The 62,826-nt window shown below is 40.7% G+C and overlaps 3 protein-coding genes and 1 long non-coding RNA gene across 4 annotated transcripts; all 4 read right to left on the bottom strand.

The window, feature by feature from the left end:
- Positions 1-2,094: 2,094 nt before the first annotated feature.
- Positions 2,095-3,797, bottom strand: LOC148112928 (uncharacterized). The gene is made up of 4 exons (XR_015728812.1): positions 3,717-3,797; positions 3,388-3,469; positions 2,593-2,903; positions 2,095-2,477 (listed from the first exon to the last, which is right to left on the bottom strand). It is a non-coding gene; the product is annotated as an uncharacterized LOC148112928 (long non-coding RNA).
- Positions 3,798-3,829: 32 nt separating this feature from the next.
- On the bottom strand, positions 3,830-6,059 carry LOC148112927 (uncharacterized). Its single transcript, XM_087874329.1, has 5 exons — positions 5,721-6,059; positions 5,107-5,270; positions 4,373-4,437; positions 4,091-4,196; positions 3,830-3,988 (listed from the first exon to the last, which is right to left on the bottom strand). The coding sequence occupies exons 1-5, from the start codon at positions 5,842-5,844 to the stop codon at positions 3,830-3,832; spliced, it is 618 nt and encodes a 205-aa protein (XP_087730455.1). The 5' UTR covers positions 5,845-6,059.
- A 2,891-nt stretch (positions 6,060-8,950) lies between these two features.
- LOC148112926 (uncharacterized) lies at positions 8,951-12,751 on the bottom strand. Its single transcript, XM_087873467.1, has 9 exons — positions 12,579-12,751; positions 11,965-12,128; positions 11,227-11,291; positions 10,945-11,050; positions 10,747-10,842; positions 10,571-10,651; positions 10,242-10,323; positions 9,448-9,758; positions 8,951-9,332 (listed from the first exon to the last, which is right to left on the bottom strand). The coding sequence occupies exons 1-8, from the start codon at positions 12,700-12,702 to the stop codon at positions 9,733-9,735; spliced, it is 744 nt and encodes a 247-aa protein (XP_087729593.1). The 5' UTR covers positions 12,703-12,751; the 3' UTR covers positions 8,951-9,332; positions 9,448-9,732.
- Positions 12,752-15,939: 3,188 nt separating this feature from the next.
- Positions 15,940-20,041, bottom strand: LOC148112925 (uncharacterized). Its single transcript, XM_087874234.1, has 10 exons — positions 20,018-20,041; positions 19,557-19,735; positions 18,943-19,106; positions 18,205-18,269; positions 17,923-18,028; positions 17,725-17,820; positions 17,549-17,629; positions 17,220-17,301; positions 16,439-16,749; positions 15,940-16,323 (listed from the first exon to the last, which is right to left on the bottom strand). Exons 1-9 carry the CDS (start codon positions 20,029-20,031, stop codon positions 16,724-16,726), a joined length of 813 nt encoding a protein of 270 aa, XP_087730360.1. The 5' UTR covers positions 20,032-20,041; the 3' UTR covers positions 15,940-16,323; positions 16,439-16,723.
- Positions 20,042-62,826: the final 42,785 nt, after the last annotated feature.

Here is a 62,826-nt window from a genome sequence, read left to right as displayed (position 1 = left end):
TTTCAAGCCACTTATATATTTTTGCCTAACTTTTTTTTTTTTTTTGCTTTAACACAGGTCCACCATATGTAGTAATATGTGTCTGTTATTTGGTTACATTTCCAATATTTGTTAGACTTATTTTTAAACTTTGTAACTAACTTAGCAGGTGGTAAGTGCCATCTCTAAAACATTTTATATATGTTTTCCTTAGAAGAAGTTGCCATTGTTACTTTATTGTTTCTTTGCCATAAGTTTTGCCATTTCTCTTATTCTATATTATGTCTAAAGTTTTTTGCCCACTGTATCGTTGTGTCTTTTACTTGTTCATCCTCCACTTTCCGATTTAGTAAAAAAATTAGATATTTTCTTAATTAGTTTTTCATCAGAATTCAACAATATCTGATCAAAGACTGTCTGTCCTTTATAAAGGCTGTACATTTTCATGTCTTTATTATATCTAGATTGTTTTTGCAATTGAAGCCACCATGATAATTTAATACCCTCGACGTCAAGTTCTTGCTTAGATTTTAATTTCCCTTCAGTGTCAAAAATGTCTTTATATGTCACAATTTTTTCAAACTTCACCAGATTTGGATATGTAAATTCTTCCATTTTGCCCTATTTTACAACTATTTCTCACCCCCCCTCCCAATCATATTGGGAATCGCACAGAATCATAGTCGCTAATTCTATCTAGGCATTTGGTAATATTATTACATCTACCACGTTGAAAAAGAAGTTATCCATCTTCAAACTTTTGTTTTTACCTTTCCTAGAAAATCAAGTTACCAACATAGAAACACCAACTATCTTATTCTCTGTCGTCTGTGTTATTCTGTGTATTCTTTTTTGGCTCTTATTCCCAATCATTTCTTTCCTCTCTTCCTCCTACTCTTGTCACTTACTCTCTCACCCTGTTTAGACCATTTGTGAACCAAATTCACAGAGGATGGATGAGGACCTGTATCTGGTCTAATTTTGGGGACTCTACCTTCAGCCTTAGCACCTTCCTTCAGCGCTTGCCTTGTCTTTAACTTCCTGCTATACATGGCCTTTCTCTGTGTTTTGTCTTAGAATAGAATAGAATAGAATAGAATAGAATAGAATAGAATAGAATAGAATAGAATAGAATAGAATAGAATAGAATTCTTTATTGGTTAAGTGTGATTGGATACACAAGGGATTTGTCTTCGGTGCATAAGTTCTCAGTGAACATAACAGCTGTAAGTAATTAAACATCATCATAGTCATCGTAAAAATGCATTTCTCATAAATTGTAAGATACAACACTTAGTGATAGTCATAGGATACTAAATAAGCAATCAACATAAATCAACTAGGAAACTAAATAAACCAATATAAATCGGAAATACACAAGCAACAAAGTTATAGTCATAAGTAGAAAAGGAGATAGGTAACAGGAAGGTTGAGAAGAATAATAGTAATGCAGCCTTAATGAATAGTTTGACAGTGTTGTGGGAATAAATAATTAAAATAAATAATTTTCTACAAAAGACAGACTTATATTGTACCTTTATTTATATTTGGAAATCAGATAAGCAAACAAATACATATTTAAGAAAATAATGAAATAAAGAAGTGCACAGGTTTGTTAAAAAAACAAGTGAAAGAAAAATATTCAAAGTATACTTATTTATTTATCCAATTTGTAGAGGGGCCCATGTCAAACAAGGGACAATGGGTAGCAAACAATGATAAAATCAATTATACAATTAAAAACTGAATATGACAAGCAAAATACGATATATATATATATATATATATATATATATATATATATATATATATATATATATATACACACATAAACATAAACATACATTCTATCTATGAGACATTTATATGTCACTCATTTCAGGAAACGTAAGATAAAGAAGATAATTCAGTCAAAAGGGCTACTTTCAGCCTTTCAAGGTTCTGTTAATGTAGCCTTAAAATAAGGTAGAATTAGCACCTTTAGTCACATCTCTCTCTCTCTCTCTCTCCCTCTCCCTCTCTCTCTCTCTCTCTCACACACACACACACACAGAGAGAGAGAGAGAGAGAGAGAGAGAGAGAGAGAGAGAGAGAGAGAGAGAAAGAGAGAGAGAAACACACACACACATGGTCTGAATAACCTGCAGACATTGTGTCAGTCCTCCAAGGGAAACGAGACAGGAAATATGACTAAATGGGCTAATTCGACCTTATTGTAAGGCTACATTAACGGAATCTTGAGAGTCTGAAGGTAACACCTTTGACTAAACTTCTGTCTTCTTTGCCTTGTGGTTGCCTTCAATGGTGGCATATAGCTGGAGACATATAAGTGTCCCATAGATACAAGAAAAAAACATTTGCATTAAAAACTCAAGTCCATCCTTCTGTGTTTCGTTCTTCTTCTATCCTGGGGAGATGTTGATCCAGCCGGGTGATGGTCCAAGCAAGCAGGTCAGTTACAGGCACTGCATGGAATTCTGTCCAAGCTGCTACCCAGCCTAAGAAGAGACAAATCACAGGGCAGAAAGCAGAATCAACCATAGGCTTGAGAGAGCAAAACCCACCTTTGCAGAAACGGAACCATCTCTTAGTCCAACCCTGCATACTACCCACCTGCTGCAGCATATTAAAAACGATGATGGTCGGCGTCTGCTCCACAGCATCTTCAGCCCCAGTGCCATCTTCCAAACCCCAAGGGAACCTTCAGCAGGAGGGAGTTCTGATCTTCCAGTGATCTACAAACACAGATACCAACAATTATTATACAGTCAGAAGTTTTAACAGATCAAATTCAACTATTATACATAATTTATGCAATTTATAGAAGGAAGAACCAAAGGGCCATTTCCTGAGATGGTAGCTTTTCTTCATAGGTGGCTCAACGACGGAAGGTGGAGGTTACAGCTCCTCTATTTCCAGATCTCCTGCATGGAAATAAAAGGTGAGAAAAATAGAAAGAAAGAGATTGAAATTTGATATGTTTGCTACACAGCTGGAAAACATATACAGGTTTTCGATCTATGGGAGTTGTCCTCAACTTATGACAACAAGGGAGCTCAAACTCTACATGATCAGTCATTACAGTTTTAAATCAAGTCGCCACATGACCGAATTCGATTTTACAACTGTTTTTACAACAATTGTTAAGTGAATCACATGTTGGTAAATCCAAAAGCAAATTATCCAGGGGCTGGTTCCCCCCCCCCTTTTTTTTGTACCTTAAACTATGAGAATATCTCAAACTGCAATCATGTAACCATTAAATGCTGCAAACAATCGTAAATTTGAACTTCTTGCCAACTACTCGAAATGTGATGAAATTAGTGTACGGTTGATGTGACTGTCGTAACTAAGAGGACAGGTGATAAGTAACCCTCCCCCTCCCCTTAGTGTTCTCAAGAAAGTTACCTTCATTGATGTTTTTGTAGGTGGTTCCAGCCTGCCAGATTTCCCTGGGAACATCAGGGAAAGCCTGCTGGACTTCTTGGAGCTGTAAAAGAAAAAAATCGCTCACCGTGTTGCCAAGGTTCTTGGAGAGTAGTTCTCCTTCCCTTGGCCCATCACTCACATATTACTAGCAAGATATCCTTTCCAGAATTTCCTCAAGTAGAATGATAGGAAAAAGAGCCCCCTGCACTCTCTCTGGCACCAAGAGGGAGGTTATTTGAGGGTGCGGTCCCAAGAGCTGTGGGGGACTCAAAGGCTACAATTAATGTTAATTTAGTTTTGCTACGTACATCTATCCTGGGATGATGGTTTCCACAGGAGAGGAGCTGGTTTATCGCTGGCAAAAACAGTTTCCCACGTCGGTCCAGTTGCTGTGGAATTGACAAAGAAAAGACATGTTTTCTCATTTCTGAGAATCAAGAATCTCGCTGCCCTTTGAACTGCCATGGGACTTCTGGACCCTTACCTTCAGAATGAAAACAAACTGTTCTGTGGTGGGAGACTGTCGGAGTAGGTTCCTCATTGTTAGGCCAAAGGCCTCGTCCAACAACTTCTTCTCCACCTGAAAGGAAACATAAGAGATGGTGCTATTTCTTTTGGAGAACATTTTCCCATCCATGCAACACTAGAAAGGAAATCCCAGAAATGTCGGTTAAAGTGGTACCTCAGAAAGATCTTCCTCCTCTGCATCCAGGGTAGCCGTCCAATAAAAGCTGGAAAGGTCCATCAGCATGGCTTCTATTGGTTCATCCCTTTCTGGTGTTATCTTGCTGTGGGATTAAAAGAAGGAAGAGACATTAGTGCCCATATTAATGAGCAAGCCTCCGTTCCATTTTTCCCATAAGAATAGGATAAGCTGGCTCAACTGAATGCCCTCCCCCTTCTTAATGACTGAGTACCCCAAACAGACTTTTCTCACCCACTATAAAAGAAACAATAGACTGACCTGAGATCATACATTTCCAGCAATGCAGCTAATCCATTGACAAAGCTGTGCTCCTGCAACAGAGCCTGCCAGGAAACAAAAGAAGAGAGAATCAGAAAAGTCAAGCTCAACTAAGTTGCTCCAGAACATCTTCTTTGTCCCAGCCTGTTTTAACCTGCTAAGTTGCTGCAACAGCTCACCTTTCAGTCCAAAGGAAAATTGTTAAGGGTCCTTTTGAGCTTTTGGTAAACTTTTTGAGAATTTGTAGTAGCTTTCCTCCTCTCCCTTTCCCTCTGATATCTCCCCATCATCTTTAACTCTTCCCCCTTTCCAGAGTCCCCAGTGCAATTCCTTTGACAAGAAAAGCTTGAACCCTTCTGAGCAGTGTGAAATCTAAAATTTGTCACTACCGGTTCTGTGGGCGTGGATTGGGGGGGGGGTTAATGTGACTGGGTAGGCGTGGCCATTTTAAAAAAACTTTTAAAACCATTTTTTCTACAACCTCTTCGGCGAATCTTGACCATCCAAACTGAGTTGCCTGATCATCAGAGGCTTTTTTTTCCTTTTAAATGCCTCTGACGATCCAAGCTGAGTTGCCTGATCGGCAGAGGCATTTTTAAAAGGCCTCTGCCAATAGATTCTGTCCATCCTAAGGAATCTTTTGCCTCACACTGAGATTGAGCAAAAATAGACTGGGTTTGAAATCCGGAGGCAAAGCCCAGCGTAAGAAACCTCTACTTCCAAGAGGTACCTACTGATTGCTGTGTCTCTCTCCTCCTCTCAGAGACCACTTGACGCAGATATTGGCTCATCTCCTGGTCCCTTCTTATACAGGCCAGCTCTGATTGTGCTGGTTGGAAAAGGTCCCGCCTCTCGAAGAGGACCTTCTCTTTCCCTTGGCTGTCCTTTGGAGGGAAACCTGGGAAAGGAGACACAGAGGGTGGTATCATAGCAATCTCCTCCAGATGAAGGAAAGACCCTAAAATCAGCCCTTTGCAGCATCCTTCCCTCGGAGACCCAATTCAAAGGCTTTTGTGGTTGCTGGCTATGTCTCTTTTAGGGGAAAGACCTATTGCATTCTTTATATCCTCCCTCCCCAGTTCCCAGGATAGAGATAGGCTCCACTCAGCAAATGTGAAGTTTCCCAGAAGAGTCTCATGGAAGCAGAACAATTTATGGAAAGTTAATGTGGATTCAGAAGCTTCATGAGGAGCAGGAGCAATTTGGTTCTGCCCAGCCCCTAAGTGCAACCTCAAGTATAGGAAGAGGCAGAATTGGCTTCTCTAGATGCCTACAGAGAGGAGTCCACTCCTAAAGGAGCTCCTTCCCTTTCCCTCTCCATCCCCTTCAACCCAAAGTGTGTACTCACCGTGCTGCTCCACTTTATGGAGCTCAATATCTATCGAGATTTTCGTTTTTCTTCGGCCAGACAGATTTGTTGCATCTTCCAAGGTGGAGGTTGAAGGACTGGCTGGCCTTGCATTCCTTCTCATTCTCCCCCAACAGCATTGGAAGATTTCTCTGCACCATTTTCGAAATCTCAGGAACCTAAGAAAAGGAATGGAAGGGAGTAAAACCCCTTTTCCAGACTCCACCTGCTCTACCTGCTCTGTGTCTGGGACAGAGGGAGCATCTGGACAAAGAGAGAAGCTCCTTCTGTGTAAATCTCTGGGAAGGAGCCCAGTCCTGAGGGCCTCCCTTCCCTTCTCTACCTTCCCCCTCTCCATTTCCCCATCCCAGGGCAAAGGCTCATGGACAAACCTTCCACCTCCCAAACAAGAAAAGGCATTGAAAAGCTTTTTAGAGGAGCCTTTCCGAAGACCTACTTACGTCTTCGAAAACATCTTGGCTGTGCTCAGTGACAACTGGCAGTTGGTGACCTTTAACCCTGGATGGATGACATCCTACAGCCAATAGAATTCCCAGAGATCTGAAGGCCTCCTTTGGGATCTACCAAAGGATCTGCTCCACCTTTTCTGCATACACTGTTGGCAGCCAAAGATCTCTAGGCACCTACTCACAAATCTCTCAAGCTGCCTCTTTCTCACCTTTTGGTACAGTGGCCAAAGCTCTTTGTATGTAGCCTGCCTTTTTCTACAGGAGCTCCATTAAGCTCTCTGACTAAGCAAGGCTCACCCATGCAGCTTTTGGTCAACTTCCAGTCAAAATCAGTTGTCTTGCAAGATGTGTGTGTTTTTGTATATGTGTGTGCGTGCGTGTATCAACTCTGCTGGGTCTAGAGTCAGCTCCCTCTGTTCTATCTGCTTTGGTGACGATACCTTTTTCTGCATGCCAATCTATTTTTTAAAAAAGTTTTGTTGATTTTCTATTGTTTACATTTTGTTAATGGTTAATAAACATTGTGTTGTCTGGATGATTTTATTTCCTTAGCCGTACAAATTACATTCTTATTCTCCACCCCTTTTGGCCCACTTCTGGTAGAATTAGTTCCCTGTTTGATATCTTCTTTCTTTTTAATCTTCAATGTAAGTCTCTCCATTTCTGCACAATCCAGTATCTTCCTAATTATCTCTTTGTCTCGTGGTATTTCTTCATTTTTCCAATATTGTGCAAATATAATCCTTGTTGCTGTTAATATATGCAATATTAAATACTTTTTTATTCATCAATTTTTTTTTTATGGTGTTATACCTAATAGAAAAAGTTCAGGTTTAAAATCTACATGTTTTCCTAACATCCTTTCGAGCCACTTATATATTTTTGCCTAACTTTTTTTTTTTTTTTTTTGCTTTAACACAGGTCCACCATATATAGTAATATGTGTCTGTTATTTGGTTACATTTCCAATATTTGTTAGACTTATTTTTAAACTTTGTAACTAACTTAGCAGGTGGTAAGTGCCATCTCTAAAACATTTTATATATGTTTTCCTTAGAAGAAGTTGCCATTGTTACTTGATTGTTTCTTTGCCATAAGTTTTGCCATTTCTCTTATTCTATATTATGTCTAAAGTTTTTTGCCCACTGTATCGTTGTGTCTTTTACTTGTTCATCCTCCACTTTCCGATTTAGTAAAAAAATTAGATATTTTCTTAATTAGTTTTTCATCAGAATTCAACAATATCTGATCAAAGACTGTCTGTCCTTTATAAAGGCTGTATATTTTCATGTCTTTATTATATCTAGATTGTTTTTGCAATTGAAGCCACCATGATAATTTAATACCCTCGACGTCAAGTTCTTGCTTAGATTTTAATTTCCCTTCAGTGTCAAAAATGTCTTTATATGTCACAATTTTTTCAAACTTCACCAGATTTGGATATGTAAATTCTTCCATTTTGCCCTATTTTACAACTGTTTCTCACCCCCCCTCCCAATCATATTGGGAATCGCACAGAATCATAGTCGCTAATTCTATCTAGGCATTTGGTAATATTATTACATCTACCACGTTCAAAAAGAAGTTATCCGTCTTCAAACTTTTGTTTTTACCTTTCCTACAAAATCAAGTTACCAACATAGAAACACCAACTATCTTATTCTGTGTCGTCTGTGTTATTCTGTGTATTCTTTTTTGGCTCTTATTCCCAATCATTTCTTTCCTCTCTTCCCCCCACCCTCGCAACTTACTCTCTCTCCCTGTTTAGACCATTTGTGAACCAAATTCACAGAGGATGGATGAGGACCTGTATCTGGTCTAATTTTGGGGACTCTACCTTCAGCCTTAGCACCTTCCTTCAGCGCTTGCCTTGTCTTTAACTTCCTGCTATACATGGCCTTTCTCTGTGTTTTGTCTTAGAATAGAATAGAATAGAATAGAATAGAATAGAATAGAATAGAATAGAATAGAATAGAATAGAATAGAATTCTTTATTGGTTAAGTGTGATTGGATACACAAGGGATTTGTCTTCGGTGCATAAGTTCTCAGTGAACATAACAGCTGTAAGTAATTAAACATCATCATAGTCATCGTAAAAATGCATTTCTCATAAATCGTAAGATACAACACTTAGTGATAGTCATAGGATACTAAATAAGCAATCAACATAAATCAACTAGGAAACTAAATAAACCAATATAAATCGGAAATACACAAGCAACAAAGTTATAGTCATAAGTAGAAAAGGAGATAGGTAACAGGAAGGTTGAGAAGAATAATAGTAATGCAGCCTTAATGAATAGTTTGACAGTGTTGTGGGAATAAATAATTAAAATAAATAATTTTCTACAAAAGACAGACTTATATTGTACCTTTATTTATATTGGGAAATCAGATAAGCAAACAAATACATATTTAAGAAAATAATGAAATAAAGAAGTGCACAGGTTTGTTAAAAAAACAAGTGAAAGAAAAATATTCAAAGTATACTTATTTATTTATCCAATTTGTAGAGGGGCCCATGTCAAACAAGGGACCATGGGTAGCAAACAATGATAAAATCAATTATACAATTAAAAACTGAATATAGCCTTAAAATAAGGTAGAATTAGCTCCTTTAGTCACATCTCTCTCTCTCTCTCTTTCTCTCTCTCTCTCTCTCTCTCTCTCTCTCTCCCTCCCTCTCTCTCTCTCTCTCTCTCTCTCTCACACACACACACACACACAGAGAGAGAGAGAGAGAGAAAGAGAGAGAGAAACACACACACACATGGTCTGAATAACCTGCAGACATTGTGTCAGTCCTCCAAGGGAAACGGGACAGGAAATATGACTAAATGGGCTAATTCGACCTTATTGTAAGGCTACATTAACGGAATCTTGAGAGTCTGAAGGTAACACCTTTGACTAAACTTCTGTCTTCTTTGCCTTGTGGTTGCCTTCAATGGTGGCATAGAGCTGGAGACATATAAGTGTCCCATAGATACAAGAAAAAAACATTTGCATTAAAAACTCAAGTCCATCCTTCTGTGTTTCGTTCTTCTTCTATCCTGGGGAGATGTTGATCCAGCCGGGTGATGGTCCAAGCAAGCAGGTCAGTTACAGGCACTGCGTGGAATTCTGTCCAAGCTGCTACCCAGCCTAAGAAGAGACAAATCACAGGGCAGAAAGCAGAATCAACCATAGGCTTGAGAGAACAAAACCCACCTTTGCAGAAACGGAACCATCTCTTAGTCCAACCCTGCATACTACCCACCTGCTGCAGCATATTAGAAACGATGATGGTCGGCGTCTGCTCCACAGCATCTTCAGCCCCAGTGCCATCTTCCAAACCCCAAGGGAACCTTCAGCAGGAGGGAGTTCTGATCTTCCAGTGATCTACAAACACAGATACCAACAATTATTATACAGTCAGAAGTTTTAACAGATCAAATTCAACTATTATACATAATTTATGCAATTTATAGAAGGAAGAACCAAAGGGCCATTTCCTGAGATGGTAGCTTTTCTTCATAGGTGGCTCAACGACGGAAGGTGGAGGTTACAGCTCCTCTATTTCCAGATCTCCTGCATGGAAATAAAAGGTGAGAAAAATAGAAAGAAAGAGATTGAAATTTGATATGTTTGCTACACAGCTGGAAAACATATACAGGTTTTCGATCTATGGGAGTTGTCCTCAACTTATGACAACAAGGGAGCTCAAACTCTGCATGATCAGTCATTACAGTTTTAAATCAAGTCGCCACATGACCGAATTCGATTTTACAACTGTTTTTACAACAATTGTTAAGTGAATCACATGTTGGTAAATCCAAAAGCAAATTATCCAGTGGCTGGTTCCCCCCCCCTTTTTTTGTACCTTAAACTATGAGAATATCTCAAACTGCAATCATGTAACCATTAAATGCTGCAAACGATCGTAAATTTGAACTTCTTGCCAACTACTCGAAATGTGATGAAATTAGTGTACGGTTGATGTGACTGTCGTAACTAAGAGGACAGGTGATAAGTAACCCTCCCCCCTCCCCTTAGTGTTCTCAAGAAAGTTACCTTCATTGATGTTTTTGTAGGTGGTTCCAGCCTGCCAGATTTCCCTGGGAACATCAGGGAAAGCCTGCTGGACTTCTTGGAGCTGTAAAAGAAAAAAATCGCTCACCGTGTTGCCAAGGTTCTTGGAGAGTAGTTCTCCTTCCCTTGGCCCATCACTCACATATTACTAGCAAGATATCCTTCCCAGAATTTCCTCAAGTAGAATGAGAGGAAAAAGAGCCCCCTGCACTCTCTCTGGCACCAAGAGGGAGGTTATTTGAGGGTGGGGTCCCAAGAGCTGTGGGGGACTCAAAGGCTACAATTTATGTTAATTTAGTTTTGCTACGTACATCTATCCTGGGATGATGGTTTCTACAGGAGAGGAGCTGGTTTATCGCTGGCAAAAACAGTTTCCCACGTGGGTCCAGTTGCTGTGGAATTGACAAAGAAAAGACATGTTTTCTCATTTCTGAGAATCAAGAATCTCGCTGCCCTTTGAACTGCCATGGGACTTCTGGACCCTTACCTTCAGAATGAAAACAAACTGTTCTGTGGTGGGAGACTGTCGGAGTAGGTTCCTCATTGTTAGGCCAAAGGCCTCGTCCAACAACTTCTTCTCCACCTGAAAGGAAACATAAGAGATGGTGCTATTTCTTTTGGAGAACATTTTCCCATCCATGCAACACTAGAAAGGAAATCCCAGAAATGTCGGTTAAAGTGGTACCTCAGAAAGATCTTCCTCCTCTGCATCCAGGGTAGCCGTCCAATAAAAGCTGGAAAGGTCCATCAGCATGGCTTCTATTGGTTCATCCCTTTCTGGTGTTATCTTGCTGTGGGATTAAAAGAAGGAAGAGACATTAGTGCCCATATTAATGAGCAAGCCTCCGTTCCATTTTTCCCATAAGAATAGGATAAGCTGGCTCAACTGAATGCCCTCCCCCTTCTTAATGACTGAGTACCCCAAACAGACTTTTCTCACCCACTATAAAAGAAACAATAGACTGACCTGAGATCATACATTTCCAGCAATGCAGCTAATCCATTGACAAAGCTGTGCTCCTGCAACAGAGCCTGCCAGGAAACAAAAGAGGAGACAATCAGAAAAGTCAAGCTCAACTAAGTTGCTCCAGAACATCTTCTTTGTCCCAGCCTGTTTTAACCTGCTATGTTGCTGCAACAGCTCACCTTTCAGTCCAAAGGAAAATTGTTAAGGGTCCTTTTGAGCTTTTGGTAAACTTTTTGAGGATTTGTAGTAGCTTTCCTCCTCTCCCTTTCCCTCTGATATCTCCCCATCATCCTTAACTCTTCCCCCTTTCCAGAGTCCCCAGTGCAATTCCTTTGACAAGAAAAGCTTGAACCCTTCTGAGCAGTGTGAAATCTAAAATTTGTCACTACCGGTTCTGTGGGCATGGATTGTGGGGGGGGGGGGTTAATGTGACTGGGTAGGCGTGGCCATTTAAAAAAAACTTTTAAAACCATTTTTTCTACAACCTCTTCGGCGAATCTTGACCATCCAAACTGAGTTGCCTGATCATCAGAGGCTTTTTTTTCCTTTTAAATGCCTCTGACGATCCAAGCTGAGTTGCCTGATCGGCAGAGGCATTTTTAAAAGGCCTCTGCCAATAGACTCTGTCCATCCTAAGGAATCTTTTGCCTCACACTGAGATTGAGCAAAAATAGACTGGGTTTGAAATCCGGAGGCAAAGCCCAGCGTAAGAAACCTCTACTTCCAAGAGGTACCTACTGATTGCTGTGTCTCTCTCCTCCTCTCAGAGACCATTTGACGCAGATATTGGCTCATCTCCTGGTCCCTTCTTATACAGGCCAGCTCTGATTGTGCTGGTTGGAAAAGGTCCCGCCTCTCGAAGAGGACCTTCTCTTTCCCTTGGCTGTCCTTTGGAGGGAAACCTGGGAAAGGAGACACAGAGGGTGGTATCATAGCAATCTCCTCCAGATGAAGGAAAGACCCTAAAATCAGCCCTTTGCAGCATCCTTCCCTCGGAGACCCAATTCAAAGGCTTTTGTGGTTGCTGGCTATGTCTCTTTTAGGGGAAAGACCTATTGCATTCTTTATATCCTCCCTCCCCAGTTCCCAGGATAGAGATAGGCTCCACTCAGCAAATGTGAAGTTTCCCAGAAGAGTCTCATGGAAGCAGAACAATTTATGGAAAGTTAATGTGGATTCAGAAGCTTCATGAGGAGCAGGAGCAATTTGGTTCTGCCCAGCCCCTAAGTGCAACCTCAAGTATAGGAAGAGGCAGAATTGGCTTCTCTAGATGCCTACAGAGAGGAGTCCACTCCTAAAGGAGCTCCTTCCCTTTCCCTCTCCATCCCCTTCAACCCAAAGTGTGTACTCACCGTGCTGCTCCACTTTATGGAGCTCAATATCTATCGAGATTTTCGTTTTTCTTCGGCCAGACAGATTTGTTGCGTCTTCCAAGGTGGAGGTTGAAGGACTGGCTGGCCTTGCATTCCTTCTCATTCTCCCCCAACAGCATTGGAAGATTTCTCTGCACCATTTTCGAAATCTCAGGAACCTAAGAAAAGGAATGGAAGGGAGTAAAACCCCTTTTCCAGACTCCACTTGCTCTACCTGCTCTGTGTCTGGGACAGAGGGAGCATCTGGACAAAGAGAGAAGCTCCTTCTGTGTAAATCTCTGGGAAGGAGCCCAGTCCTGAGGGCCTCCCTTCCCTCCTCTACCTTCCCCCTCTCCATTTCCCCATCCCAGGGCAAAGGCTCATGGACAAACCTTCCACCTCCCAAACAAGAAAAGGCATTGAAAAGCTTTTTAGAGGAGCCTTTCCGAAGACCTACTTACGTCTTCGAAAAATCTTGGCTCTGCTCAGTGACAACTGGCAGTTGGTGACCTTTGACCCTGGATGGATGACATCCTACAGCCAATAGAATTCCCAGAGATCTGAAGGCCTCCTTTGGTATCTACGAGAGGATCTGCTCCACCTTTTCTGCATACACTGTTGGCAGCCAAAGATCTCTAGGCACCTACTCACAAATCTCTCAAGCTGCCTCTTTCTCACCTTTTGGTACAGTGGCCAAAGCTCTTTGTATGTAGCCTGCCTTTTTCAAGAGGAGCTCCATTAAGCTCTCTGACTAAGCAAGGCTCACCCATGCAGCTTTTGGTCAACTTCCAGTCAAAATCAGTTGTCTTGCAAGATGTGTGTGTTTTTGTATATGTGTGTGCGTGGGTGTATCAACTCTGCTGGGTCTAGAGTCAGCTCCCTCTGTTCTATCTGCTTTGGTGAAGATACCTTTTTCTGCATACCAAACTATTTTTTTAAAGTTTTGTTGATTTTCCATTGCTTACATTTTGTTAGTGGTTAATAAACATCGAGTTGTCTGGATTATTTTATTTCCTTAGCCGTACAAATTACATTCTTATTCTCCACCCCTTTTGGCCCACCTCTGGTAGAATTAGTTCCCTGTTTGATATCTTCTTTCTTTTTAATCTTCAATGTAAGTCTCTCCATTTCTGCACAATCCAGTATCTTCCTAATTATCTCTTTGTCTCGTGGTATTTCTTCATTTTTCCAATATTGTGCAAATATAATCCTTGTTGCTGTTAATATATGCAATATTAAATACTTTTTTATTCATCAATTTTTTTTTTATGGTGTTATACCTAATAGAAAAAGTTCAGGTTTAAAATCTACATGTTTTCCTAACATCCTTTCGAGCCACTTATATATTTTTGCCTAACTTTTTTTTTTTTTTTTTTGCTTTAACACAGGTCCACCATATGTAGTAATATGTGTCTGTTATTTGGTTACATTTCCAATATTTGTTAGACTTATTTTTAAACTTTGTAACTAACTTAGCAGGTGGTAAGTGCCATCTCTAAAACATTTTATATATGTTTTCCTTAGAAGAAATTGCCATTGTTACTTGATTGTTTCTTTGCCATAAGTTTTTTGCCCACTGTATCGTTGTGTCTTTTACTTGTTCATCCTCCACTTTCTGATTTAGTAAAAAAATTAGATATTTTCTTAATTAGTTTTTCATCAGAATTCAACAATATCTGATCAAAGACTGTCTGTCCTTTATAAAGGCTGTACATTTTCATGTCTTTATTATATCTAGATTGTTTTTCCAATTGAAGCCACCATGATAATTTAATACCCTCGACGTCAAGTTCTTGCTTAGATTTTAATTTCCCTTCAGTGTCAAAAATGTCTTTATATGTCACAATTTTTTCAAACTTCACCAGATTTGGATATGTAAATTCTTCCATTTTGCCCTATTTTACAACTGTTTCTCACCCCCCCTCCCAATCATATTGGGATTCGCACAGAATCATAGTCGCTAATTCTATCTAGGCATTTGGTAATATTATTACATCTACCACGTTCAAAAAGAAGTTATCCGTCTTCAAACTTTTGTTTTTACCTTTCCTACAAAATCAAGTTACCAACATAGAAACACCAACTATCTTATTCTGTGTCGTCTGTGTTATTCTGTGTATTCTTTTTTGGCTCTTATTCCCAATCATTTCTTTCCTCTCTTCCCCCCACCCTCGCAACTTACTCTCTCTCCCTGTTTAGACCATTTGTGAACCAAATTCACAGAGGATGGATGAGGACCTGTATCTGGTCTAATTTTGGGGACTCTACCTTCTGTTTTAGCACCTTCCTTCAGCGCTTGCCTTGTCTTTAACTTCCTGCTATACATGGCCTTTCTCTGTGTTTTGTCTTTAGAATAGAATAGAATAGAATAGAATAGAATAGAATAGAATAGAATAGAATAGAATAGAATAGAATAGAATAGAATAGAATAGAATTCTTTATTGGTTAAGTGTGATTGGATACACAAGGGATTTGTCTTCGGTGCATAAGTTCTCAGTGAACATAACAGCTGTAAGTAATTAAGCATCATCATAGTCATCGTAAAAATGCATTTCTCATAAATCGTAAGATACAACACTTAGTGATAGTCATAGGATACTAAATAAGCAATCAACATAAATCAACTAGGAAACTAAATAAACCAATATAAATCGGAAATACACAAGCAACAAAGTTATAGTCATAAGTAGAAAAGGAGATAGGTAACAGGAAGGTTGAGAAGAATAATAGTAATGCAGCCTTAATGAATAGTTTGACAGTGTTGTGGGAATAAATAATTAAAATAAATAATTTTCTACAAAAGACAGACTTATATTGTACCTTTATTTATATTTGGAAATCAGATAAGCAAACAAATACATATTTAAGAAAATAATGAAATAAAGAAGTGCACAGGTTTGTTAAAAAAACAAGTGAAAGAAAAATATTCAAAGTATACTTATTTATTTATCCAATTTGTAGAGGGGCCCATGTCAAACAAGAGACAATGGGTAGCAAACAATCATAAAATCAATTATACAATTAAAAACTGAATATGACAAGCAAAATACAATATATATATATATATATATATACACATAAACATAAACATACATTCTATCTATGAGACATTTATATGTCACTCATTTCAGGAAACGTAAGATAAAGAAGATAATTCAGTCAAAAGGGCTACTTTCAGCCTTTCAAGGTTCTGTTAATGTAGCCTTAAAATAAGGTAGAATTAGCACCTTTAGTCACATCTCTCTCTCTCTCCCCCCCCCTCTCTCTCTCTCTCACACACACACACACACACACACACACAGAGAGAGAGAGAGAGAGAGAGAGAGAGAGAGAGAGAGAGAGAGAGAGAGAGAGAGAGAGAAACACACACACACATGGTCTGAACAACCTGCAGACATTGTGTCAGTCCTCCAAGGGAAACGAGACAGGAAATATGACTAAATGGGCTAATTTGACCTTATTGTAAGGCTACATTAACGGAATCTTGAGAGTCTGAAGGTAACACCTTTGACTAAACTTCTGTCTTCTTTGCCTTGTGTTTGCCTTCAATAGTGGCATAGAGCTGGAGACATATAAGTGTCCCATAGATACAAGAAAAAAACATTTGCATTAAAAACTCAAGTCCATCCTTCTGTGTTTCGTTCTTCTTCTATCCTGGGGAGATGTTGATCCAGCCGGGTGATGGTCCAAGCAAGCAGGTCAGTTACAGTCACTGCATGGAATTCTGTCCAAGCTGCTACCCAGCCTAAGAAGAGACAAATCACAGGGCAGAAAGCAGAATCAACCATAGGCTTGAGAGAACAAAACCCACCTTTGCAGAAACGGAACCATCTCTTAGTCCAACCCTGCATACTACCCACCTGCTGCAGCATATTAGAAACGATGATGGTCGGCGTCTGCTCCACAGCATCTTCAGCCCCAGTGCCATCTTCCAAACCCCAAGGGAACCTTCAGCAGGAGGGAGTTCTGATCTTCCAGTGATCTACAAACACAGATACCAACAATTATTATACAGTCAGAAGTTTTAACAGATCAAATTCAACTATTATACATAATTTATGCAATTTATAGAAGGAAGAACCAAAGGGCCATTTCCTGAGATGGTAGCTTTTCTTCATAGGTGGCTCAACGACGGAAGGTGGAGGTTACAGCTCCTCTATTTCCAGATCTCCTGCATGGAAATAAAAGAAAGAAAGAGATTGAAATTTGATATGTTTGCTACACAGGTGGAAAACATATACAGGTTTTCGATCTATGGGAGTTGTCCTCAACTTATGACAACAAGGGAGCTCAAACTCTACATGATCAGTCATTACAGTTTTAAATCAAGTCGCCACATGACCGAATTCGATTTTACAACTGTTTTTACAACAATTGTTAAGTGAATCACATGTTGGTAAATCCAAAAGCAAATTATCCAGTGGCTGGTTCCCCCCCCCCTTTTTTTGTACCTTAAACTATGAGAATATCTCAAACTGCAATCATGTAACCATTAAATGCTGCAAACGATGTAAATTTGAACTTCTTGCCAACTACTCGAAATGTGATGAAATTAGTGTACGGTTGATGTGACTGTCGTAACTAAGAGGACAGGTGATAAATAACCCTCCCCCCTCCCCTTAGTGTTCTCAAGAAAGTTACCTTCATTGATGTTTTTGTAGGTGGTTCCAGCCTGCCAAATTTCCCTGGGAACATCAGGGAAAGCCTGCTGGACTTCTTGGAGCTGTAAAAGAAAAAAATCGCTCACTGTGTTGCCAAGGTTCTTGGAGAGTAGTTCTCCTTCCCTTGGCCCATCACTCACATATTACTAGCAAGATATCCTTTCCAGAATTTCCTCAAGTAGAATGATAGGAAAAAGAGCCCCCTGCACTCTCTCTGGCACCAAGAGGGAGGTTATTTGAGGGTGGGGTCCCAAGAGCTGTGGGGGACTCAAAGGCTACAATTAATGTTAATTTAGTTTTGCTACGTACATCTATCCTGGGATGATGGTTTCCACAGGAGAGGAGCTGGTTTATCGCTGGCAAAAACAGTTTCCCACGTGGGTCCAGTTGCTGTGGAATTGACAAAGAAAAGACATGTTTTCTCATTTCTGAGAATCAAGAATCTCGCTGCCCTTTGAACTACCATGGAACTTCTGGACCCTTACCTTCAGAATGAAAACAAACTGTTCTGTGGTGGGAGACTGTCGGAGTAGGTTCCTCATTGTTAGGCCAAAGGCCTCGTCCAACAACTTCTTCTCCACCTGAAAGGAAACATAAGAGATGGTGCTATTTCTTTTGGAGAACATTTTCCCATCCATGCAACACTAGAAAGGAAATCCCAGAAATGTCGGTTAAAGTGGTACCTCAGAAAGATCTTCCTCCTCTGCATCCAGGGTAGCCGTCCAATAAAAGCTGGAAAGGTCCATCAGCATGGCTTCTATTGGTTCATCCCTTTCTGGTGTTATCTTGCTGTGGGATTAAAAGAAGGAAGAGACATTAGTGCCCATATTAATGAGCAAGCCTCCGTTCCATTTTTCCCATAAGAATAGGATAAGCTGGCTCAACTGAATGCCCTCCCCCTTCTTAATGACTGAGTACCCCAAACAGACTTTTCTCACCCACTATAAAAGAAACAATAGACTGACCTGAGATCATACATTTCCAGCAATGCAGCTAATCCATTGACAAAGCTGTGCTCCTGCAACAGAGCCTGCCAGGAAACAAAAGAGGAGACAATCAGAAAAGTCAAGCTCAACTAAGTTGCTCCAGAACATCTTCCTTGTCCCAGCCTGTTTTAACCTGCTATGTTGCTGCAACAGCTCACCTTTCAGTCCAAAGGAAAATTGTTAAGGGTCCTTTTGAGCTTTTGGTAAACTTTCTGAGAATTCGTAGTAGCTTTCCTCCTCTCCCTTTCCCTCTCATATCTCCCCATCATCCTTAACTCTTCCCCCTTTCCAGAGTCCCCAGTGCAATTCCTTTGACAAGAAAAGCTTGAACCCTTCTGAGCAGTGTGAAATCTAAAATTTGTCACTATCGCTTCTGTGGGCGTGGATTGTGGGGGGGGGGGGGTTAATGTGACTGGGTGGGCGTGGCCATTTTTAAAAAACTTTTAAAACCATTTTTTCTACAACCTCTTCGGCGAATCTTGACCATCCAAGCTGAGTTGCCTGATCATCAGAGGCTTTTTTTTCTTTTAAAGGCCTCTGACGATCCAAGCTGAGTTGCCTGATCGGCAGAGGCATTTTTAAAAGGCCTCTGCCAATAGATTCTGTCCATCCTAAGGAATCTTTTGCCTCACACTGAGATTGAGCAAAAATAGACTGGGTTTGAAATCCGGAGGCAAAGCCCAGCGTAAGAAACCTCTACTTCCAAGAGGTACCTACTGATTGCTGTGTCTCTCTCCTCCTCTCAGAGACCACTTGACGCAGATATTGGCTCATCTCCTGGTCCCTTCTTATACAGGCCAGCTCTGATTGTGCTGGTTGGAAAAGGTCCCGCCTCTCGAAGAGGACCTTCTCTTTCCCTTGGCTGTCCTTTGGAGGGAAATCTGGGAAAGGAGACACAGAGGGTGGAATCATAGCAATCTCCTCCAGATGAAGGAAAGACCCTAAAATCAGCCCTTTGCAGCATCCTTCTCTTGGAGACCCAATTCAAAGGCTTTTGTGGTTTCCGGCTATGTCTATTTTAGGGGAAAGACCTATTGCATTCTTTATATCCTCCCTCCCCAGTTCCCAGGATAGAGATAGGCTCCACTCAGCAAATGTGAAGTTTCCCAGAAGAGTCTCATGGAAGCAGAACAATTTATGGAAAGTTAATGTGGATTCAGAAGCTTCATGAGGAGCAGGAGCAATTTGGTTCTGCCCAGCCCCTAAGTGCAACCTCAAGTATAGGAAGAGGCAGAATTGGCTTCTCTAGATGCCTACAGAGAGGAGTCCACTCCTAAAGGAGCTCCTTCCCTTTCCCTCTCCATCCCCTTCAACCCAAAGTGTGTACTCACCGTGCTGCTCCACTTTATGGAGCTCAATATCTATTGTGATTTTCGTTTTTCTTCGGCCAGACAGATTTGTTGCGTCTTCCAAGGTGGAGGTTGAAGGACTGGCTGGCCTGGCATTCCTTCTCATTCTCCCCCAACAGCATTGGAAGATTTCTCTGCAACATTTTCGAAATCTCAGGAACCTAAGAAAAGGAATGGAAGGGAGTAAAACCCCTTTTCCAGACTCCACCTGCTCTACCTGCTCTGTGTCTGGGACAGAGGGAGCATCTGGACAAAGAGAGAAGCTCCTTCTGTGTAAATCTCTGGGAAGGAGCCCAGTCCTGAGGGCCTCCCTTCCCTCCTCTACCTTCCCCCTCTCCATTTCCCCATCCCAGGGCAAAGGCTCATGGACAAACCTTCCACCTCCCAAACAAGAAAAGGCATTGAAAAGCTTTTTAGAGGAGCCTTTCCGAAGACCTACTTACGTCTTCGAAAACATCTTGGCTGTCCTCAGTGACAACTGGCAGTTGGTGACCTTTAACCCTGGATGGATGACATCCTTCAGCCAATAGAATTCCCAGAGATCTGAAGGCCTCCTTTGGTATCTACGAGAGGATCTGCTCCACCTTTTCTGCATACACTGTTGGCAGCCAAAGATCTCTAGGCACCTACTCACAAATCTCTCAAGCTGCCTCTTTCTCACCTTTTGGTACAGTGGCCAAAGCTCTTTGTATGTAGCCTGCCTTTTTCTACAGGAGCTCCATTAAGCTCTATGACTAAGCAAGGCTCACCCATGCAGCTTTTGGTCAACTTCCAGTCAAAATCAGTTGTCTTGCAAGATGTGTGTGTTTTTGTATATGTGTGTGCGTGGGTGTATCAACTCTGCTGGGTCTAGAGTCAGCTCCCTCTGTTCTATCTGCTTTGGTGAAGATACCTTTTTCTGCATGCGAAACTATTTTTTTAAAGTTTTGTTCATTTTCCATTGCTTACATTTTGTTAGTGGTTAATAAACATCGAGTTGTCTGGATTATTTTATTTCCTTAGCCGTACAAATTACATTCTTATTCTCCACCCCTTTTGGCCCACCTCTGGTAGAATTAATTCCCTGTTTGATATCTTCTTTCTTTTTAATCTTCAATGTAAGTCTCTCCATTTCTGCACAATCCAGTATCTTCCTAATTATCTCTTTGTCTCGTGGTATTTCTTCATTTTTCCAATATTGTGCAAATATAATCCTTGTTGCTGTTAATATATGAAATATTAAATACTTTTTTATTCATCAATTTTTTTTATGGTGTTATACCTAATAGAAAAAGTTCAGGTTTAAAATCTACATGTTTTCCTAACATCCTTTCGAGCCACTTATATATTTTTGCCTAACTTTTTTTTTTTTTTTTTTGCTTTAACACAGGTCCACCATATGTAGTAATATGTGTCTGTTGTTTGGTTACATTTCCAATATTTGTTAGACTTATTTTTAAACTTTGTAACTAACTTAGCAGGTGGTAAGTGCCATCTCTAAAACATTTTATATATGTTTTCCTTAGAAGGAGTTGCCATTGTTACTTGATTGTTTCTTTGCCATAAGTTTTGCCATTTCTCTTATTCTATATTATGTCTAAAGTTTTTTGTCCACTGTATCGTTGTGTCTTTTACTTGTTCATCCTCCACTTTCCGATTTAGTAAAAAAATTAGATATTTTCTTAATTAGTTTTTCATCAGAATTCAACAATATCTGATCAAAGACTGTCTGTCCTTTATAAAGGCTGTACATTTTCATGTCTTTATTATATCTAGATTGTTTTTGCAATTGAAGCCACCATGATAATTTAATACCCTCAACTTCCAATTCTTGCTTAGATTTTAATTTCCCTTCAGTGTCAAAAATGTCTTTATATGTCACAATTTTTTCAAACTTCACCAGATTTGGATATGTAAATTCTTCCATTTTGCCCTATTTTACAACTGTTTCTCACCCCACCTCCCAATCATATTGGGAATCGCACAGAATCATAGTCGCTAATTCTATCTAGGCATTTGGTAATATTATTACATCTACCACGTTCAAAAAGAAGTTATCCGTCTTCAAACTTTTGTTTTTACCTTTCCTACAAAATCAAGTTACCAACATAGAAACACCAACTATCTTATTCTGTGTCGTCTGTGTTATTCTGTGTATTCTTTTTTGGCTCTTATTCCCAATCATTTCTTTCCTCTCTTCCTCCTACTCTTGTCACTTACTCTCTCACCCTGTTTAGACCATTTGTGAACCAAATTCACAGAGGATGGATGAGGACCTGTATCTGGTCTAATTTTGGGGACTCTACCTTCAGTCTTAGCACCTTCCTTCAGCGCTTGCCTTCTCTTTAACTTCCTGCTATACATGGCCTTTCTCTGTGTTTTGTCTTAATAGAATAGAATAGAATAGAATAGAATAGAATAGAATAGAATAGAATAGAATAGAATAGAATAGAATAGAATAGAATAGAATAGAATAGAATAGAATTCTTTATTGGCTATGTGTGATTGGATATACAAGGAATTTGTCTTCGGTGCATAAGTTCTCAGTGTACACAAAGGTGAAAGTGATAAATCATCATCATAGTCATCCTAACAACGCATTTCTCATAAATCATAAGATACAACACTTAGTGATATAGGATACTAAATAAGCAACCAACATAAATCATACTAGGAAACTAAATAAACCAATATAAACTGTAAAGATACAAGCAACAAAGTTATAGTCATAAGTAGAAAGGAGATAGGTAACGGGAAGGTTGAGAAGAATAAAATAAAATAGGATTTGCATTTCCTTTTTTGCCTATAGAGCCAGCTACGACCCCTACATAACCCCTACATGACCCCATAGGAATCTGACAACAGCCAATGGAAAATTAAAAGACATGTTCTTGCACAGGAACAGGAAGCTCAAATACAAAGCTCAAAGAAGATATAAAACCTCACCCACTCTCAACTCCATTTTGTCAGCTGCCCAGAATCACAAGTGGTTCTGCTTCATCTGTAAACCATCTTTCCAATCAGCCTCCATGTTTCCAGTGTCTTTCTCCCAGCTTAGAACTGAACCAGGTGGATATTTCTTCCAACACTACTTTTAGCCTCTAGAGGAAAAATAGGATATAACTCTAACAACTAAATAAAGGAAAGGGAAATAAATTCCTAACACCTCCCTTACCAGACAGATTACTATACAATTTGGAAGAAATGGTATGAATAGCTTGAGAGCAGAAATAAAGAACAACACAAATAGAGGAGAACATAGAATGAAAAATATGTATGTAACAAATATATATTTATATACATACATACACAACACACACACACACACACACACACACACACACACACACACACAATTTTAGCTAATGGTTTTAAGGGGAAAAAAGTTAAGCATTAATGGGTTTTTCAGGCATCTGAAACAAATATATAGAAATGTATAAAATTAAGGCTATTAGGATTAGAAAATACATTGTAATCCTTCAAAAAGGGGACAATGAAGAAAATGAAACAATATGAGAAACATGGGGCGGGGAGTCACAGTGGAAAGCAGACCACGAAGAAACACTTGTTAAAAAGAGGATATATTTATATGTTGTATGTTATGTGTTTGTCATAATGTGTAGTAACAAAACAATAAAACCACCTCCCTTCCTTGTGATTTATGCATGTATGAACTTGTGCTTGTACTTTAAATAAATAAATCTAAAAGGCAATTAGAAAGTGTGAACAAACAATCCCCTCAGAAGCCACTCTCCTTGACATTAATTTACTATTGCCTTAAGAAATAACAGAGAAAGTGACATATAATAATAGGCTAATAATTCTGCAACTAAGTGTTTCCATCATGGTTGCCTGGGGCCATGTCAGATGGACTAGGGGCATGGGGTAACCACAGCAGACACAAACTGATAAACTGCAAGAACACCACGCTAAGCATCTGTAGTAGAGAGAAAAATGTTGTTGATGCTTGTGATTTGAACCCAGGACGTCCTTTTTTTTTTTTTTAATGGAATGAAAGATAAGGTGTTGGAAAAATGTATCCAGTGGAAAAGTATAGACAATACAAGGGCAACAGAAACTTTCATGGTTTAAGAGTGGTGAAATCCAAATATTTTTACTACCGGTTCTGTGGGCGTGGCTTGGTGGGTGTGGCAGGGGAAGGATACTGCAAAATCTCCATTCCCACCCCACTCCAGTGGAAGGATATTGCAAAATCTCCATTCCCACCCCACTCCAGTGGAAGGATATTGCAAAATCTCTATTCCCACCCCACTCCAGGGAAAGAATACTGCAAAATCCCCATTCCCTCTCAACTCCTGGGGGAAGGATACTGCAAAATTTCCATTCCCACCCCACTCTGGGGCCAGCCAGAGGTGGTATTTGCCGGTTCTCTGAACTGCTCAAAATTTCCACTACTGGTTCTCCAGAACCTGTCAGAACCTGCTGGATTTCATCCCTGATTTAAGACAAATGTGAGCGGAAGGAAGGAAGGAAGGAAGGAAGGAAGGAAGGAAGGAAGGAAGGAAGGAAGGAAGAATGCTGGCTGGCAGGCAGGCAGGCAGGCAGGAAGACAGGAAGGAAGGAAGGAAGGTTCTCTGTCAGACTTCGATGCTATCTCAAAATAAATGAATTTCCAAACTGCCAATCTTTAAGGAAATCTTCTCTTTATTCGAGTACAGCAACCGGATCATGACTCGTGCGGACAAGACTGACCTTTTGCCCCCCAATCCCTCCCTTTCCAATCCCCAATTCTCTGCTTTTCATTGGCTATCTTCCAAGTCACTCTCCTGACTTCTTGTCTCGTCATTTCAGAGGAATGTCCCCCCCTTCATTTCCACGGAGACCGAGCTTCAAAGGGATTTAGCAGGCAAAAGACCAGGGCTTATTTCCCTTTCTATGTCAGTGCTGAAATGCTGACATCTGGCCCCTCTCCCTTCACTCTCTCCATGAGGCCTGCGTGAGATAAACAACAAGTTTAGTGCCTTACCCCGTCCGAGGGTGTACCCCACCTCCTCCTGGCTTGTCCGGGTGATCTGCATGGAATTTAGCTATGAGGCGGTCAGCTTGGATGTTTGTACTCTTCACCCAGGAAGCTTCCGACAAGGGGTAACCCTTCCACTTAATTAAGTACTGGAGGCGCCCTCTGTGCCACCTCGAATCGAGAACTCGCTGTACTTCATAGTGGGTCTGGCCTCCAACAATCAAGGGCCCTGGGGGATGGGTAAAGGTGCCCATAGCACTCGATATAGATCTCAGCTGCATCGAGGAACTGCGCTACTTGATCTGGATCCCCATCAAACTTCCCTCTGAACCGGGGTAGCTCTGCCCTCGGTGGCCCCTCCTCCCATAGTAGGGCTCTGTGTGCCTGTCTAGGGTGTCGTTGGGTTTCTTCCTCATCTCTCATTCGGGGGTGGGGGGGTGATGCCCTTCGTAGGCTGGTATGCTTGCTGGGCAGAGGAGGAACCCATGGATGCACACTGGGACTTTCTTTCCTTCTGGTGTGGGAGGGGGAAGGGCTGGACCCCCATCTATGGTGACTTAGTTCAACAGGGTCAGCTGGCCTCCTTCTATCTTTGGGCCTGCAGGATGGACCCTCTTCCAGGCTGATGGCACATTCAAACTCTTTTTTTTTTTTTTAATTTTTTTTTATTGAGTTTTAAACAGAGATATAAAGACAATACAAAAAATACAAAGACATTACAAAGACAAACAAGTTCCCACCACCAACCTACCCACACCAAACTTTACATATATGTTTTGATCATCATCAGAATATATATTGCTTTATAAGTTAATATATAAGTAATACATTGTCAATTTGGATGTTTTAGATTAGAAATAATCTTGCATCTCCTCTTTATTTATTTATTTCCGGTTTTATTTTTTCTACCCTATTTTCTTTCATCTATATTTGTACTGATTTTCTTTTCTAGCCATTGATACCACTGGTGCCATACAAGATAGAATTCACTTTCTTCTTTATCTTGGAGTTCTAGTGTCAGTCTATCCATTTCGGCACATTCTGTTATCTTCGAGATTAGTTTGTCTTTGGTTGGGAGTTGATCTGATTTCCAATTTTGCGCAAACAGTAACCGTGCTGCTGTCAAGATGTGTATGATGAGGTATTTTGTCTCTTTGTTGTGTTGTGTTGTTATCATTCCAAATAAAAAAAATTCTGGAGTGTTTTCTACTTGTTGGTTTATTATTTCTTCAATAATTTCCTTTGTGTCCTTCCAGTATTGTTGGGCCTTTGTACATTTCCACCAGGCATGGTAGTATGTCCCCTTTTTTGTTTTGCACTTCCAACAGCGTGGGGAGGTGTTTGGATATATTTTGGCTAGTCTGGCTGGTGTTAGGTGCCATCTGTAAAACATTTTTATGAGGTTTTCTTTGTAGGGTATGGCTCTTGTCATTTTGATGTTCTGTTTCCACAATTTCTCCCAGTTTGCCAGTTGAATGTTGTGCCCTATGTCCCTGGCCCATCTTATCATATTTTCTTTTACTGTTTCTTCCAGTAATTTATATCTAAGTAAGTAGTTATATAATTTGGTTATCATTTTTTGTTCTGGGCCTTGTAAAATCTTATCCAATTCGTTCAAATTATTCGAGATTCCATATTGCTTTTTGTCTGCTATGTGTCTTGAGTGTATTTGAGTATAGGGCCACCAATCGATATTTATGCCGGAGTTTTGGAGTTGCTGTCTTGAAATGAGTTCGCCTTCATGATTCAGTAAGTCTTGGTACCTCATCATTTTTCCTATTTCGAGAGTGTTCGGGTATATCAATGCTTCCATCGGGGACCACCATTTTGGTATTTTAGTATAGTGAGTTCTCTTAATATCCTGCCAGATCTTGAATAATGAAGCTCGAATTATATGACACTGGAAGTACATGTGTCTTTTATCCGATCCGTCCCATAAGAAAGCGTGCCATCCTCTTATTAAGTCAAAGCCTTCTAAATATAAAGTTCTTTTGTTGTCGAGTTCCATCCATTCTTTAATCCAGGTCAATCCTGATGCCTTATAGTAGAGTTCCCAATCTGGTGTTGCTAGACCTCCTTTGTCCCGTGAATCCTGTAGGGCTTTGATTTTAATTCTGGCCTTCTTTCCCTGCCATATGTAGTTCATTGTTGTTTTGTTGAGGTTCTTAAAGAAATCTCTTCCGGGGTGTATTGGTATCACTTGATATAAATATAGTACTCTTGGTAATATATTCATTTTTATTGAGGCAATTCTGCCCATCAATGAGAGTTGTAATCTACTCCAAATTTCTAAGTCTTTTTTGATTTGTTTTAACAATTTGGTATAATTATCCTCTTTAATTGTAGTTGCTTTTGCTGTCAGCCAAATACCTAGGTATTTTATTTTCTTTACTATTTGAAGTCCTAATTCTTGTTCTAATTTCAACTGTTGTGTTTGGGTCATATTCTTCGTCAATACTTTCGTCTTCTGCTTATTTATTTTGAGGCCCGCAACTTCCCCGTATTCCTCTATCATTGTCATCAACCTGGTTCCAGATCGTATTGGGTTTTCCAATATGAAGATCACATCGTCTGCAAAGGCAAGTAATTTATACTCCTCTCCCCGAATCTTAAGGCCTTCTACGTCTTCTTCCTTCCTGATTTCCGTTAGTAAAACTTCCAGTGCGATTATAAATAATAGAGGTGACATGGGGCAACCTTGTCGTACGCCTTTCTGAATGTCAAAAGTTTGTGTCATGTCACCATTTATTGCAATTTTGGCTGTTTGACAGGAATAAATCTTTCTTATCAATTTAAGGAATTTCTCTCCGCAATTCATTAATTCAAGTTGTGATGTAAGAAAGGACCAATTTAAATTATCAAAGGCCTTCTGGGCGTCGAGAGATATTAAAGCTATTTCCTTATCTATTTTCTTATCGTAGTATTCCAGTATATCTATGATCGTTCTCAAATTATTTTTAATCTGCCTCCTGGGTATGAAGCCGTTTTGGTCTGTATGTATGTATTTATGAATTATTGTTTTAAGTCTCTGCGCTAATATTGACATGAATAGTTTGTAATCTACATTGACTAATGAAATGGGTCTGTAATTCCTAACTTGGGTCCGGTCTAAATCTTCTTTGTGTATTAACATAATAATGGTTTCTGTCCATGATTTTGGGATTTCAGCTGTCAATAATGCTGCGTTGAAGACTTGTAGCAATATTTCGTCTATTTCTTGTTGGGAGTGTTTATAAAATTCAGTAGGAATTCCATCTGGTCCTGGAGTTTTATTGTTCTTTTGTTTTTTACGAGCTTCAGTCAATTCAGTCATTGTTATGGGACGGTTCAGGGTCTCTCTATGTTCTTCTTCGAATTGTGTAATATTCACTTTACTAAGATATTTTCGAATTTGGTCTTCCGGGACATCTTCCTGCCGATAGAGATTCTGAAAGAATGTTTTGGCTATGTTTTTCTTATCTACGTGTGTATGGAATAAAGTTCCTGATTCGTCCTGGAGTTGGTGTATAATTCTTTTGTCTGTTTGCTTTTTTAATTTATGGGCTAACCAGCGTCCAGTTTTATTTGCGTGTTCAAAGTTGGTCTGTTTTGCCATTTTTATTTTTTGTGCCAAATCAGCTTTTGTAGTCAAATTCAATTTGTGTTTAGCCAAATTAAGTTTTTGCTGTGCTATCTTATTATTAGGGTGCTGTTGTAATTTAGTTTCTTCTATCTTGATTTCTTCCAATAAGTCATTCCTGATTCTTTGTTTCTCTTTTTTTCTCTTTGCCACGTATGCAATGGTTAGGCCCCTAATATATGCTTTCGTCGTGTCCCATAGATTTTGTAACGACGTTTGGTCCTTTGTGTTAATTTGGAAAAATATCTTAATCTCTTTTTCCATCATTTGTAGATATTCTTTTTCCTTTATAATGCTTGTGTCCATTTTCCATCTTTTTTGTTTTCGGGAGCCTTTCCAAATTATTTTGATGGGGTTGTGGTCAGCCCATATGTTAGGCATAATTTCTACGTCGTGTGTTTCTTTACTTAGTTGGGGTGTCATCCAGGCCATATCCAATCTTGACCATGATTGATGTGGGCCAGAAAAGTATGTGTACTGTTTGGTTGTAGTATTTAATTCTCGCCAAGTGTCATGTAGACTCATTTCTTGTACCAAGTTCTTGAATGTTTGTGGCAGTGTCTTCCTTTTTATTTTATTCTTCCTGTTACTATAGTAGTCTTCTCGTGTGTTGACAATTGCATTAAAATCTCCGACAATGCAGATATTTTCATAATCCAGCTCTTTTAATTTATCGTGTAATTTTTTATAAAAGTCTATTTGGTTTCCATTTGGGGCGTAGATGGCTACTAACAGTATTATTTTTGTTTCCAGTTTTACTTCTATTATTAAGACTCGACCCTCTTTGTCCACATATATCGGCTTTGTTCTTATATGGTCTCTAACATTACTCCTACATTACTCCTAGTTTTTTATTTTCGAGTAATTTTTTCTGTTGTTTTTTTATGTGTACCTCTTGTAGGGTAATTATATCTGCTCCTAATTTTTGCAGTTTAGTGAATATCTGATGTCTTTTGCTTGGTGAATTTAGACCATTTATATTTATAGAGATGAGTTTTAGTTCTTCTTCCATTCCTGGTGTTGTTTATTTGTCTGTTATTTTGAGTTTTGATGTGTTTCTTGTGACTCTTTGTGTGATCCCCGTCATTTCCTCCTTCCCCAGCTTTCCCTTCTTCCGTTCCTTGTCCTCCTTATTTATTGGTTGCTCTTCTTGGTCACTGGGGTTTGAATCTTCTCTGCCTCCTCTGCTCTCCTGTTCTCCTTCATATCCTAAATGTTGGTCTGCGAAGTCCTGGGCTTTTTCTATGGTGTCGATTCGAAATTTTCTTCCTTCCCAAGAAATGAGTACTCCTTCTGGTATAAGCCATCTAAATTTAATCTTGAGTTTATTTAACTGTCGGGTTAAGAAGTTATATTCTCTTCTCCTATTCTCACATTCAAACTCTTGCTTTAACTCTTCCATGGGGTTTTCGAGTGGCAGCTTTGAAGTTTTCTGCTGTCTGGCCTGCTGCCAATCCCATAACCAGTCCGCCCTTCCCAATTCACTCAGGGGCTTCCCCTTACCTTTAGCGTCTGGAAAGGGGAATTCAGCTTCTGCAGATTTTGGCAAAGTCCACCAAGGTTCATCATTTTTTCTCCTCTTGGGCTGGAGCACGATTGTCTGTCCTTGGTAATTCTGTGGCAGTGGGGGAGTAAGGGGGGGGTTTGCAGCTTTGCTGGGGGAGGGGGTGGCCCTGTTGCATCCAAGCTGGCTGGAGTAGGGAGGGGGGGCTGGTTCACAGCCACTTGGAGTAGGCTTTCAGTAGAGAGCTGGCTTTCTGCCATGGCTTCGGAACCTTGCCGCCACTCAGTCCAAACATCTGGCAGGGAGCTGGAGGGCTGGAGTTTAGCCAGTTTGGCTTCAAAAGTTGTGAGTCTTGTCCGTCTGTCAGACTTCGATGCTATCTCAAAATAAATGAATTTCCAAACTGCCAATCTTTAAGGAAATCTTCTCTTTATTCGAGTACAGCAACCGGATCATGACTAGTGCGGACAAGACTGACCTTTTGCCCCCCAATCCCTCCCTTTTCGATCCCCAATTCTCTGCTTTTCATTGGCTATCTTCCAAGTCACTCTCCTGACTTCTTGTCTCATCATTTCACAGGAATGTCCCCCCCCCTCTTCATTTCCACGGAGACCGAGCTTCAAAGGGATTTAGCAGGCAAAAGTCCAGGGCTTATCTCCCTTTCTATGTCAGCGCTGAAATGCTGACATCCTCACTCCCAAAGATATATATATATATATATATATATATATATATGTATGTATGTATGTATGTATGTATGTATGTATCTATCTATCTATCTATCTATCTATCTATCTATCTATCTATCTATCTATCTATATTCCATTTGGAAATGCTCTTTGCTATCAGAGATTCCTTTCATTTAAAATCCTAACAGCTGTGGAGAATACCAGATTGGAGAGATCTGATTAAAATATCTAAGCAGTTTTTCCCCCCACAGTAGCACAATTAGCTCTCATTAAAAAAACATCTTTAAAATGCTTATTTTGTTAGACATAATCCTCCTGCATCCCTTTGGCATTTCTAGAAATAAAAGTGATCAAGCCTTGGTTTTATTTCATCCTTCATTTATTTTATCCTTCAATAAACCCCTGCAAAGAAATGTAATCAATAAAATGTCATAGCTTGGGTTGACAGCTGCTTTTCATTGCAGGGAATGGATGTTTTTAAAGATTGTTATGCCCTTCCAATTTTGCAAATGAGTGTTTATTGAGAAATGATTTTCTCTGAGAGAAGGATAGGATTGGAAAAGATCTACAAGAAAAGGTCTTGTATTTCTTCAGTATGAGCTTGAGTCTACATCAGTGGTAGGATTCAAATAATTTAACAACCGGTTCTCAGTCCTAATGACCGGCTGGGTGGGCGTGGCCATGGTGGGCGTGGTCTTGGGGCAGGGGTGAATTCTAAAAATTTTCCCTACCGGTTCTATGGGCATAGCTTAATTGGTGGGTGTGGCTTGGTGGTCAGGTGACCCAGTGGGCATAGCCAATAATAATAAATAATAAAAATTATAAACAAAGTACACAAAACAATAAGAGGTACCAAAAACCAACTTTCACCCTTTACGCACACACAACACAACACAACTGACACACACAATGTAAAAGCAGCTGCACTTGACCCAAAATGGCCCCTGCAACAAGCAGGAACCTCACAGAGGCACAAAAAGCTCAAAAACCAAGTTTCACACTTTTTCCACACAAAATGCCACATAAAGCTTTGTGAGATTTTGTGTGTTTGTGTAGTTAGAGTGAAACACTATAGAAATACACCGAATCTCAGAAAGCTGCACAAATATTTTATTGTATTATTTTATGTTATTTATACTTTTAGATAAAAGCAGTTAAATTTAAAACTTCCTTAACTTTAAATTGCTATGTCTAAAAAAAAAAAAACTCCTAAAAAAACCTCCAATTAACTATTTTTTTTAAAGCTCCCAAACAAAAACAAAAACAAAAAAACCCAGTTACTTACCTAATTGAAGGCACAAGGCAGGCAGATTCAGTTGCTCACCGATGAGATTGATTGCAGGCAGGCAGATTCAGTTGCTAGCTGATGCAATTGATTGCAGGGATTGCAGCAAGCAAAGCAAAGCCGGAAAAGTGAGCGAGCCGGAAAGAAGCGGCAAGTGGCCAAGTGGGCAAGTGGGCAACCGAGTGATTGGGTGGGCATGGGTGGGAGGGGGCAAGGATTTTTGCTACCAGTTCTCCGAACCACCCGCTGCCATCGCTACTCGATTGGCCAATCCGATCCGAACCGGGAGCATTTCACCCCTGCTTGGGGGTGTGACAGGCAGTACTCGGCCTCTTGCATCCCCCTGGGAACAAAAACCTGCTGCAGGGGGGGACGCCTCACACGCGCCCTGTTTTGGGCCTAGTAAGCATCCCTGCAGCCTCCTGGGAGCAAAAGTGGGAACTTCTGGAAGGGAATTTAACAACAGGTTCGGCCAAAGTAGTGCGAACTGGTTGAATCCCACCACTGGTCTACATCCATACAACTTCTATAACATACTGTATCTGTTAAGAATTCTACTGTCCTATGAAGTTTCTCAAACTTGGCAAATTTAAGATGTTTGGAATTTAATTCTCTATGGCTGACTTTGAGAATTCTGGGAATTGAAGTCCATACACCTTAATGTTGTCAAGTTGGAGAAACCCTGCTTTTCTGTTGTAGTGGTTTATTATCTGAAAACCACCCTATTTATCTTCAGTTTTTATTTGTGTAGCACTTGGCTCATAGCAAATCAAGTTACAACAATGAAATAAAATTATGGAAAAGAAACAAGACATAGTGCAAAGGCATGCTTCTTTAAAATCACGTTTGGCAAAACTAGCACAAACACATTTCTCCCTAGAAAAACTGCATATGGGTACTAGTTTTACAAATATTATCTTCAGTAGATCACCAAAGAAAAGTGATTTTACAATGATCTGAGCAATAGAGTTGGTTTTGCAATAGAATTAAGATAACTTTTTTTTTCCAGACGCCCTTGCAGAAAACTGAGAAGCAAAAAGTGAGGGAAATCCTCAATTGCATTTGTTTCATGTGGTGTAAATTATAGAAAGTCCTCTGAAACCTGCCTTCCAGAACCGTTGCTGGCATCAGCACATTTGCATCTGCCTTCAGGCCTTCCTCACAGGAAAATTCTGAACTGATAAATCTATTTTTACAAGAAGTGGAAGTTTTCATTAAAGGAACACATAGTTATACCTTATAACTTATTACGGCATCATAATCGTAATGGTTGCTCAATCATAAACATTTGTGATTTGCATCAGAGGATAAAAGATAGTCACAGGTCTGTTTATAAATATATTCACCTCTCCCACTTTATTTATTTTGTATGACTGCCCATTTCATTTGCTTGACATTGGATTGCTAATAGTTAAAAACACAATAAAAGCAATAAGCTAAAACCAACAGTAATTAATTGCTGCTTCTCTCCCCCACCCCAATTAACTGTTCCTTCTTCTATTTATGCAAGTATTTTTGTATTAAGCATATATATCATCCTAGCCAATATGGATCAGTGGTGGGATTCAAAATTTTTTACTACCGGTTTTGTGGGCGTGGCTTGGTGGGCGTGGCAGGGGAAGGAGACTGTAAAATCTCCATTCCCTCCCCAATCCAGGGGAAGGTTACTGCAAAATCCCCATTCCCTCCCGATCAGCTGGGCCTCGGGAGGCAGAGAATAGATGGGGACAGGGGCAGTCAGAGGTGGTATTTACCAGTTCTCCGAACTACTCAAAATTTCCACTACTGGTTCTCCAAAAGTGGTCAGAACCTGCTGGATACCACCTCTGATATGGATCATGAAAAAGTTGCAAGAGTGATTCCCCAACACCATACATCTAATGAGACTTGGTTGATGTGATGACATTTTTTACAATATGAGCACTGGCATTTTGGTATCTGATAACACTCTGCTCAAAAAAATTCTGCTGCACCAGTTAGATCAATTCTTTATGAAGTTTATAACTGGCTGACAAACCGTACTGAGTGAGTAATCCTTAATAGTACTACACATCTATATGGAAGGAAAGAAGCAGTGAAGTACCACAAGGTTCTGTCTTAGTACTCTTCAACTTTGGACTTTGGAATAATTGCAGAGAAGAGCAATTAAGATCATTAAAGGCCTGGAGACTAAAACATTGGAAGAATCATGGCAAGATTTGGGTTTGGCTAGTCTAGAGAAAAGAAGGACTAGGGGTGACATGATAGCAGTATTCCACTAATTGAGGGGCTGCCACAAAAAAGATGGGGTCAACACCGGAGAGCAGGACAAGAAACAATAGATGGAAACTAATCAAGCAGCAACCTGGAATTAAGGAGAAACTTCCTAAGTCAATTAATTCCTTAACTGAAAATAATTAACCCAGTGGAACAACTTGCCTTCAGAAATTGTAGAAGTTTTTAAGGACGTTTTTAAGAAGAGACTGGACAGCCACTTGTCTAAAATAGTATAGGGTTGTGATGGTGAACCTATGGCACGTCTGACAGAAGTGACACACAGAGCAATATCTCTGGGCACGTGAGCTATCACCCATTGCTTTTCTGGGTTCCAGTGCACCAGCCATCTGGTCTTCATGTGTGCGGGAGCTCCGGAAACTGGAAGAGCAGTCGCCCGGGTGCATGAGTGCACCGGGAAGATGATCTTCTGATTTAAGGCATGCGCATGTGCACCGGCCAGTTGGTCTTCGAGCGTGCGCTCCCGTTTTGACACTCAGTGCAGAAAAGGTTCACCAACACTGGTATAGGATCTCCTGCTTGAGCAGGGGGTTGGACTAGAAGATCTCCAAGGCCCCTTCCAAGCTCTATTCTGAATTGAATTGAATATTTGGTATGAGGGTTAGGGTTAGGGATGATGTAAGTGACTTGCTTGAACTGCCCCCATCTCACAACCAAGGTGGGGGGAATAATATATGACTCTTGCTGAGATTCATAAACTTCCTTTAAGTTGAAAGGAAGTCAGAGCAATTCTATATGACTGGCTCCAGTTCCAGACTCTTTATTCACTTCAAACAGATTTTTTTGTTGTTGTTGTTGACTATTGTTTTCAGATCCTCGGGGTCTGATGCAAGTCAATTACATTTCCAGTCTTTCAGAAAGTTGTTAGAGTTGATCCATCAAATATCTGTTCTCTAGCATCTGCACTAAATATGCCTGGCTCATTCAGGGCAAAGTTTTAGCTGAGTCCAGTGATCTATATTAAACTGTATTTAGTGCTACGTATCTACCCTAAAATCACTGTTTAAATGGTACCTTGTATATCACCTTGATTTATTTAAATGTTTTTTTATTATTATTATTCCTGGAACAGACACTGGCCTAAACTGCTGCCATGCCTATCAATCAGAGGCTTCAACTTTTGATCATGATATTGCAACAACAACACTGCAATGCCAATTAGATAAACTCTGGAACATTTTTCTCCATTAATCTAGTTCAGGAATGTTGGGTGACTTTGTGTTGTTGCAATGCCTATTCTGCAAAGGCTGGTGCTCAGTTCTAAGAATCGCCTGCTGCTGTTAAGGTGTTTTGGCAGGTCATATCAGGACAAAGCATTATTCCCATAGTCCAATATATATGTGGAAACCTGCTGAAAGTTAGCTAAGTTCTGAACTACCGCTATTGACATTCGGAGACCAGCAACTTAGTTCAATTCTCCAAATAATCAGACCCCTCCCCCCATATTTTGCTTTTCCAAAATATGGAAAAACAACATCTCTTTATTATTTATTTGTAAATACTGTGTTTCCCCGAAAATATGACCTACCCTGAAAGTAAGGCCTAGCCTGATTTTTTTTGGGTGGGCCTTATATAAGGCCTACTTCAAAATAAGCCCTAGATGAAGGAGTTTGGCACAGGAGGCAGCCCTTCCCTTCCCTGGTCACCTCATGGCTGCTCGGCCCCTTCAACGCAGCCCACTGATCAGCTAAGCCAGCGAGGGCCAGGAGTTCTGTCTCTCTGGGTGCCTGGAGATGTTTCCAGCACACTCTTGCTGGCCCCAGAACCTGCGGACAGTGCCCAATGGAGGGTGCCCAGCAGGTCCAGGTGCGGTGGATGGGCAGGCAGGATGGCCTTTACATGGCCGGGATGCCTGCAGAATTCCTGGCTTCCGAGGCCGTCAAGAGGTAACCGCACTCACTGCCTCTTGCACCTCAAAAAGAATAAGACCTCCACGAAAATAAGCCTGAGTGCTTAATTTCAAGCCTATAAGAAAAAAAAGACCCAGTCTTATTTTCAGGGAAACACAGGTAATTATTTCTTTTATGTGTTTTATATAGCATATACAGACAATATGCCATATATAACATAAAACACATTTTTCAGATCTGTTTATCTGTTTTATGAAGTTGGTCCATGTAATATATTTTAAGTGAACTTATTACATTTGGCGGATAGTAAGATGAGTGGAATCCAATATGGGCCACTTGAGTCAGCAGATCATGACTTCTCAGAGAAGACCGGGGCCATCGGGCTGCAACGAATCATATCTGATAATAATGCAAGAAAGAGGCAGGGAAAAAGAAAAACAGCAGTAGAAATGAAATGGTGAATATTTTAATAAAAACATTGCCAAACCTTTAAACACTGCTAAATTGTTCTTGACGTACAATGAATAATTTGGGCTCAGTCTTAATTAAACTGAGTCAGACCACTTAGTCTATCTTGCCAGAATTGTTTGCTCTGATAGTGCTTCAAAATTCACAGGCTGTGTTAAGGATATTGTTGTGTTACCAACCAGCAGAGTAAATGCACAGAGAAACAGTACTGAGAGCAATGAATACAATACATACAAACTGGTTTAACAAAGCTTTTACTCTGTAGTGAAAAACAATTGCATAGTCTTTTAGTCAATCCAAGTCTTTAGCCATTCAAATCAGTCCGAAGTTACAGATATTTTCTTACAATACAAACAGCAGTTGGTAATAAACAGCAATTCAACGCTGGTAACAAATCACGATGGTAGCATATCCATCCACATCTTCACACACGACAGTAACAGTTCCAATCAACAGTTCCAGTCAAGCAATGATGAGAGCAGGTCCAACAATGACTATAGCTCGGCTTTCTTCTTATATACAGTTTACACTAGTAATTATCCACTTAAGATAAGTGAAGTCAGCAGTGCAATGACTCAACAGTACAATTATGATAATTGCAGTCAGCATTCAGTCAGCAGTCATTAGTCATTACAATGACTCAGCGTATAATTACTCAGCATTACATTTAAAGTTATAGAACACATATATTGCCTGGACAACTTGTTAGGCTTATACCATATCCTAACAGGCTGAAATCAGGCTGAAGTAGAGAACCAATACTTGATGCTGTGCTTTATTTCAAAACCTGATAAACAATGTTCTCTAGATGGTTTGGAGTACATGTCTGAGAATCTTTTGTCACAAGTCCTACTAATTGAGACTGATGGCTCTCAAGTCCAAATCATGTTGAGAACACCAGGTTGCCTGTACCTCTCTACAGTATAAGTCCAATAAGTCTTGCCATTGAAAGCAGAAAATTGGAAAAGATGGGAGGCAAGCCATGTGGAGTATTTAAGAACTGTTGAAAATCCATATAAGAACTTGGTGGGCAAACAGCAATACCTATGAATATTTATGGGATAAAGAGTTGTAATTGGCTTATTTTCATCCTGTTTCTGATTCATTTCTCTACATGGAGGAGGAGGAGGAGGAGGAGGAGGAGGAGGAGGAGGAGGAGGAGGAGGAGGAGGAGGAGGAGGAGGAGGAGGAGGAGGAGGAAAAATATTCATAATGTCTAATCTGTGTCTACATTCTTGAAGTTTTCATTCCATTAGTTATTGTCTAACTCTTGGTAGTCTGAACCCTGTATAATGTGACTGCCCTTCAGATAGAAATAGAATAGAATAGAATAGAATAGAATAGAATAGAATAGAATAGAATAGAATAGAATAGAATAGAATAGAATAGAATAGAATAGAATAGAATAACAGAGTAGTCCAACCTGCTTAGGCAGGAAACCGTACACCACTTCAGACAAATGGTTATCCAACATCTTCTTTAAAACTTCCAGTGTTGGAGCATTCACAACTTCTGGAGGCAAGTTGTTCCACTGACTAATTGTTCTAACTGTCAGGAAATTTCTCCTTAGTTCTAAGTTGCTTCTCTCTTTGATTGGTTTCCACCCATTGCTTCTTGTCCTGCCCTCAGGTGCTTTGGAGAATAGTTTGACTCCTTCTTCTTTGTGGCAACCCCTGAGATATTGGAACACTGCTATCATGTCTCCCCTAGTCCTTCTTTTCATTAAACTAGACATACCCAGTTCCTGCAACCATTCTTCATATGTTTTAGCCTCCAGTCCCCTAATCATCTTTGTTGGTCTTCTCTGAACTCTTTCTAGAGTTTCATATCTGAAGGCCACTATCATGTTCCTTCTCAACCTTCTCTAAAGCTAAAGATATCAAGGTCTTTGAACTGTTCCTCACAGAAGTTGGTTTCTGGTCCTTTCACCATCTTAGTAGCCCTTCCCTGGACTTGCTCCAGTTTATCAATGTCTTTTTTTTTAAAGTGGGGTATACAGAACTGAATTCCATGCAAGGCCTGACTAAGTCAGAGTAGACTGGAATAAATAATCCCTGCAATCTGAACTCTACTCTCTATGCTCCTCTCAGTGTTCCTCAAGATGTCATTGGCTTTCTTTGCAGCTGCATTACACTGTTGAGACATGTGGAGTTTCTGCTAAAGTAGGAAAGTCATATATGCTGTTTTTGAGCAAGATTTTTCCTCCATTTTGTGCAAGTTCTTTTTATTTTTTCTTAACTACCAGGTATATGTATGACTTTACATTTCTCCACTTATATTGTATTCCCTTTCTTTCTGCCACGTGATTAGGCTAAGTTTTTTTGAACTTTCCCTTTCCTTCTACTTATTAGTCAATTCTCTAAGCATTTCCTTGACTAAATTTGCATTTATTTTAATGGGCATTGGCATCTACTGATGAAGGTGCCTAATGATGACCTGAATAATTAGAAAAGTTGTGTGATATGGATCCTCATGGATGGTATATCTTCAGAGTCTAATACATGTCTCAAAGATGAACTTAACCCTTATCCCAAATTGCTTGCTTTCTATCTGCAAGAGGTTTGATAGTGGTATTTCTTTAGAATACATTGTTTGTATTCTAACACAAACATACACACAGACACACACACACACAAATGAAAGGTAAGCATAGATTTACCATATGAAACTGAAATCTAAGCTGAACTAGAATATATTATAACTATGAATGCATAGCTCACAGCAATAGTCTAGAAGTTAGTCTTGACATGTCCTTTTTGTTTAATTTCAAAAAAAGAGGACTTTGGTGGAATAACCATTTGTGCTGATTAAGTGAATTCTGCTGCCATTAATTCAGACTATTCTAAATAAATATCATTAAAAGCAATGCCTTCCTTTATGCTGCTCTTTTAAGAAGTTCTTCCCCTTAAGGATATTGATGATGGTAGTACAGTGGACTAAAGCACTGTTATTAACATCTGCTGCTTGCAATTACTGCAAGTTCAAATCTCACCAGGCTCAAGGTTGACTCAGCCTTCCATCCTTTCAAAGGTAGGTAAAATGAAGACCCAGATTGTGGGGGCAATAAGCTGACTTTGTATAAATATACAAAAGTATGAAGGCTATTGCTTAACGCATTGTAAGCCACCATGAGTCTCCGGAGAAGGGCGGCATATAAATTAAAGATATATATATATCCACAGATCAGCTGTGGAGGCAGAGAATAGATGGGGGAAGGGCCAGTCAGAGGTGGCATTTACCGGTTCTCCGAACTACTCAAAATTTCAGCTACCAGTTCTCCAGAACTGATCAGAACCTGCTGAAACCCACCTCTGATCAGATCCACATTAAAATGGGAAGCATTCATAAAAACATTTGCATCAGGAGAGCAACAAATCATTCAGCACAACAGCATTCTGAAAATCAATCACAGGTAAACCTCAAGCTTCAAAAATCTGGTTGATTTTTTTTTTTTTAAATTAGAACTAAAGAGAACGAATCGAGAAAGATGTCCAGGAATAGAGCTTGCTCCTGGTGACTCCATGGTATAGAATTATTCCACCTCAGTGGAATTCTTATTTGCTTAAACACCCACTCATGCACATAACAAGCGATGGAAATAACGAGAGGGTTGCAAATAGAAGACAATACCATCTGTACCTCTTGGAAATTTCCAAAAACTGAAACTGGCTTGTTTTTCCTCTCCTCCTCTGGAACAATTCTGAAAGCAAAAATAGCCTAAAGCTAAAACAGATTAAAAGGACAAGGAAAATAAAAAGCAATTTGCTTGCTTACCAAGGTGAGAAAGAGAACGGGTGTCACCACTGAAAAAAAAACCATTCATCCCATCATGTTCTTTAGAGAAGCATCTGATTTTGAAGCCTCTCAAAAAAAAAAAAAGGCCTCCAAAGAACATTGTAAAACCTGGATTGGGTTGGATAGTTGCTGTTGCAATGTTTAAATTCCTTCATTTCTTGTTTTGTGAACCAGATTTAGGCTGACACTTCAAACTGAAAGCTTGCTGAGAGGGTAAAATTGTTAAACCACACAGCAAAATCTTAAATACCGCTAGTGTATAATCTTTCCATTCCCCACTATCTGTCAGAGCTGAAGAAGCTTCTTAGATGAGAAGCAATACATCTTCAAAAGTAAAAACAAGAAAGTCCAGTTGCCTCCAGAAAAAGCACCTTTGGGACAACCATGACTTGCATGACTGAAAATCTCTACAGATGTTTAGCTATACAATTTGGGATGGACACCCTTTGAATGGTGTTGGGAGTATGAACGGATTTCCAGAGGAAAAATTGCAGACTACAGGAAACAGAAGCACTATTCAGGTGACTCTGACGACACAGATAAACCTCAACAACCCTCTAAAATAGTGTTTCTCAACCTTGGAAGCTTGAAGATGGGTGGACTTCAACTCCCCAAATCCCCCAGCCAGCACTGCTGGCTGGGGGATTGTGGGAGTTGAAGTCCACCCATCTTCAAGCTACCAAGGTTGAGAAACACTGCTCTAAAAGGATGCAGATTACCAGCTGTCTCTAAGGAATATAAATCCTTCCGTTCCCCACTATCCTATCAGAGCTGAAGAACCTTCTTGGATGAGAAGTGACATGTCTTCAAAAGAAAAAACAAGAAAGTTCAGTTGCCTCCAGAAAAAGCACCTTTGGGACTATTATTATTATTATTATTATTATTATTATTATTATTATTATTATTTATTGGTTAATCTTTAGTGAGATTCACAGCCTTTGAGGCTGGTTAATAGCTCAGCAGCTCGAGTCCTAACCAAGGACCTAGGAACTGTTAAGGTATCATCGGAGGATGTAAGCTGTTCCGAGTAAGGTGGTTTTTTGTAGAGTCAAAATGTTCAAGTCCGGCAAATTTAGAATTTCTAAATAGCGGAGTAGCCCTTTGGGTATTGCTCCAAGGGCTCCAATTACAATCGGGACAACACACGATTTCTTTTTCCACAGTCGCTCAACTTCAATTTGTAAGTCCCGGTACTTGGTGATTTTTTCTTGCTGCTTATCTTCAATTCGTGCATCACCAGGTATTGCAATGTCAATGAACCATACTTTTTTCTTTTCAACTATTGTTATGTCAGGTGTGTTGTGGACCAAGTGCCTGTTGTTGTTGTTGTTGTTGTTGTTGTTGTTGTTGTTGTTGTTATTATTATTATTATTATTATTATTATTATTATTATTTCAATTTATATGCCACCTTACAATGCATTTAGAAAACCATTATAAAAACATTTAAGAATTAAAACATTAAAACCCATTCACACCATGAATGCCCCATCTCTCTGGAACCAGTTACCTCCTGAGGTCCGGACTACTCCCACCCTATTGGCCTTCCGGAAAGTGGTGAAGACCTGGCTTTTCCGGCAGGCCTGGGGCCATTGATCTCACTGTTCAATCTTGCAAGATCCGGCCATGGATGGTGTGCATGTGTTTTTAATGTTTTTAACATTAAATTTTAATGCTTTTATAATGTTTTTTTTTAAAAATTATGTTCATTGTTTGTATTATTTTTGTTGTAAGCCGCCCAGAGTCCCTTGGAAGTTGGGCAGCATAGAAATATGATTAATTAAATTAAATTAAATTAAATGTAAACTCTTAGTCTCATTTATTATTTATTTATTTATTTATTTATTTATTTATTTATTTATTTATTTATTTATTTATTTATTGGTTCGATTTATATGCTGCCCTTTTCCGGAGACTTAGGGCGGCTTACAATGTGTTAAGCAATAGCCTTCATACTTTTGTAAATACTTGCCTAGTAGGGCTTTTGCTCCCCCCCCAAAGCGGTATTCTTTTTTATACAAAGTCAGCTTATTGCCCCCACAAACCGGGTCCTCATTTTATCTACCTCGAAAGGATGGAAGGCTGAGTCAACCTTGAGCCTGGTGAGATTTGAACTTGCAGTAATTGCAGGCAGCTGGTGTTACTTAACAGTGCTTTAGTCTGCTGCGCCATCATATCTATGGCCCATTTCAAGGCCATTTTTTCAATAGTGCTCTAGTTAGTTTCTTCTAAGAATAGTTTCTTGGCTAAATATACCACTGCATTATCTCCATCCCTATGAGTCTATACCGAGTTCTATATCACAAGCATAATTTATTGATGGAAGCCTTTTCTTACTCCGGGTCTTAAGATGAGCCCTTGACACAAAGCTTCTGTCAAGTCTCAAAGGCTTAATGACATTCTGATGTCAACTTCACTATTTATTTATTTGATTTATATAGCCTTTATGCTATAGCAGGGGTGTCAAACTCACAGCCCATGGGCCAGATGCGTCACGGACTGGCCACGCCCATCCCTGGATTAGCGAAAGGAAAAAGTCGTGATACGTCACATGACAACATGACGACTTGAGTTTGACACCCCTGTGCTAGAGAGTCTTTGCTAAATCTCCAGCAGTAATTGTCAGTTTCAGTTTATATTATTTTTTTAAAAAAATAATGAAGTGAAACAGAGGCGTGCTTGTGTTTTGCGTTATAAGTCCTTCCAAAGGATCTAATTTAAAAGCTTAAAGGGGGATGGGTTTATAAAGAAGGTATCAAGATTTATAAACCCTTTGTTTGTTCATAAAATCATCATAGGAGCCTGAGTGGCGTAGAGGAGCCTGAGTGGCGTAGGAGGCTAATGCCTCCTAAGGCAGCATTTAACATCCAGCTGCCTGCAATTACTGCGAGTTCAATTCTCACCAGGCTCAAGGTCGACTCAGCCTTCCATCCTTTCTAAGGTGGGTAAATTGAGGACCCAGTTTGTGGGGGCAATAAGCTGACTTTGTATAAATATACAAAAGTATGAAGGCTATCGCTTAACGCATTGTAACCCTGAGTCTCCGGAGAAGGGCAGCATATAAATCAAATTAAAAAAAAAAATTGCCCAGAAATGCTGGTGTATCTGTGGCACAATTGTATAAAACCATAGTGATTGCTATGCCATAATACAGGCATTTATTTCTCTCCAAAGAACGCCACAGAATTGTGTGCTGCATTCATAGATACTAATGTTCAGGACTGCTTTGGTCAGCCTTTGTGTTTCTACTAACCAGAGTGCAGTTTAAAAGTGTGCAATTAACAGTGATCCCCTCTTTCTCAGGAAACTCCTAGATATTGCAATTTGAGAGTACAGAGAAAGTACAGAGAAAGTAGTGATAGCCAAATCTGGCCCTAGTAGGTAGATAATCTCCTGATTAGAGAGGGGCCTTAGCAAAGCTTTGTCTGAGGGTTGGAAAATTTTCTTGATGCTGGTGGTAATGGCCACAATATTTCAGTATATTTTGTTGGATAAGGCCCAATGTTTAAGCCTGTCAAAATCCTTCTGAATCTTGAACTTATCTTCTAAAGCAGGGCTGTCAAACTCCTGGCCCATGGCTGGATGCATCACACGTTGGCCATGCCCACACTCGGTTTAGCAAAGGGGGAAAATGCCCTGATACATCAAGTGATGCCACCCTGACGATGTGAGTTTGACACCCCTGTTCTAAATTGTTGACAATTCCTCCCAGTTTAGTGTCAAATTTGATGAGTTCTCCTTCATGCCCTCATTTATGATGATGTTGAAGAGCACTGGGCCCAAGGCAGAACCTTGAGGTACCCTTGAGACCAGTGGTGAAATCCAATTTTTTTTGCTACCTGTCTGTGGGTGTGGCTTGGTGGGTGTGGCAGGGGAAGGATACTGCAAAATCTCCATTGCCACCCCATTCCTGTGTGAAGGATACTGCAAAATCCCCGTTCCGTCCCCACTTCTGGAGGAAGGATATTGAAAAATCTCCATTCCCTCCCCACTCTGGGGCCAGCCAGAGGTGGTATTTGCCGGTTCTCCGAACTACTCAAAATTTCCCGTACTGGTTCTCCAGAACCTGTCAGAACCTGCTGGATTTCACCCCTGCTTGTAAAGTAATACAATATGCCTGAACACCAACATGCTTGCAAATACTCTGAGACCTAAAATGCTCTTTATCCTATTTTCTTTTGTGTTCTTTAAATTAAGAGAAAAAGGGGAAAAAAGAAACCGACACACTTGCAAGCGCCTGACATGTATTTTGTTAGGGAATAAAAATAGTGGGTGGTTGAACTCAATGCTTTGTTTGGAATTGTGTCTGCCTTCCAGGGCTGCCAAGTAGGAAGGAAAACAGATGGGATTAAAAGAGATAGTAAAGAGCAATCTTGCTAGTTTATTTCCAGCAAACAGATGTTTCAATAGAAGAGAATATTTTAGCTCAGGATTGAACTGTGGAGTCCTTGGTGCTCTCTGAGCTTAATTGTTGTTTTCTTATAACTCCCAAAGGTGCTTTTTCAGGAGGCAACTGGACTTGCTTGTTTTTTTCTTTTGAAGACATTTTGCTTCTCATCCAAGAAGCTTCTTCAGCTCTGGCAGGATAGTGGGGAATAGAAGGAAGTATATTCCTTGCAGACAGCTGGTCATTTGCATCCTAAAGGATGCATCCTGTTTAACCCTGATGTGGCCCTCAATGAAATCAAGTTTGACACCCCTGTTTTAGAGGGTCATTGAAGCACTTAGAGGTTTATCTGTGTCCTCAGGGTCACCTGAGTAGTGCTCCCGGTTCCTGCAGTCTTCACTTTTGCAAAATGAATAAATACCCTTCAAATAGTATGAATGGATTTCCAGAGAAAAAACATGAAGACTACAGGAACCATTAGCACTATTGAGGTGACCCTGAAGATACAGATAAACCTCCAAGTGCTTCAACAACCCTCTAAAAAAGGATGCAAATGACCAGCTGTCTGCAAGGAGTATAAATCCTTCCGTTCCCCACCATCCAGTCAGAACTGAAGAAGCTTCTTAGATGAGAAATGAAATGTCTTCAAAGAAAAACCAGAAATTCCAGTTGCCTCTTGGAAAAGCACCTTTGGAACTCTGAAAATTAAGTGAACGGGACTCCTGCTCCTGTAGTCATTTCCTGTCTGGTTTACTTGGAAACCTGATTTAGTGTCTGGAGGCTATAGGGGCCTGGATGGGGTGTATAGCATCTCCCTTCCCGAACAATTTTCTTCCTGAGATTAAAGTGGCCTGATCCTGTTAGCCTTTTGAAAGATCTTCCTCCTTAAGGGAGTGGCTAGAATGTATCATTTGTATAAACTTCTTTAACACATTGACCAGACAATTATCCATAGAATCAAACAGTGTAGGACACAGGTGTCAAACCCGTGGTGTTACGTTGCCATAATGTGACGTATCGTGACATTGTTCCCTTCGTGGAGCTGGGGTGGGCATGGCCTGCAAATGATGCATCCAGCCCATGGGTCACCAGTTTGACACCCTGGGTGTAGGAAATTATTTTTGTGTGTGTGTGTTCTCTGCATTCCAACGTGTGTGTATGTGTATAATGTCAGCACTTCAACCTGCATTTACTCTAGTGTTGACATAAGAAGGAGAAGCGAAGGCATCTGGAAAGGGACGGCTGACTTTTCACCTACTTATTTTCCCTGGAGATAATGTTTCCGAGGAGATGAGATGGGAGGGGGGAATTCCTTTGAGTTGGAGTAGATTAGGGGTAGAATGACTTGGAAGATGGCCAATGAGTGCAGGGGAGTGGGGAACGGAAAAGGAGGGTTTTGGGGCTGGACCTCAGTGTTGGCTTCGTTTGGAGTCAGGTTAGGATGTCGTGCTCAATAAAAAGGAGTTTTTTCTTCAAAGATTCTGTTTGAAATGCATTTTATTCAAGACGATCACGAAACTTGACATATAACAGTATATAATGTTATAGTAATTCTCCAGGTTACTTAACACAGGCTATTTTCTCACATAGATTAAAATCACTACACCACCCTTTTAAATGCCTTGGTAATCATTTTATCCTGCCCCCACCCTTTCCTCGTTCTCTTTAGCCCTCCTCTCGTTATGCATACTTTAAGAGGGTGGTTAAACTATGCAAAGAATCACCAAGCTGCATTAAAGCCAGCTATGATAGCTGCAGACATCACTCAAGTGAATTCCTGCTGTGTTTTCATTATGACATTAACCTTTGAGAGCACACTACATTCTTTCACTAATGCCGACTTGCTTGGATTTGTGTTTTTAAAAATCAAGAGTAATTTTTATCTCTTAATTAGATGTCACACGGTGTATGTATATAAATGCAGAATTGTGTCTATAGCATAGGAAAACAAACCCATCTGCTGTGCAGTTTGCAAATGGACGCATGGCACTGTGTTTGGAGGATGGTGATAGATGGTCTAATTCTGAATATCCATGGCAGACTGGACTATAAATCTTGGGATAATTTGGTTGGATGACTTCTGGAAATTAGTGTTGCCCTAGCAAGAAAAAGCATGTTTACAACAGAATCCTGCTGAGATAAAAGAACTATAGATCCCGGAAAGAATGTTAAGTCTTATTATACAGATAAGTAATTGAAGGAATGTTAATTCTGTGTTTACTAGAAATGACTATACAACACAAATAGCAAGGCTACAGGCTTTTGTCAGGAATGTGTAAATGATTAACAATTGATCTGCAAAGTTGCATCAGCCCTTTGCAATGCTTTGTCTGCGAGGAGATTCAGGGGCTGAACAGAGTGTCATTTAAATGAAAGCCACAACGGGCACAGAAGGATCACAAACAGAAATAGGGATCCATCTCTCCCTCTTTTCTGATTTGTGATATAGGCTCTGGTGGGATCAGATCTTCTACAACCTACAAATGGCAAATATTTAAAATTGGCATATATGATTTGTTTTTATGTAGGCCTTTCTCTGAATTTTGATCCCACAGCTTTGGAGATCAACTGTGTTGCGAGGCGTGGTTAGTAGCCAACAACTTGTCAAAAACTCAGACTGGTGCCTTTCACATAATTTTAAGAGGGAATTGAAGCTAGGTAGGCTGTTCCTGCTCCAATCATCCCTTCCAGGGGTGGGTTCTACTTACCTTTACTACTGGTTCGCAACAGGAGCACGTGCACTTCTGCGCATGCGCAGATCGTACCTTACGATGTCTGGGCAGAGCCTCCCACTGCTTTTGCTACCGGTTCTCAAGAACTGGACAGAACTGGGAGCAGCCCACCACTGATCCCTTCCCCTATTGATTCTACCTGAGATCTTCATGCATAATGTACTGTACTTTTTGGAGTATAGGACACACTTTAAAAGAGGGTGGAAATCAGGGGTGGGTTCTAAATTTTTTTACTACTGGTTCTGTGGGCATGGCTTATTTTGTGGGCGTGGTTTGATGGTCATGTGACAATTCTTTAGGATTTAGCAAAGGTACTGGTCTACCAGGCTTTTAACTGCTTGCACAACTGTATCAGTCTACCCATTTGTTTTTGGAGTGTCCTGGTCTACCCATTTGTTTTTGGAGCGTCCCGGTCTACCCATTTGTTTTTTGAACATCCTGGTCTACCCATTTGTTTTTAGAGGCACCGGTCTACCACCACACTGCCTTTTAACACTGATCAGCTGTAGGGTGGCCCTTTGATGCCCCGTGGCAGCAGTTTAAAAGTTTTTTTCCTTCCAGCTGATCAGCTGGGACTTGGGAGGCAGTGAAAAATTGGGGGCGGGGCCAAATAAAAGGTAAGAATAATATGGGGTGGGGGTGGGAGGGCCCAGCTCCTGAACAAAGAGAACAGTTCGGTGACGTCATATCATTACCGCTACTGGCTCGGCAGAACTGGGCAGAAGTGGGAGGAACCCACCACTGGTGGAAATGTTGGTGTGTCTTACACACTGAATAGAGCCATTTTTGGCCTCCCGAAACCCCGCCCCAAGAGTCCCGTTTTTGCCCAAAACACCTCTGTTTTTGCAAAAAAGGGGGGCTGCAGAGGATTTGGGAAGCCTGCTGAGTGCTCCTGGGGGCTGGAGAGGGCAAAAACGCATCGTGGGGGGGGGGAGGCCCAAAATGGGCCTGTTTTTCATGAAACTGGCCCCATTTTTCACAAAAACAGGGGCATTTTTGCCCTCCCCAGCCCCTAAGAGCACTCTGCAGGCCTCCCAAACCTCTGCAGGCCCCGTTTTTGTGAGGCTGCAGAGTGCTCCTGGGACTGGGGAGGGCAAAAACCTTTTTTTCCCCCTCGTTTACCTCTTCAAAATCTTGGTGCGTTCTTATATTCTGGTGCGTCTTATAGTCTGGAAAATACAGTAAGTGAAGGTGCTAGAAAGGACAGGAACTGATATAGCCCCATATGGTCTCACATCCCTTTCGTAAATGTTAGCAAGAAGTAATTGCAAGGATTCATGTACTGAGGTGGTACAGCCTCCTCAAGAGATTATTAATTTTAGAACTCACTTGAATAAGAATTATGCTGATACAACTAGTCCTCAACATACAACCACAATTGAGCCCAAAATTTATGTTGCTAAGTGAGAAATTTGTTAAGTGAATTTTGCCCCACTTTACGACTTTTCTTGCCACGTTTGTTAAATGAATAACTGCAGTTGTTAAATTAGTAATATGATTAAGTGGATCTGGATTCCCCATTGACTTTGTTCATCAGAAGGTCACAAAAGGGGATCAGATGATCCCCGGGATGCTATGACAGTCATAAATATGAACCACTAGCCAAGCATCTGACTGTTGTAAGGTGAGGACTACCTGTACAGTTATTTATCCCATTTTATTATTTTTATAAGTAACTCAAGATGGCAGACATAACTAAGACTCCCACCTCCTATTTCCCCCATAGTATTCTGCCCCAGCTACAGACCCCAAAGAACACAGCATACACAAAGTCCGTTCAAACCTTAATTTACTGAATAAACCAGTTTTTACAACAACTGCTGTTAATTAATTGCATTAACAGCCGCCAAGAATTAAAAGAATGATAACTGAAAACTTACTATGGTTGGCAGAATGCCCAGAAGCAATTTGCAGGAAGCTGATAAGCAAGACAAGACACAAAGGTATGTGAACGAAGTTGTTCCCTGCCAATTGCTTCAGTCGGCATTCCTCCTTAAATAGGCTAAGGGAGTGGCCAATTAGCCCCAAGCCTTACTGTCAAGGAGACCTCCTCCTGAGGAGCCACTCCTGCCTTTTGGCAGCTCTGCACGCCCATGCATTGAGAAGAGGTTCCTCCTCTTTGTCCTCTTCACTTAAGGGAGTTTCTGGAGGTTCTGAAGGCCCTGTCTAAATCCCCGCCTCTGGCACCACATCTTCTCCAGCCTCCTCACTGTCTGACTCGAGTGCCAGCTGCACAGGCTGCTGGCGCAGCACCACATCAGCCTCCTCACTGTCTAAATCAGCTACTAGCTACACAGGCCGCGTACGGGCCACAACACATAGCAACAACCTTGTGAGGGACTGGGCTTCATTAAGTGACTGTTCTAAATTAAGGCAGTACTGGAAAAAAATGACTTATGACCAATCCTCACCTTTACAGCTGTGGCCGCGTCCTGGGGTCATGTGATCAAACTTTGTCACTTGGCAACAGGAAGGCCATTTTTGATCTTCCCAGTCAGCTTCCTACAAGCAATGTCAATGGGAGAAGAGGAATTTATTTAACAACCACATGATTCACTTAACAAATGCATTGATCCTAACATTGGGTATGACTCATTTAACAACCACATTGCTTAGCAGTGGAAATTCTGCTTCCAATTATGGTCATAGGTTGCGGCGTATCTGTATTGACAAATACAGTAATTTTTTACCCAATTTTTATTTTAAAGCTGCCCGTTCTTTTCCTGACACTGATTACTTATAACTTATGAAATGCTAAGGAACATCATATAAAGAACGGTTGCTGGAATTGGATATGTCTAGTTTGATGAAAACAAGGACTAAGGGGTGACATGATAGCAGTGTTCCAATATCTCAGGGGCTGCCACAAAGAAGAGGGAGTCAAGCTATTCTCCAAAGAACCTGAGGGTAGGACAAGAAGCAATGGGTGGAAACTAATCAAGGCCAGAAGCAACCTAGAAGTTTTTAAGAAGATGCTGGATAACCATTTGTCTGAAGTGGTATAGGGTTTCCTGCCTAAACAGGGGATTGGACTGGAAGACCTCCAAGGTCCCTTCTGTTCCTCTCCTCTCCTTTTCTATTTTCTATTTTCTATTTTCTATTTTCTATTTTCTATTTTCTATTTTCTATTTTCTATTTTCTATTTTCTATTCTATTCTATTCTATTCTATTCTATTCTATTCTATTCTATTCTATTCTATTCTATTCTATTCTATTCTATTCTATTCGCAGCAAAGCTATTTATTTTGTCATGGTTATCAATTGCAGCTCAACTGAGACAGTGCAGCCTGTTATATAATCTGAGTGAAGTAATCCATCAGTCTTCAAGAACCTAACCTGGAACAGAAGGAATAAATGAGTTTGCTTTTGATGCAGCAGCTTTCCAGTTTATTATTGATATATGTCTATACTGCCATGTTCTGATGTTGAACCTGATAGATGAACAATGGCTACATTTTTGTTTATATTACCCAATCAGGTATTTACAATTTTTAAAGGAAAGGGCTTTGGTGGCTTTCATAAATATATATATATACCAATATATACTAATATATATATATTAGAAATACTAAAAACTGTCCACCTGTCATTTGCATCTCTCTGTGAAAACTTGCCATGGGTCTCCAAATACTTGATGATTTTTTTTTTGCTAGCAGTTGGAAGAGGGAAGTTAATTTGAATATATTTTGTCAGGAATTAATTTCTACTGTTATGAAGGAAGGATACTTCATTCTGCATGCTGATGATATTTTAGGTGTGTGATTCATGCAGATAATCTCTAGAACAAGATGACATGACACTTCCCTATTTAAAAAGATGTCTGGGGCTTATCATTTGAAGTTCGCCTTTATGAGAGCGGTAGGGAAAAACATGTTTTCAAATTATCCCCATGTGTTAATTCAGTAGAAAACATGGATTATTGGTTTAACCACTTCAGTAAAAGACTTAGGTAATTTATAATGTAAGAAATCTTTTTTTATCAACTTTTTTTTTTTATTAACTAAAATGGGCTTCAGAGAATTAGGATGCTCCATCACTGGTGGCTTTTAAGAAGAGACTAGACAGCCATTTCTCTGAAATGGTATAGGGCCATGATGGCGAACCTATGGCACGCGTGCCACAGGTGGCACATGGAGCCATATCTGTGGGCATGCAAGCATTGCCCTAGATAAGCTCCAGCACACATGCACGCACTGGCCAGCTGATTTTCAGGCCTTCTAGGCCCACCGGAAGTTGGGAAAGGGGCTGTTTCCTGCCTCCAGAGGGCCTCCGGGGAGGGGGGGAGGCCGTTTTCACCCTCCCCAGGCTCCTAGAAAGCCTCTGAAGCCTGGGGAGAGTGAAAAACGGGCCTACCAGGCCCACCGTGCCATCGTGTGCCAAAAGCGAGGGGATTGCAGGGGCTGCGCGCACATGCGTGGGTGGGCAGGGCACATTGAATTATGGGTATGGGCAAACACACACGCACAACCCCCCCGCACTCCCCCTGTTTTTGGCATGTGACGGCAAAAAGGTTAACCATCACTGGTATAGGGTCTCCTGCTTGAACAGTGGGTTGGACTAGAATTCCTCCAAGGTCCCTTCCAGATCTGTTATTGTTCTGTTCTGTTAAGGATATCTTGGTCTGGCTTTTGTGCACATTTATTTCTAAGTTGTATATAAAGAACTTTTTTAATAGAATAGAACTAAATTTTTTTATTGGCCAAGTGTGATTGGACACACAAGGAATTTGTCTTTGGTGCATATGCTCTCGGTGTACATAAAAGAAAAGATACGTTCTTCAAGAATCATAAGGTTCAACACTTAATGATAGTCATAGGGTACAAATAAGCAATCAGGAAACAATATCAATATAAATCATAAGGATACAAGCAACAAAATTACAATCATACAGTCATAAGTGGAAGGAGATGGGTGGTGGGAACGACGAGAAGATTAATAGTAGTGCAGACTTAGTAAATAGTTTGAAAGTGTTGAGGGAATTATTTGTTTAGCAGAGTGATGGCATTCGGGGAAAAACTGTTCTTGTGTCTAGTTGTTCTGGTGTGCAGTGCTCTATAGCGTCGTTTTGAGGGTAGGAGTTGAAACAGTTTATGTCCAGGATATGGATTTAGATACTCTAAAGCAGATTCTCTAATCTTGTGGAAAAAGCCAATGTGTAAAAATTACATAGGCTGTACACAGAATATTCAGAAATGGACTAATAGCCACTACCATAATACATACCCTTTTCGACACCTTGCGTTAAGTGATTGATTGAAGTCAATGTTTCTAAACGTTCAAATAAAGCTCAAAGTTTTCACATGAAAACTACTTTGTTGGATCAAAGCCAAGGTCCATAAAAAGCACTTAGTTATCTGAAAATAACAGAGTTGGAAGGGACCTTGGAGGTCTTCTAGTCCAACCGCTGCTCAAGTAGGAAACCTTACACCACTCCAGACAAATGACTGTCCAGTCTCTTCATAAAAGCCTCCAGTGAAGAAGCTTTTGAAGGGGAGCCATTCAACTGGTTAATTGTTCTCACTGTTAGGAAATTTCTCCTTAGTTCTAAGTTGCTTCTCTTCTTGATTAGTTTCCATCCATTGTTTCTTGCCTTGCCTTCTGATGCTTTGGAAAATAGATTGACCCCTCTTCTTTGTGGCAACCCCTCAAATATTGGAACACTGCTATCATTTTACCCCTAGTTCTTCTTTTACCTAGACTAGCCATACACAATTCCTGCAACCATTCTTCATATGTTTTAGTCTCCGGGCCCCTAATCAATTTTGTTCTCTTCTCTGCATTTGTCTATGGAGATTCTCAGTCATCCAAGTCTTGGTTGTCCCAAAGGTGCTTTTTTCAAGAGGCAACTGGACTTTCTGGTTTTTCTTTGAAGACATTTTGCTTCCCATCCAAGAAGAAGCTGAAGAAGCTTCTTGGATGAGAAGCAAAAACATATTCAAAGAAAATCAGAAAGTCCAGTTGCCTCTTGAAAAAAAAGGACCTTTGTATCTTCTCGGCATTCTTTCCAAAGTCTCAACATCTTTTTTTTTATAATGATCAAAACTGGATGCGGTATTCCAGATGTTGGTCTTACTAAAGCTTTATTATGTGGTGCTAATACTTCATGTGATCTTAATTCTATGCCTCTGTTAATGCAAGTTAGGATTGCTTTGGCTTTTTTATTTGTTGTATGCCGCCTTTCTCCGAAGACTCAAGGGGGCAGCACTGTGCAGCTGTGGCTGCACACTGCTGGCTCATATTTGATTAAGTATTTAAGTATATATTTAAGTATGATTAAGTATCAAATAATCCATATTTTTCAGAGTATAAGATGCACCAGAATATAAGACACAGCTTAGTTTTTGGGGAGGGAAAATAGGGGGGGGGGAAATCTGCCTACCAGGTATTCATCTGGCTAGCGTCCTTAGTCTGGTCAGCTTCAGCACATTAGTTTGCTGGTTTTTTATCCCCTGCTTGGGGATAAAAAACAGCTACTAAGGCACAGCTGAGAGGAAGCAAAGCACGGGGTGGGGGGAGATCGTTTCACTCGGCTAGTGCCTAGTTAGGGCTAAAAAAAAAATTCTAAAGAACAGCTGAGAGTTGGAGCAAAGCATGGAGAGCGCTTCACTCGCTAGTGTCTCGTTAAAGCACAGCGGAGAGTCGGAGCAGGCAAAGCTGGGAAGCTTGCTTCACTCGCTAGTGCCTCGTTAGTGCCTCGTTAGGGCTGAAAAAAAAGCTTCGAAAAAGCTACATTCGGAGTATAAGACGCACCCAAATTTTCAGCCTCTTCTAGGGGGGAAAAAGGTGTGTCTTATACTCTGAAAAATACAGTAAGTGCTCTCATCCAACAACTTTTACCACTACACCAAACCGGGCCTCATAGTTTCTCTAATGCAGTGGTGTTAAACTCGTGTCATCACAGCAGTGCCGTGTGACGTATCTGGACTTTCCCCCCGGGCGTGGGCGTGGCCAGTGCATGAAACATCTGGCCTGCGGGCCGCGAGTTTGACAGTCCTGCTCTAATGTATAGTAAAACTCAGTTATGTCCATTTTAACATCCTATTTCTTGTTTTCTAATGGTTTCCTCGGTGTGAAATACAGAAGATGAACACTTGCCAATTTCTGAAGGGGTTTCCAACTTTGTTTTGAAAGTTTGGTATTGCGTGGAGCTTTTAACTTAATTAAATCAGTCTTTAATCCTGCTTTCTTATTTTACATACTTTAAAGAATGTAGAAGAACTTTCCAGGAAATGCACCGAACAGATTTGCAGTCCAGCGGATTAGGAATAAAGTTCTGGGAGCCAAGACAACAAAAATGGGAACAGCAATTGTGGACCTATGTTCAAAATCAAGCATTTTCTCATCAGTAGTCACTAAACATGTACAAAAAGTTTTTCTGTTCTTAATCAATGGGGCACAAAGTGCACTCACCCTGCAGATCATATGGGGCAGGCAGAAATAATGGGAAAAGGGAGTCCTCAGATAGCAGGCTGTATACCATGTTGGACTTTATAGGCAATAACCATCACCTTAAAAGGCATGAGAGATTATGAGGAGGTACTCTAGAACCTGGAAAGGACCAGGGGTGGGATTCAGCCGGTTCGGACAGGTTTGGGCGAATCGGTAGTTCCGGTGAGCAATTGGCCCGGCCCACCTGCCCCTGCCCTTTCCTGTCCTATATTTCCGTTTTTTAGCTCAGCTGATTTGCGTGGCACAGTGGATTGCCATGCATCAGCTGTTTTACTCACTGGCACTGACATAGTAGGTACGTTTTTAAGCTTACAATTTTTGAACGCAGCGCGTGTGCACAAAGCACGCTTTTGGTGTGCACACACGCAAAGCGCACACTCACCGAACCAGTTGTTAAAGTGATTGCATTACACCACTTTAGCACACCAGATCAATCTGTTTGAGGGCTGTCCCAGGCATAATTCCCAGTTCTCTTCAAGAAGGAAATGGGAGTCCTTCCACAGAAGGGAACCACAAATATTGCACAAGGTCTGAACAAGGGAGCAATATCCCTTTAAGAACCAAGACTGACTGGGGCCAAAAGAACCATGCAACTATAACCAATAGGTCTAGAATAGTTCCTTCCCATCCTGATCCAAACAGCATCCATATCTCAGGACAGGACCTTGACAGCATTACTGAGCCAACCATGAGTCAAGAAATACAGCTAAAAATTATCAGCATACTGTCAATACCTGACAAATGATTTCATCCAGCATGGAGCTGTTAAACAGAAGAGACAAGACTGTAGAGCATTGAAGCACCTTACAAAGCCAGGGATTTGTGATTGGGCCTCTAGCCACTTATAAAGGTAAAGGTTCCCCTTGCACATATTTGTTAGTTCTCAACTCTAGGGGGCAGTGGTCATCTCCATTTCAAAGCCGAAGAGCCAGCGCTGTCTGAAGAGGTCTCCATGGTCATGTGGCTGGCATGACTAAATGCCAAGGGTGCATGGAACGCTGTTACCTTCCCACCAAAAGTGGTCCTGATTTTTCTACTTGCATTTTTTACGTGCTTTCGAACTGCTAGGTTGGCAGAAGCTGGGACAAATAATGGGAGCTCACCAGAGGTGGGTTTCAGCAGGTTCTGACCAGTTCTGGAGAACTGGTAGCAGAAATTTTGAGTAGTTCAGAGAATCGGTAAATACCACCTCTGACTGGCCCTGCCCCCATCTATTCTTTGCCTCCCAAGTCCCAGCTGATTAGGAGGAAATGGGGATTTTGCAGTAATCTTCCCCTGGATTGGGGACGGAATCGAGATTTTACAGTATCCTTTCCCTGGAGTGAGGTGGGAATGGAGATTTTACAGTATCATTCCCCTGCCATGCCCACCAAGCCATACCACGCCCACCAAGCCATGCCCACAGAACTGGTAGTAAATTTTTTTTGAAACCCACCACTGGAGCTCACCCCGTTACGTGGCACTAGGGATTCGAACTGCTGAACTGCTGACCTTTCAATCGACAAGTTCAGCATCTTAGCCACTGAGGCACAAACTAGTCACAGATGAAGAGAGTCACCAAACACTGGGCCTTCTCCTCCGAATATTCAGTTAAGGGTTGGGGTTTTGTCCTACTTTTGTAGAACTTAGTATTAGGGAGGATTGCTCCTGAGCTTCTTTCTCCACTCACTATGCAGCTATGGGCCCTCTCTTATCTGACCATTCCCTAGGCAGCATTTCTTCATCCCTTCACTCAAGATCTTTCTCACTTATCATTATAGCATCTTGCATACAACAGTGATATGCTTCATGTACTCCAGAAACAGGACCGTCAGTCAGGGTCATGGCATCCATTTATGGAGGCAAACCTAACCCATGGATTTCCTATCCATGCCATATTTTCCCAACAACCCACCCATCCAAGAGAATCTGATAACCTTCCGCTCAACTCAATTGGAGGAAGCACTGCCTGTGCCCATAGCGCCCTCTGGTGGAGCCAATAGGTTGTCTTGCTGAACGTCTCTGGATTTCCCGAATAAACTCGGGGCAATGAAACTACTGAATAAAAGCGTATGCCTCAAACTCACCATCTGCCTTCTCCATCGATAAGTGCTACATAGAAATTCCGTGCCAACCCAGCTATAGATTCTATTCTCCCACTCGGAGGTAGTGATAAAGTTGTTCTCTTTTTACATTCTACTTGTCTATTAGATTGAGGTTCATGAGTGATAAGTTGCTAGCTGTCTCCCAAAATCCAGGAAAAGATAAAATGAAGTTCTTCCAGCCAGACTTAGATCACTCACCAATAACTCCAAGAATTCTTAAGACTCTTTTTAAGAAGTGTTTTAAGGGGGAAGGATTGTCATCTGCAACTTCAAGTGCAAAACAAATTGATTTTGGAAGGCAAAAGAGAGGAAGTGGAGCATAAACAGTTATAATTATATGTTTCAGAGCAAGAGGAAAACAAAAAGTTTATATCCTGATCGGTAATGCTTATTTTTATTTTTTTGAAAAAAATAAGTGAGTCGAGATTGTCCTCAAGTCTCCTTGAATTAAATTATAGATTCTGAAAGGGCAGAACAAATTCACGCAGCTCAGGCAATGAATTATGTTTGTTGATGAAGAGCCAATACTAGATTTATGATAAGATGGGGAAACTGAAGAGCAAGACCCTGGAGCCATAACAATTTGATACAAAACCTGATTTAAAAGGTGGTTAAACAATTGCGCTTTCCTCCAGGGCTTTGATAGCAACTTCCAACACATTTTAATGCCCTGAGCATTGTTCAAAAGCAAAAAGCCCCTACAAAGCAGAAAATGCCAAAGCAACAAAAACAGGAGTAGAAAGCTTGTGGGTCATGTCACGCTGAGCATGGGACGAGGCCTTGAGCTTCAGTATCACTTTGGATGTGGAAGGCAAACAAATCTCTCTGAGCAAATATAGATAGTTGACTCAATGAAGCATGTGGAAAACGGGGGCCAGGAATAGAGTTCAATTAATGCTCAGGAGAAGATTACAAACGATAGCCTTGGAGATCAAGCAAAACCTCCAGATGAAATTGAAAGAGTGATCATGTTCAGGCAGAAAGCAAGGAGACCTGGTGGCCGTATTAAAGGAGAGCTGCAATGTTCCAAGCAAAGAATAGAACTAATTAGAACTGCAGAAAAAACAATTGCTACCAACCTGCCTTCCATTGAGGACCTGTATATGGCACGAGTCAAAAAGAGAGCTGTGGAAATATTTACAGACCCCTCACATCCTGGACATAAATTGTTTCAACTCCTACCCTCAAAACAATACTATGGGGCACTGCACAGAAGAACAACTAGACACAAGAACAGATTTTTCCCGAACGCCATCACTCTGCTAAACAAATAATTCCCTCAACACTGTCAAACTATTTACTAAGTCTGAATTACTATTAATCTTCTCATCATTCCTATCATCCATCTCCTCCCACTTATGACTGTATGACTGTAATTTTGTTGCTTGTATCCTCACGATTTATATTGATATTGTTTCCTGATTGCTTATTTGTACCCTATGACTGTCATTAAGTGTTGTACCTTATGATTCTTGATGAACGTATCTTTTCTTTTATGTACACTGAGAGCATATGCACCAAGACAAATTCCTTGTGTGTCCAATCATACTTGGCCAATTAAAAATTCTATTCTATTCTATTCTATTCTATTCTATTCTATTCTATTCTATTCTATTCTATTCTGCAGATTCTATATTTACAATGATTTAGGACGGGGTGTCAAACTCTATCTCATTGAGGGCCGCATCAACATTGTGTTTGACCTTGGGGGACTACCCCTTATTTTATCCTGTAGACCAGAAAAAAAATTGACTTCAGCGTAAAAGTACTGAATTCTCGTAGATGATTTCTTGACATATAGATTTCACCTCCCAGAATTCCTGAGCCATTGATGCTGGATGGGGAATTCTGGGAATTGAAGTCCACCAGTTATAAAGTTGCCATAGTTGCCCACTCCTGCTTTTGATCATTGTGGCCCAATTCTGAAGGGGTTATTCTCGTTCCAAGCAGTTTACAAAGCTCTTGATTCTGCTCCACTTCCTCCACAGCAAAATGGATCCTATAGCCAAGGTGCAGCACAATGATGGTAGAAAAATAAAAGATACACCCGGGTTGGGCTGCTGTGGTTTGCAGGGGTCTGGGGGCACCTCTAACTAAGATTCTGTGTAGTTCGGAGAACCCCCAAATCCCTCTCCTGGCTGGTCCCTCCCACTCAACCCCTCCCCTCCCAGAAATCCCCATGCGGCCCGTTTTGGATGCAGGTAAGTGCAGAGTGTGTGCGGAGGCCCAGGGAGGGTGAAAATCGGGCCTATCGGAAATTCAGGAAGGCCGGAAATTGGTGTTTCCAGCCTCCAGAGGGCCTCTGGAGCCTGGGGAGGCCATTTTTGCCCTCCCAGAGGCTCAGGGAAAGCCTCTGGAGCCCATGGAGGGCAAAAATGCATCCCCGCGCCATGGTGCAGGAGGCCGACTAGGCCATGCCCACCATAGCCATGCCCACCCAGCAACCGGGTAGAGAACCCCTTGCTAAAATTTTTGAAGCCCACCCCTGGATACACCTATATAAAAATAGATTATCTATTGTACACACTGAATGGAGAGAAATGCCTACAACTAATTCCTAACCATCACACAAAAAGCAATTGTGAAGATTCCTTCCTATTTCAATTATTTGGAGGTGGATTCATTTCTTTTGCCTCTCTAGGGAATTTTCTGTGACATTCTCTAGGTCTGTATTATGATTTGGCACTTGGGGTGGTGTTGATTCAAGACTGACAATCCTATGTTTTTTAAGTCTAATATACCTTTCATATTTTGTAGTTCTGCTGTCCCTGGATTGTCTAGTTTGTCTACTAAATTATCTCCCACTGGAGAGTCAGTATGTTTGAGTTCCTCTAAACAAGATCTATATTCAATAATCTGTTATTCTTGCTGCCTCTTCCATTTCTGTCATCTCAGTAGATAACTTCATTTCTTTTGTTTCTTTAAGAGCAAAGCTAACAAGTGAAACATCTTACATCACTTCCTACCAGTAGGATTTGAACAGAGGTTTTATTATTGAAATGTTTGGATGGATTTGCTAATCCAAGATTGTGCAAAAGAAATCTAGATACCTATAAAGAAGCAAAGACTGTATGAGGTGATTATATGTTCTTATTATTCTGTGGCTGGTACAGCACAAAGGATTAGCAGCTTCACTACTGAAGGAATATTTCGTTATGTCTTGGTTTTGCAAGTACAGTAGTGGCCAAAATTGTGGAAACCTTTTGAGAAAAATGTATTTTCTAAAACTAGTTAATAACACCACTTTTTTTTGAGGGGGGGAGTAGTACCAGTGGTGGATTTCACTTACCTTTGCTACTGGTTTGCTTGCATGCGCAGAGCGTATTTGATGATGCCCAGGCAGGTGGGCGGAGCCTCCCTCTGCTGCTGCTACCGGTTTACCCGAACCGGGGTGAACCGGGAGCATCCCACCACTGAGTAGTACCATACAATTATATATCAATGGATACTTCAGGGGTGCTATTCAGCAGGTTCTGACAGGTTCTGGAGAACCAGTAGTGGAAATTTCGAGTAGTTTGGAGAACTGGCAAATACCACCTCTGGCTGGCTCCAGAGTGGGGTGGGAATGTAGATTTTGCAATATCCTTCCCCTGCCATGCCCACCAAGCCACACCCACCAAGCCACGCCCACAGAACCGGTAGTAAAAAAATTTGAATCCCACCACTGGGATACTTCATATAGACCAGGCTGGCTGGGGAATTCTGGGAGTTGAAATCCACAAGTCTTAAAAGTTGCTAAGTTTGGAGACTCCTGATCTAGACTCTAGATGGCTAAAGGATTGAATCATTCTTCCGGTATTTGATGGATTTGGGACCGATTCACACAACCAAATTGCCTCAATGCAAGTATAGGCCACTTGTCCTTTCTCAGTTGCAGAGAACACGATGCTGTCTTCTGCCTGCCTTCTCTTGGCTAGGAAGGTAACCTCTTTTGCTGCAATGTGTCAGAATTAGTGTTTCCTATCCCTTCACTTTCATTTTATGGAAGGCACAGCTGGCTTTAATCAGTGGCTTAGACAGCTAAAGCCTTGGGGAGAGCCTATATGCTACCACGTCTTCTGGATCACTTTAAAGAAAATCCTTGGATCAGCAGGAAGTGGTGCTAACAGTCAATGTGGGGTACTAACTATAGTCCCTTGAGCTAGCACCCCACATTCTAATCGGTGATTATGTGTTATGTGGCAGAATATCCCAATCTCTCTCTGACCACTGGCTGCTGCCTACAGGATATTTTGTCCTGAATTGCTAGCCCCATTCTAAAAGAGGCTCATTCAGAGAACCCCTGGACCAGCGAAACACAAAACTTTTATTTTCTTTTTCCCCTTTTAAAGTAGAACAGTGAAAGGCTGTTCCTTCCTTCCTTCCTTCCTTCCTTCCTTCCTTCCTTCCTTCCTTCCTTCCTTCCTCCCTCCCTCCCTCCCTCCCTCCCTCCCTCCCTCCCTTGAAATGGTGATTTCTCTCTCTCCTGTTGCATGTATTGAACGAATTGAACCAAATATTTAATGTGCTTTAAAAACACACCCTTGTGTGTGTGTGTGTGTGTACATTCATACATACATACCAGTGGTGAAATCCATCTGAATCTATCCGGCTCGCGCATTATGATTTTTACCCTCTGTGCATGCGTAGAAGAGCGCATGCACTACTATTCCTGAACTGGTAGCAAAGGTAAGTGGATTTCACCACTGATACATACATACATACATACATACATACATACATACATACAGACAGACAGACAGACAGACAGACAGACATATACTGTATATACCGTACTTTTCCGAGTATAAGACTCACCTTTTCCCCCCCTAAAGGGGTGAAAATTTAGGTGCGTCTTATACACCAACTGTAGCCCCGCCCACCCACTGCCCCCCACCCTTTGGCCTCTGCCTCCCAGCAGTTTACCTCCTTGCAGCAAGCAGCAAGAAGAAACAGCCCATTTCAGCTTCAGCACAGCCTAATTAGCACAAGTTGATTGTCCGTTGGATCGGCCTCCCGACTCTCAGCTGTTTCAGGCTGCAGGGATTGCCATTGCGCAGGCCTCTGCTGCTTGCTGCAAGGAGGTAAATTGCTGGGAGCAGATTTTTTTTTTTCCTTGTGCTAATCAAGCTATGCTGAAAACGAAAATGAAAGTAAAGCAGGCAGTTTGCTGTTTGCTGCAACGAGGCAAAATTGTTGGGAGGCAGAGGCAGATTTCTTTTTCTTCTTTTCCTCACCAAAAAAGGTAGGTGCATCTTATAGTCCAGAGCATTTTATATTCTGAAAAATATGGTACATAAACTGGCTGAGAATAGACAAGACAATTCAATGACCATCTCCCCCCTTTTTCTTCTACATAAAGATAATTACACTAATTTGACAAGGAGGCAGAGGCAGATTTCTTTTTCTTCTTTTCCTCACCAAAAAAGGTAGGTGCGTCTTATAGTCCGGAGCGTCTTATACTCTGAAAAATACGGTACATAAACTGGCTGAGAATAAAACAAGACAATTCAACGACCATCTCCCCTCTTTTTCTTCTACATAAAGATAATTACACTAATCTGACAATGAGCCAAACGTCTAGCGCAACAGACCCCACATCTTAGCTCTTGAATTATAGTGTTAATCATGGTACAGTTGGGCTAAGCATCTGTGGTGTTACTTGCAAAATCTTGCAACTTCTTCCTCCTTTGAGCAAAATGCAATTCCACTGGATTCTACCTTTTTATATAGAGAACAAGAGACTATCATTTTCTCATCTACAACCCAAAGAAAGAATTTAGAATGAAAGAGGAGAGATGAAATTCCACATTTAACTGTTTTCATCAGAGCATCGTTTCATCAAACATGGATTAGAATTTGTACTGGATTAAGGTGCCTACCTTTTGGTCATCAGTGTTGTGTGGAATAATGGAAGTGGATCCCACTAAAAATGCTAAAATTATGGTTAAGAAAAGTATCTCATTCCATTTTTGAATAATCAGAGTTTCTTAAAAATGAGAATTTGAGGTAGAGCATTTCCTGTATTGCACGGATAGTCCTCGATCTTCAACCACAATTGAGCCTAAAATTTCTGTTGTTAAGCATGACAGTTGTTAAGTGAGCTTTGCCCCATTTTACAACCTTTCTTGCCACAGTTGTGAAATGAACCCAGCAATGATTAACTTAGTAACATAGT

The sequence above is a fragment of the Pantherophis guttatus genome, chromosome 7 (assembly GCF_059756535.1).
Source record: "Pantherophis guttatus breed Tessera chromosome 7, ASM5975653v1, whole genome shotgun sequence".
Classification (NCBI taxonomy): domain Eukaryota; kingdom Metazoa; phylum Chordata; class Lepidosauria; order Squamata; family Colubridae; genus Pantherophis; species Pantherophis guttatus.
This window is presented reverse-complemented; position numbering and strand designations above follow the sequence as displayed.

Coding starts and splice junctions, on each gene's coding strand:
- LOC148112927 (XM_087874329.1), bottom strand. CDS start 5,844: ATGAGAAGGAATGCAAGGCCAGCCAGTCCTTCAACCTCCACCTTGGAA. Junction 4,438..5,106: donor GGAGAGAGACACAGCAATCA/GTAGGTACCTCT, acceptor GTTTCCTGGCAG/GCTCTGTTGCAGGAGCACAG. Junction 4,197..4,372: donor CTGGAAATGTATGATCTCAG/GTCAGTCTATTG, acceptor TTAATCCCACAG/CAAGATAACACCAGAAAGGG.
- LOC148112926 (XM_087873467.1), bottom strand. CDS start 12,702: ATGAGAAGGAATGCAAGGCCAGCCAGTCCTTCAACCTCCACCTTGGAA. Junction 10,324..10,570: donor ACCATCATCCCAGGATAGAT/GTACGTAGCAAA, acceptor TTTCTTTTACAG/CTCCAAGAAGTCCAGCAGGC. Junction 9,759..10,241: donor CTACAAAAACATCAATGAAG/GTAACTTTCTTG, acceptor ATTTCCATGCAG/GAGATCTGGAAATAGAGGAG.
- LOC148112925 (XM_087874234.1), bottom strand. Junction 17,302..17,548: donor ACCATCATCCCAGGATAGAT/GTACGTAGCAAA, acceptor TTTCTTTTACAG/CTCCAAGAAGTCCAGCAGGC. Junction 16,750..17,219: donor CTACAAAAACATCAATGAAG/GTAACTTTCTTG, acceptor ATTTCCATGCAG/GAGATCTGGAAATAGAGGAG.